At 46.2% G+C, this 72,089-nt stretch overlaps 1 long non-coding RNA gene across 1 annotated transcript; it reads left to right on the top strand.

Annotated features, from left to right (window-relative positions):
• Window positions 1-21,154: 21,154 nt before the first annotated feature.
• LOC147105354 (uncharacterized) lies at window positions 21,155-45,025 on the top strand. Its single transcript, XR_015081741.1, has 3 exons — window positions 21,155-21,432; window positions 38,774-38,895; window positions 43,385-45,025. It is a non-coding gene; the product is annotated as an uncharacterized LOC147105354 (long non-coding RNA).
• Window positions 45,026-72,089: the final 27,064 nt, after the last annotated feature.

Here is a 72,089-nt window from a genome sequence, read left to right as displayed (position 1 = left end):
CCCTCATGATTTTGAGCACTTATATCAAATCTTCTCTCAACCTTCTCTGCTCTAAGGAGAACAACCCCAGCTTCTCCAGGTAACTGAAGTCACTCATCCCTGGAACCATTCTTGTAAATCTTTTCTGCACCCTCTCTAAGGCCTTCACATCCTTCCTAAAGTGCGGTGTCCAGAATTGGACACAATACTCCAGTTGAGGCCAAACCAGTGTTTTATAAAGGTTCATCAGAATTTTCCTGCTTTTGTACTCTATACCTCTATTTATGAAGCCCAGGATCCCATATGTGTTTTTTTAACCACTTTCTCAACCTGCCCTGCCACCTTCACCGATTTGTGCACATATACCCCCAGGTCTCTCTGTTCCTGCACCCACTTTAGAATTGCACCTTTTAGTTTATATTGCCTCTCCTCGTTCTTCCTACCAAAATGTATCACTTCGCACCTTTCTGTGTTAAATTTCATCTGCCACGTGTCTGCCCATTCCACCAGCCTGTCTGTGTCCTCTTGAAACCTATCACTAGCCTCCTTACTGTTTACTATATTTCCAAGTTTTGTGTCATCTGCAAATTTTGAAATTGTGCCCTGTACACCCAAGTCCAAGTCATTGATATACATCTAGAAAAGCAGTGGTGCTAGTACCGACCCCGGGGAACACCACTGTATACCTCCCTCCAATCTGTAAAACAACTGTTCACCACTACTCTCTGTTTCCTGTCACTTAGCCAGTTTCGTATCCATGCTGCCACTGTCCCTTTATGTGACACTTTATCAAACTCCTTTTGGAAGTCCATGTACACGAGGAGAGGCAATATAAACAAAAGGGTACAATTCTAAAGGGGGTGCATGAACAGAGCGGCCTCATTGCCCTCATCAACCCTCTCTGTTACATCATCAAAAAACTCAATCAATTTAGATAAATATGATTTGCCTTTAACAAATCCGTGCTGGCTTTCCTTAATTCCTGGATTATTGTTTCTAAAAGCTTCCCACCACTGAGGTTAAACTAACAGGCCTGTAGTTGCTGGGTTTATCCTTATACCCTTTTTTGAACAAGGGTGTAACATTTGCAATTTTCCAGTCCTCTGGCACCGCCCCCCCACCCCCCGTATCTAAGGAGGATTGGAAGATTATGGCCAGTACCTCCACAATTTCCACCTTTACTTCCCTCAGCATTCTAGGATGCATCCAATCTGGTCCTGGTGACTTATCTACTTTAAGTACAGCCAGCCTTTTCAGTACCTGCTTTTAATCAATTTTTATCCCATCCAATATCTCAATTGTAGTGTAAAATCAGTTCTTCTCTTAAAGGTACACACACAACAATTCCTCCGCTTTTAGATAAACAGTACATAACATTCATTTAACAACTAAATAATAACTAACTACAATTACAATTTTCTCTGTACTATATACATCAACTGAAATAATTATTTATAAGTTCAGTCTTTGAGGAGGCTTCCTGATCCTGACTGGATAGCGCCTTTCTCGAGTATCCTGTTCTTGCGGCGGAGTCGATTCTGGCTCATTGTCATTGGTTGGTTCATCAGCTTCCAATACCACTGCTTCTGAGGTAGACGCAATCTGTACTTCGGGTTCATTACCAGGTGCACATGCTCGTGGTATAGGTTTGGCTTGTTCCTGTGACTCTAGAATCTGGTCAGCATGGCGTCTCACGATGCTCTCTCCAATGTCCACTGTGTACATTAGTGGTCCCTGCTGTGTGCATATCGTTCCTGGCTGCCATTTTTCTGTTCGGTAGTCGCGGGCCAAGACTGGTTGCCCTATCTTGAAGCTCCGGGTTGGCTTCTCATTGATGTGCTGGAATTGCTTATCCTCAACATCTCGTCTTATGTTTGGTTTGAGCAAATCCAGCTGACATCTTAGCCTTCGGTTGAAGAACATTATGGCTGGAGCTTGGTTGGTGACTGCATGTGTCGCATTCCGGTAAGCAAACAAGAAATTATCTACCTTGTGTTGTAGTGGTATGTCGTCATTATACATCGCCTTTATTGCCTTTTTAAAGGTCTGAACAAACCTCTCAGCCAATCCATTTGTGGCTGGATGATATGGGGCAGATGTGTAATGTTTCACCCCATTATTCCTCAGAAACTTCCGGAAATCCTCGGACACAAACTGTGGCCCATTGTCGGAGCAAATCTGTTCTGGCAAGCCATTCCTGGTGAAGATGGTCCGTAGGACTGCAATAGTTTTCTCCGTGGTGGTGGAGGACATTTTGATGACCTCAGGCCATTTTGAATGGGCATCCACGGCGATTAGAAACATTGAGTCCATAAATGGACCAGCAAAATCAATGTGTACCCGTTGCCATGGAGATGAGGGCCACTCCCATGGGTGTAGAGGGGCCTGTGGTGGTGCATTTGGACTTTCTGGCATCCTGAGCAGCTCTTGGTCAGGTCCTCGATTTGTTTATCGATTCCCGGCCACCACACATAAGCCCTGGCTAGGCTTTTTATTTTTACCCCTCTCAGATGACCCTCATGAAGCTCATTGAGCACTCTGTCTCTCAACTTGGGTGGAATTACCACTCGGGATCCACACATCAAGGTCCCCCGGCACACTGACAGCTGTTCTCTCCTTGGCGAGAATGCTGGCAACAGTGAGTCGCCATGTGCTGGCCATCCCTTCACCGTCAAATCATAGACCCAAGAGAGTGTCGGGTCATTTCGGGTTTCCTTCTCTATACTTGAGTTTGTAACAGGCAGACATTTGACTATGGTCGCATGGAATATCTCAACAGGGTCCACTGCAGGTGCTTCCTCTACCGTAGGCAACGGTAGGCTCGACAGCCCATCAGCGTTGCCATGCTGTTTCGTACCCTTGTACTCTATGTCGTACTGATGTGCCCCAAGAAAAAGTGACCATCTTTGCAGCCGTTGCGCCGTCATCACCGGAACGTCCTTCTTTGGGTTAAAAATGGAGACCAGGGGCTGATGATCAGTCAGTAGGGTGAATTTCTGCCCGTGCAGATAGTGATTGAACTTCTTCACCCCCCACACCAGGCTGAGGGCCTCCCTGTCAATCTGGGCGTAGTTACGCTCGGCTGAGGTTAACGAGCGCGACGCAAAGGCTATTGGCCTCTCTGAACCGTCAAGGAATTTGTGTGACAGCACCGCTCCAATGCCGTAGGGAGACGCATCATATGCCAACCGAATCGGTAGTATTGGGTTGTAGTGGGCCAATACTTCTTTTGAAGTGATTAGGCATTTACATTTCTGAAAGGCACGCTTACACTCATCGCTCCATTTCCAGTTTGAAGCAGGGCGTTCAGTGGGTGCAGAATTGTAGATAAATTCGGCAAGAACTTATGGTAGTAGTTCACCAACCCGAGAAATTACCTCAGTTGCGACACATTCTCCGGTGCTGGAGCCTTGACTACAGCCTCAATCTTGTCTGGCGACTTATGCAACACTTCCTCATCAATCATGTGGCCACAATGCGAGATTTGTCTCCTGAAGAACTCGCATTTGGGGCGGTTAGCTCATAGCCCATATTCCTGCAATCTAGTGAGCACCTGCTCCAGGTTGGCAAGGTGTTCACTGTCATTTTTGCCCGTAACCAGGATGTCGTCCAAATAACACTGGGTCATAGAGTCATAGAGTTTTACAGCACAGAAAGAGGCCCTTCGGCCCATCGTGTCTGCGCCGCCCATCCATCCCTGTCCAGTCTAATCCCATTTTCCAGCATTTGGTCCATAGCCTTGTATGCAATGGCATTTCAAGTGCTCATCGAAATGCTTCTTGAATGTTGTGAGGGTTCCTGCCTCTACCACCCTTTTAGGCATTGAGTTCCACATTCCAACCACCCTCTGGGTGAAAAAGTTCCTCCTCAAATCCCCTCTAAATCTCCTGCCCCTTACCCTGAATCTATGCCCCCTTGTTATTGACCCCCCTACTAAGGGGAAAAGTTCCTCTTTGTCTACCCTATCTATGCCCCTCATCATTTTGTACACCTCAATCAGGTCCCCCCTCAGCCTTCTTTGCTCCAAGGAAAACAACCCCAGCCTGTTTAGTCTTTCTTCATAGCTGAGGCGCTCCATCCCAGGTAACATCCTGGTGAATCTTCTCTGCACCCTCTCCAAAGCAATCACATCCTTCCTATAGTGAGGCGACCAGAACTGCACACAGTATTCCAGCTGTGGCCTCACCAGCGTTTTGTACAGCTCCATCATAACCTCCCTGCTCTTATATTCTATGCCTCGGCTAATGAAGGCAAGTATCCCATATGCCTTTTTAACCACCTTATCTACTTGTTCCGCTGCCTTCAGAGATCTATGTACATGTACACCGAGGTCCCTCTGACCCTCTGTACTTCCTAGGGTCCTACCACTCATTGTGTATTCCCTTGCCTTATTTGTCCGTCCAAAATGTCTCCGGGATCCCTTGCAGGACTTGTTCCATCACCCTCTGCCAAATAGCCGGGGCTGATGCTACCCCGAATACCAGTCGATTGTACTGGTAAAGGCCTTTGTGAGTGTTTATCGTGAGGTATTTCCTAGATGCTTCTTCCACCTCCATTTGTAGATATGCTTGGGCCAGATCAATCTTCGTAAAGCGTTTCCCTCCAGATAGTGAGGCGAAAATATCTTCTATCCGTGGAAGTGAATATTGTACTGTGTGCAGGACTGGGTTCACAGTTACCTTGAAGTCCCCACAGATGCGAACCTTCTTCGGCTCCCCAGGCGTGCTGCTCAATGATTTCTTCATTACAGGAATGATGGGTGTGGCCCACTCACTCCAGTCCACCTTGGACAGCACACCCGAACGCTCCAGACTCTCCAGTTCGGCTTCAACGGCTGGGCAGAGCGCGTACGGTACCAGTGTGGCCTTAAAAAATTTTGGGTTTGCGTTTCTTTGATTTTTATCATTGCCTTTACTCCTTTTAGAGTCCCAAGTCCTTGTTGGAACACCTCTTTCGTGTCAATTAGAATTTTTGACAGTCGTCCAGGTGTGACGTCATCATCCTTTTTGTCAGTCACAGTTATCGCCTGAATGGAATGCCAATCCAATTTTATTTTTCGGATCCATTCACGTCCCAATAATGGTGGTCCTCCATCTTGTAGTATATATAGATACAGTTTCTGTGTTTCCTTGCCATTGTATTTAACTGGCACCCTTATTTTTCCTCTGGGGTAGACTTTTTGCCCCGTGTATGTCTTCAATACAATGGACGTGTCCTTTAAGGGTATGTGTGAGAATAGCCGCTCATAGTCTCGTCGATTCATGACAGTTAGGGCTGATCCTGTATCCAATTCCATCTTTACTTGGGACCCTGCTATCATGAGGGTGACCCAAATGGTTCGGAGATCCTCCTTTGCGATCAAGTTGTGTAACTTTAGACAACTTAGTCTCCTGCTCCCGGAGTCATTATCACTCTCCTGATCTTCCAAACTACTGTCTGTCATTTTTTTTACTTTCTTGTACTTTTCCTTAGTAGTTCTTGTCGTGTTGGTTTTCTTTCCCGACCTGCAGACTCTTGCTATATGTCCCATTTTCCTGCATTGCCTGCATACTTTGTCCTTAAACCAGCAGTCCTTCTGATCATGGGTTGTTCTGCCGCAGCGATAGCACTTTTCTGCTCCATACGCCATTTCGTTAGCGCTGTATTCTTGTGGTTTCTGTTGTTTTCCACAGCTCCCCGTGCTGCTGCTTCGTAGGATACTGCCATGCTGAAAGCCTGTTCTAGCGTCAGGTCCTTTTCCGAAAGTAGTCGTTTCTGGGTTCCTTCACTCTGGAGCCCGCAGACAAACTTATCCCGTAAGGTGTCTGCCAGTCCTGCTCCGAACTGGCAGTGCTTCGATAACTTGCGTAGTTCCGTAAGATAGTCAGCATTGTTCTCATCTTTGTGCTGGTTTCTTTTATGGATCTTGAATCTTTCTGCTATCAGCAGCGGTGTAGGGTTTAGGTGTTCCTGTAAGGTATTAACAATCTCTTCAAAGCTTTTCTCCATTGGTTTAGCTGGGGTAATTAAATTCCGCAATAGGCCGTACGTTCTCGCGCCCATCAAATTTAATAATACCGACGCCTTCTTTCCATTGGCCACCTCATTGGCATTGCAGTACACTTCAATTCTTTCCACATACGTGGTCCAGTCTTCTACCTCGTTGTCGAAAGCAGTGATACTGCCACTCTTTGGCACCTTGGGTGATTTAAAATGGCGCCTCCCGCGCTTTTTCTTCTTCCCGAATGGAATAAAATGGCGCCTCCCGCGCTTTTCCTTCTTCCCCTTGCTGCCACGCTGCTCCTAGCGTTCTACAGGGTAATGGCAGTGACCCGCGGCTTCGGCGCGTCTCACTTTTCCTTCCCCTCGTTTTATTTTCTCTACGCTGCCCGGTTCTTGAGCACCGACCGCGCCCTGTGCGCTCCACCCTCTCTCTCTCTCTTTCCTCCCGACGACGCTGCGCGGCCCCTTTGCAGAGTTGCTCAATCGAGCTCGAGCCCGCCGCAGTCCGGAAGGGTCAGCGCACTACCTGCTACCAGCACGATTTGCTGGAACACCTTGACTGGGGAGCCAAGCCCAGCTCTCCACAGCCTCTCCCACAATTCTCCGAACACCGATGGATCCTTGGGCGGTTGCCCACGGTCGACGCCCGTTGCTCTGACTTCGACATCCAAGAAGCTTCTTCTCAGGGAAAGATCCCCGTGAGGTGATGCAGTACTGCAGGTGAGTTCGAACCTGCTCGTCGCCAGTGTAGTGTCCGAGTATCAATAATACACGGACTGCAGGAGGACAATAAAACAGGTATTTACTGAACAGAGGGTAAATGTCAGACTGAAGTACAGAAGCCTGCTAGGGCTTTTTATACAGGTGTGGTCACTGCCGGTACTGCAGTATAAAATCAGTTCTTCTCTTAAAGGTACATACACAACATCAATGACCTCCTCTTTCACTATGACTTTGGCAGCATCTTCTTCCTTGGTAAAGACAGATGCAAAGTATTCATTTAGTACCTCAGCCATGCCCTCTGCCTCCATGCGTAGGTCTCCTTTTTGGTCCGTAATTGGCAGCACCCCTCCTTTTACTACCCGTTTACTATTAATATGCCAATAGAAGACTTTTGGATTCCCTTTTATGTTGGCTGCCAGTCTATTCTCATACTCTCTTTGCCCCTCTTATTTCCTTTTTCACTTGCCCTCTGAACTTTCTATATTTAGCCTGGTTCTCATTTGTATTCTCAACCTGACATCTGTCATACGCCCCCTTTTTCTGCTTCATCTTACTCTCTATCTCTTTCATCATCCAGGAAGCTCTGGGTTTGGTTGCCCTACCTTTCCCCCTCATAGGAATGTACCTCGACTGTACCCGAACCATCTCCTCTTTAAAGGCAGCCCATTGTTCGATTACAGTTTTGCCTGCCAATCTTTGATTCCAATTTACCCGGGCCAGATCTGTTCTCAACCCACTGAAATTAGCCCTCCTCCAATTAAGTATTTTTACTCTAGATTGCTCCTTGTCCTTTCCTATAGCTAATCTAAACCTTATGATACTATGATCACTGTTCCCTAAATGTTCCCCTACTGACACTTGCTCCACTTGACCTTCCTCATTCTCCAGAATCAGATCCAGCAATGCCTCCTTCTTCATTGAGCCGGTAATGTACTGATCAAGAAAGTTCTCCTGAACACACTTCAGAAATTCTTCCCCCTCTCTGCCCTTTACACTATTACTATCCCAGTCTATATTAGGAAAATTGAAGTCCCCTATTATTACTACTCTATAGTTCTTGCACCTCTCTGTAATTTCCCTGCAAATTTGCTCCTCCATATCCTTCGCACCAGTTGGTGGCCTATAGAATACACCTAGTAGTATAATGGCGCCTCTATTGTTTCCTAACTCTAACCAAATAGATTCTGTCCTTGACCCCTTCAGGACATCCTCTCTCTCCAGCACTATAATATTCTCCTTAACCAATACTGCCACATCACCTGCTTTCTTTCCTGAACATCTTATATCCAGGAATATTTAGTCCCCAATCCTGCCCTTTTTTGAGCCAGGTCTCCGTTATCGCTACAACATCATATTCCCTTGTGGCAATTTGCGCCTGCAGCTCGCCAACCTTATTTACCATGTTTCGTGTGTTTACACACATGCACTGTAAACCTATCTTAGACCTTGTATTCTCTCTTAGTCTGACCACACCTAATACTGTGCTATTTCTTACTCTAGTGCTATCTGTCTCTCCCAATCCTTTGTGCACCTTGTTTCTCTTTTCTAATGCTACATCCTGGTGCCCATCCCCCAGCCAAATTAGTTTAAATCCTCTCCAACAGCACTAGCAACCCCCCACCCCCCGCGAGAACATTGGTCCCAGCTCTGTTGAGGTGCAACCTGTCCGGCCTGTACAGGTCCCACCTCCCCCAGAACCGGTCCCAATGTCGCAGGAATCCTCTGGAGAGTACAGCACCATCTCTCCAGCCACGCATTCATCTGCTCTATCTTATTTCTATACGCACTGGGAGCAATCCGGTGATTACTACCTTTGAAGTCCTACTTATTCATCTCTTTCCTAGCTCCCTAAAATCTGCCTGCAGGACCTCATCCCTCTTTCTATCTATGTCATTGATACCAGTATGGACCACGGGCTCTGGCTGGTCACCCTCCCCCCCTCAGAATGTTCTGCAGTCGCTCAGTGACATCCTTGACCCTGGCACCAGGGAGGCAACACACCATCCTGGAATCATGTCTGAGGCCGCAGAAACACCTGTCTGTTCCCCTAACTATTGAATTCCCTATCACTATTGCTTTCCCGATCTTACCCCTCCCCCCCTGTACAGCTGAGCCACCCGTGGTGCCGTGGACTTGGCTCTGGCTGTACTCCCCAGAGGAACCATTGCCCTCACCAGTATTTAGAACTGAATACTGGAGAGTGAGATGCACTCAGCGATCTCCTGCACTACCTGCTTGCTCCTCCTTATCTGTCTGGCGGTCACCCATTCCCTCTGCTTGCACACACTTAAGCTGCAGGGTGCCCACCTCCTGAAACGTGCATGTTTGGACTTGTTGCGTGTAAGCCAACAATGGCAAAGTACTGGCAGCACACAGCCAGAAAATAATTTTGGGGGGTTTAAAGGTACACACGACTTGTGTCAAAAAATTACAACAATGTTTTCAACTTTTTCTGTGGCAACTTTGTCAGTAAAATCATGTGAACAATGCACATACAAATGGTTAATTATGTTTATTTACTGTTCCAAGAACATATTAGTCTCATCTCTACCTCCCTCTCCAAAATCGCTCTCGTCACTCTCTGAGGAATAATACTCCTAATGTGCAAACCCAGTTTGAAGTGTCTGGTCCTCTTACTAAATCTGATTATTAATTGAACAGATTACCACTTTGTCCTCTACACCACTCTACTGGACAAGGTATTTAGGCAGTTACATGCTCCGCCCTTCCCTCCCGAGCTGCATTTCTCTCCCATGCTGAAGATTTAGTTATATGCGAGAGAAACAACTTAAATTATTTATTCACTTAGTTATCTATCTGGAGTCAGTAAGATTATTACTTCACAGCCTCTCAGCATATCTCTCACAAACTTCTTTGAGCAGAAATGAGCAACCCCCAAGCACCTTTACGATAGCAAAATACTGCGGATGCTGCAAATCCAAAATAACAACAGAAGACGCTGGAAAAACCCAGCAGGCCAGGCAACATCCATGGAGAAAGAAATAGAGTCAACGTTTCAGGTCGAAACCCTTCTTCAGAACTGAGAAAAAAAGGCAGGAAATGAAACAGATTAAAAGGCAGTTTGGGGGCTGGTAAATGGGGGAGGGGATGAAAGAAGAGACATTAAGAGATATTCAAGGTGAGACGAGATGGTAATAGGACAGGTAAAGAAACAAACAATGGCTCTAGATGAAGTGTGAAATGCGCTGTCAGAGTGAGAGACAGCTGCCATGTGGGAGAAAGAAAAAAAAAGGAAAAGTCACAAACCAAAAGTGTGGATAAAAAATGTGAAAATATAATAGGGGCTGAGGTTATGATCTGAAATTGTTGAACTCGATATTGAGTCCGGAAGGCTGTAAAGTGCCTAATCGGAAGATGAGGTGCTGTTCCTCGAGCTTGCGCTGAGCTTCCGTGGAACAATGCAAGAGACTGCAGATGGTGAGGTCTGAGTGGGAATGGAGCGGTGAATTGAAATGACAGGCGACCGGAAGCTCGGGGTCACCCTTACGGACTGAACGGAGGTGTTCCGCAAAGCGGTCACCCAATCTGCGTTTGGTCTCCCCAATGTAGAGGAGACCACATCATGAGCAGCGAATACAGTATACTAGATTGCAAGAAGTACAAGTAAATCGCTGTTTTACCTGGAAGGGGTGTTTGGGGCCCTGGACAGTGGGAAGGGGGGTGGGTATATGGGCAGGTGTTGCATCTCCTGCGCTTGCACGGGAAAGTGCCGGGTGAAGGGGAAGGGGTGCTGGGGGTGATAGAGGAGTGGACTAGGGTGTCTCAGAGGGAGCGGTCCCTACGGAATGCTGAAAGGGGAGGGGAGGGGAAGATGCATTTGGTGGTGGGCTCACGTTGGAGGTGGCGGAAATGGCGGAGGATGATCCGTTGAATGTGGAGGCTGGTGGGGTGAAAGGTGAGGACAAGGGGAACCCTATCGTGGTTCTGGGAGGGAGGGGCAGGGTTGAAGGCAGAAGTGCGGGAGATAGAACGGACCCGGTCGAGGGACCATGTCAATCACGATAGAGGGGAATCCTCGGTTGAGGAAAAAGGAAGACATGTCGGAAGCACTGGTGTGGAAGGTGGCATCGTCGGAGCAGATGCGGCGGAGACGGAGAAACTGGGAGAATGGAATAGAGTCCTTACAGGAGGCGGGGTGGGAGGAAGTGTAGTCCAGGTAGCTGTGGGAGTCAGTGGGCTTGCAGTGAATGTTGGTCAATAACCTATCCCCAGAGATGGAGACGGAGAAGTTGAGGAAGGGAAGGGAAGAGTCATAGATGGACCATGTGAAGGTTAGGCAAGGGTGGAAATTGGAGGCAAAGTGAATGAAATTGTCTAGTTCAGGGCGAGAGCAGGAAATGGCACCGATACAGTCATCAATGTACCAGAAAAAGAGGTGAGGGAGGGGACCCGAGTAGGACTGGAACAAAGAGTGTTCCACATATCCCACGAAAAGGCAGGCATAGCTAGGACCCATGCGGGTACCCATAGCAACACCTTTAATTTGGAGGAAATGAGTGGAGTCAAAGGAGAAGTTGTTCAATGTCAGAACAAGTTCAGCCAGGCGGAGGAGGGTGGTGGTGGATGGGGACTGGTTGGGCCTCTGTTCAAGGAAGAAGCGGAGCACCCTCAGGCCATCCTGGTGGGGGATGGAGGTGTAGAGGGATAAGAACATAAGAAATAGGAGCAGGAGTAGGCCAATTGGCCCCTCGAGCCTGCTCCGCCATTCAATAAGATCATGGCTGATCTGATCCTAACCTCAAATCTACTTTCACTCTCCATCCCACCCGAACCCATGTGATCTCCCGGGAGAGGTGAAAAACCAGATAAAAAACCCAATGGCCAATTTGGGAGAAAAAAAACTGGGAAATTCCTCTCTGACCCATCTAGGCGATCGAAACTCATCCAGGAGATCACTCTGTCCCTGTATTTCCTGCAGTACTTACCTTCTGTAAGAGGTGATCGCCACCCCAGCCAGGAACAGGCCCAATTTACTCTTGAAGGACTCCTAGCTGGCAGCCTGTTCCCTGTGAATAGAACCATCTCCTGAAATCTAACACAGAATTAGAACACAAGAAGTAGGAGCAGGACCAGGCTACGCGGCCCCTGGGCCCGCTCCGCCACCCACAGGGCCATGACCGATCCGAACCTAGCCTCATGTCCGATTTCCTACCCGCTCCCCGTAACCCCTAATTCCCTTACTTCTAGGAAACTGTCTATTTCTGTTTTAAATTTATTTAATGATGTAGCTTCCACAGCTCTCTGGGGCAGCAAATTCCATAGACCTACCACCCTCTGAGTGAAGAAGTTTCTCCTGATCTCAGTTTTGAAAGAGCAGCCCCTTATTCTAAGATTATGCCCCCTAGTTCTAGTTTCACCCATCATTGGGAACATCCTCACCGCATCCACCCGATCAAGCCCCTTCACAATCTTATATGTTTCAATAAGATCGCCTCTCGTTCTTCTGAACTCCAATGAGTAGAGTTCCAATCTACTCAACCTCTCCTCATATGTCAACCCCCTCATCCCCGGGATTAACCGAGTGAACCTTCTTTGTACTGGCTCGAGAGCAAATATGTCTTTTCTTAAGTATGGACACCAAAACTGTATGCAGTATTCCAGGTGTGATCTCACCAATACCTTGTACAACTGCAGCAATACCTCCCTGTTTTTATATTCCATCCCCCTAGCAATAAAAGCCAACATTCCATTGGCCTTTTTGATCACCTGCTGCACCTGCATACTAACTTTTTGTGTTTTGTGCGCCAGGACCCCCAGATCCCTTTGTACTGCAGTACTTTCCAGTTTCTTGCCATTAAGATAATAACTTGCTCTTTGATTTTTCCTGCCAAAGTGCATAACCTCACACTTTCCAGTATTATATTCCATCTGCCAAATCTCTGCCCACTTACTTAGCTTGTCTATGTCCCTTTGCAGGTTTTTTATGTCTCCTCACTCACTACTTTCCCTCCCATCTTTGTATCATCTGCAAACTTTGATATGTTACACTCAGTCCCTTCCTCCAAATCATTAATATAGATTGTAAAGAGTTGGGGTCCCAGCACTGACCCCTGCGGAACACCACTAGTTACTGATTGCCAGTCTGAGAAAGAACCATTTATCCCAACTCTCTGCTTTCTGTTAGATAGCCAATCCTCCACCCATGCCAGAATATTACCCCCAATCCTGTGATTTTTTATCTTGAGCAATAATCGTTTGTGTGGCACCTTGTCAAATGCCTTTTGGAAGTCTAAATACACTACGTCCACTGGTTCCCCTTTATCCATCCTATATGTTACGTCCTCAAAGAACTCAAGCAAATTTGTCAAACATGACTTCCCCTTTGAAAACCATGCTGACTTTGTCCTATTAAATTATGTTTATCCAAATGTCCTGTTACTGTCTCCTTAATAATGGACTGTAAAATTTTACCAACCACAGATGTTAGGCTAACTGGTCTATAGTTTCCAGCCTTCTGTCTACTACCCTTTTTAAATAAGAGTGTTACATTAGCAGTTTTCCAATCTGCCGGGACCTTTGCTGAGTCCAGGGAGTTTTGGAAAATTATTACCAATGCATCCACAATCCCTACTGCCACTTCCCTCAAGACCCTAGGATGTAAACCATCAGGTCCAGGGGATTTATCCGCCTTAAGTCCCATTATTTTACCGAGTACCACTTCCTTAGTGATTTTAATCGTATTTAGCTCCTCCCCCCCTAGAGCCCCCTGTTTGTCCAATGTTGGGATATTCTTAGTGTCCTCTACTGTAAAGACTGATACAAAATGTTTGTTCAGCGTTTTTGCCATCTCCATGTTTCCTACCATTAATTTACCGGTCTCATCCTCTAAGGGACCAACATTTACTTTAGCCACCCTTTTTCTTTTTATATAACTATAAAAACTCTTACTATCTGTTTTTATATTTTTTGCTAATTTACTTTCATAATCTATCTTCCCTTTCTTAATCAATGTTTTAGTTATTTTTTGCTGTCTTTTAAAGACTTCCCAATCTTCTATCCTCCCACTAGATTTAGCTACCTTATATGCCCTTGTTTTTAGTTGGATACTTCTTATGTTCTTATGTTCTTTATTACTTTACTTAGCCACGGATGGCTGTCTTTTCTTTTGCACCCTTTTTTCCTCAGTGGAATATATTTTTTTTGAAAGTTGTAAAATAACTCCTTGAATGTACACCACTGATCATGTACCGTCTCACCCTTTAATCTATTTTCCCAGTCTACTCTAATCAATTCCGCTCTCATACCTTCATAGTCTCCTTTATTCAAGCTCAGTACGTTTGTTTGAGATCCAACCTTCTCACCCTCTAATTGAATATGGAATTCAACCATGTTATGGTCACTCATTCCAAGGGGATCCTTTACTAGGACATTTTTAATTAATCCTGTTTCATTACACAGGACCTTGCTTGCCCCCTGGTCGGTTCAGTTACATACTGCTCAAGAAACCCATCCCTAATACACTCAATGAACTCTTCCTCAAGGCTGCCCTGCCCAATTTGATTTATCCAGTTAATATGATAGTTAAAATCCCTCATAATTATAGCTGTTCCCTTATTACAAGCCCCAACTATTTCCTGATTAATACTCCGTCCAACAGAGTTGCAACTGTTGGAGGCCTATAGACTACGCCCACTAGTGTTTTTTTCCCCTTATTATTCCTTATCTCCACCCAAACTGTTTCATTATCCTGATCTTTTGACCCGATATCATTTCTCTGTATTGCAGTGATTCCTTCCTTTATTAACATAGCCACACCACCTCCCCTTCCTTCCTGCCTGTCCTTCCTAATTGTTAAATACCCTCGTATGTTTAATTCCCAGTCATGGTCACCCTGCAGCCATGTTTCTGTAATGGCCACATGATCATACCCATATGTAATTATTTGTGCCGTCAACTCGTCCATTTTGTTACGAATGCTACGTGCATTCAGATAAAGAACTTTCAAATATGTTTTGTGACACTTAGTTCCTGCTTTTTCCCCTTTTACTACTTTACCTTTTACTCCATACATTCTGTCCCTTCCTGACACGCTCTGGTTTTTAATTCCCCCACTGCTACCTAGGTCTATGACCTTCTCCGTTGTCATTTTTAGTATTTGCTCTCTAGAAACCTCCCCCCACTAATTAGTTTAAAGCCCTCTCTACAGCCCTAGTTATATGATTCGCCAGGATTCTAGTCCCAGCACTGGCCAAGTGAAGTCCGTCCCAACGGAACAGCTCTCTCCTGTCCCAGTACTGGTGCCAGTGTCCCAAGAAGCAAAACCCATTTCTCCCACACCAGTCTTTGAACCACGCATTTAGCTCTCTAATTTTATTTATCCTAGCCAAATTCGCTCGTGGCTCAGGTAATAGATTATTACCCTTGAGGTGCTGTTTTTTAATTTGACTCCTAGCTGCTCATACTCCTTTAACAGAACCTTCTTCCTTGTCCTATCTACGTCGTTGGTACCAACATGGACCACGACAACTGGATCCTCCCCCTCCCACTCCAAGTTTCTCTCCAGCCCAGAAGAGATGTCCTTAACCCTGGCACCGGGCAGGCAACACAGCCTTCGGGACTCCCGCTCTCGACTGCAGAGAACCCTATCTATCCCCCTAATGATACTATCCCCTACCACTACATTTCTATTTACTCCCCCCTCTTGAATGGCCCCCCATTCCACGGTGCTGTGGCCAGGTTGCTCATCCTCCCTGCGGTCCCCGCTCTAGCCCCCACAGGGAGTAAGAACCTCAAACCTGTTTGACAAGAGCAAGGGCTGCGGCTCCTCCAACATTACCTCCTGGATCCCCATACCTGCCTCACTTGGACTACATCTGAATTAATTAATTTCATAGGTGTGACTACCTCCTGAAACATAGAGTCCAGGTACTTCTCCCACTCCCTGATGTGTCGCAGTGTCTGAAGCTCGGCCTCAAGCACATCAACACGAAGCTGGAGTTCCTCTAGCAGCAAACACTTGTCGCAAATGTAATCACCATGAGCCTCAATGGGGTCCACCGGCTCCCACATTTCGCAGAAGTAACACATCATCATCTGCTCACCCATTTTATATAATTAATTAAATTTCTTATTATTAGTTATGAAGACCCTCTGCCCCGATATAGATGATAATATCACACCACTATTTAATAGGACTTACCAACTTATAAAGGTATAAAAGAGAAGGAAGAGGACCTACCAACCAGCTGATCACCTACCTCCCTTTTGAATGTTGTCTGTGGGGCCTGTTAGGTTGAATCGTCTCGCTGCTCCGCTTCCGCAGTGCTGGCTAAGCCTGATAGTGGGAAACAAAACAGGGCAAAAACACCCCCTCACCTCCCCCTTGCCCGAACTCTCTCATTTACCAAACTCTCGCTTCACTCAATGCCGACTGCACTCGTGCTGCCGCACTCGGCCTGCTCCTTTTTAAACCCGGATTCTACTTCCGGTTTAAACTCCCCAACAATTTAATTTACTTTAATAAATTAAACTTACTTCAAAAAATTAAATTTTCCCTTCACTTAAATTCTCTAAATAAACTTAAATAACTTTTCTCTCACTTACCAAACTCTCGCTTCACTCAACGCTGACGCACTCGTGCTGCCGTACGTCCATGGTGAAAAGGAGGCGGTTGGGGCCGGGAAACTAGAAACTGTTAAAATGGTGGAGGGCGTCAGAAGAGTCGCGGATGTAGGTGGGAAGAGACTGGACAAGGGGAGAAAAGATAGAGTCGAGATAGGAAGAGATAAGTTCCGTGGGGCAAGAACAGGCTGAAACGATGGGTCTACCAGGGCAGTCCTGTTTGTGGATCTTGGGAAGGAGGTAGAAGCGGGCTGTGCGGGGTTGGGGAACTATGAGGTTGGTGGCCGTGGGGGGAAGATTTCCAGAGGAGATGAGGTCAGTGACAGTCTTGGAAATGGTGGTTTGATGTTCGGTAGTGGGGTCGTGGTCCAGGTGGAGGTAGGAGGAGGTGTCAGAGTTGGTGTTCAGCTTCCGCTAGGTAGAGGTCGGTTCGCCAAACAACAACAGCACCACCCTTGTCAGCAGGTTTAATGACACTGTTGGGGTTGGATCTGAGAGAATGGAGTGCTGCAAGTTCAGAGAGAGGTAGGTTGGAGTGAGTGAGGGGAGCAGAGAAATGGAGACGACCGATGTCACGGCGGCAGTTAGCAATGAAAAGATCTAGAGATGGTAAGAGGCCAGAGGGAGGGGTCCAGGTAGAACGAGAATTCTGAAAGTGGGAGAAAGGGTCAGCCGTGCGGGGGGGGGGGAAGACTCCTGGCCAAAGAAGTGGGCACGGAGATGAAGGCGGTGGAAAAAGAGCTCAGCATCGTGCCGAGCTCGAAATTCATTTGAGGTGGGGGCATAAGGGGATGAAGCTCAGACCTTTGCTGAGGACTGATCGTTCGAGGTCAGAGAGGGGAAGGTCAGAGGGGATAGTGAAAACGCGGCAGGGGGTGAGATTGGGAGAAGGGGGTCAGAGGAAAGTGAAGGGGAAGAAGGTTCCGGATGGGCGTTGGTGTTCAAGAGTTGATGAAGCTTGCGATCCTTGACATCGGAAAGGAAGAAAAAAAGTTTTTTGTTGAAGCGTCTCCCGATTAGGCACTTTACAGCCTTCCGGACTCAATATCGAGTTCAACAATTTCATATCATAACCTCGGCCCCTATTATATTTTCATATTTTTTATCCACACTTTTGGTTTGTGCCTTTTCCTTTTTTTCTCTCTCCCACATGGCAGCTGTCTCTCACTCTGCCAGCGCATTTCACACTTCATCTAGAGCCACTGTTTGTTTCTTTACCTGTCCTATTACCATCTCGTCTCACCTTGAATATCTCTTAATGTCTCTTCTTTCATCCCCTCCCCCAAACTGCCTTTTAATGTTTCATTTCCTGCCTCTTTTTCTCAGTTCTGAAGAAGGGTTTCGACCTGAAACGTTGACTCTATTTCTCTCTACACGGATGTTGCCTGGCCTGCTGAGTTTTTCCAGCGTCTTCTGTTGTTATTCCCCAAGCACCTTTCCCTGGCAACAGCATGACTTCTGACTGTGAGCAATGCCACAGGAGATCTGACAGTCATACTAATATTCTAGAGAAACTTCAACTATAAAGCTGAATACTTAAACACTGACAGCAGACTGGATGTAGAAATACTACAGTAGCTGTCACAGATAATGTTTTTTCCAGTAGACCCTCAAACAAAATTAGGTAACAGAACAAATCCAGTATGCATGGAATATAATCTCAGAATGTCCAATATTTTAAAGGTTTAAAAAATATTTTAAATGTTATTTTTCCTAATACATATACAGAGACTAAGATTAGCAAAACTGAACTTGGGAAATTTTTGTCCATACGTAATTGGAACTAGTTTGAAACTGTATAAAGACATTTCACGCAGGCCCTTCACTGCCCTTCAGATGAATTTTTATTTGTTCATGGGATGTGGGCATCACTGGCAAGGCCAACATTTATTGCCCATCCCAAATTGCCTAGGTGGTGAGCCACCATTTCAGAGGGCAGTTAAGAGTCAACCACATTGTGGGTCTGGAATCACATATAGACCAGGTAAGGACGGCAGATTTCCTTCCCTAAAGGACATTAGTGAACCAGATGGGTTTTTACAACAATCCGGTAGTTCCACGGTCACCATTACTGATACTAGCTTTTCATTCCATATTTATTTATTTCTATATTTAATGAACTGAATTTAAATTGAACTCATGTCTCTAGATAATTAGCCCTGCCTCTGGATTACTAGTCCAGTAGCATAATCACGATGCTACCGTACCCCCGATGAATGGAATGAATGGAAAATGAAGGCTAACTTCATTGGTATACCTCAGTGATCAGTTGACATTGACAGACGCAGGAGTAGGTCACCTCTGTGCACATTTGTACAGGGAAAGATGCAGGGAAAACAAAGCATATACTAATAAAAGCAGAAAAAAATCTCTTAAAAAGTTTGAGAACATATTAAAGCTGAGTAAACATCACCCATGATTGAAATATTCCAGTATATAAATGTGTAAAAACCAATAGCTGATGCTTTGATTAGAGAATCTTGTTGACTTCCCCACAAACAGGTTGTAACTTGTCAGATTTTTGTTTTAAATTCCCACTTGAGAGGGGCACCTTCAGAACTTGCAAGGACTGAAAGCAAATATTCAAAAAAAGACACTGAAAAGCTGATGTTCAATTCCTAAATCAGTCTTAGAGAATCCGAGTCAGAGATGGAAGCTGCCAGAGGTGAGAATTCACTGGGGCCATTGTATCCATGTGATAGTAACACATTTTGTATCCATTAGATTGCAATGAATTGAATAACACACTGATACTTGTGATTCCTTCTCGACAAGTTCTAACTTGTCAGGATTTTTTTTTTAAGTAGTTTTAATTTATTTTGAAGTTACTTTGCAAAAGTCTGCAGAGACAAAGGCTGAATGAAAATCACAGGATAGGTTCACAAGTTAAAAAGTGTATCAAAGACTATAGGAAGTTTTAGTCTTGGAGGCCTATCTGAGGAAAACACAGTTTATTTGCCCAGGTATCTGCAACCTGAACAACCAGTCAAGACCATGGCAACAGGTGAGCAGCAAGTAATGTGTCTGTTTGATTCAAACCATATTGATATTTATTTATTCCACTGAACAGTGAGGACAATCCAGTTATTAACATTCAAAATCATTTCAAACATTTAATGTGATTTATCATAGATATAAATCAATCGTCAATGGCAAACCTTAGTCAGACCCTTGAGGAAAGTCTATTACACAGAAGGAACAACATCCATCACTGGAGATACATTTACTAAAAACCACAGATCAATTATAATTACTATTCATTTATATTCAGAAGGGGGTTCCTCCTGATATCTACCCTTACAGTTTTATGGATCCCTTCATCATTAAGATGTAAAATGAGGCAGAAACCCCCTGGTCTTCTTTTCAATGAATGTGCTTCATTTATCACTGGTTGTGTTTGGTCTGGCTAACAGCCCTAAAACTACCTGACCATATTTGTTGTTATCAATAACATGTGGAAATAATTTCCTCAGGCCACTAAATGTAGCAACATCATAAACCCACTTGGGAAGATTGCCTCTACTATTTTTTGCAAAGTTATAAACATAATAATCTTCTCAAATATGCTTGCCAAGTAACTGGAACGAGCAGCTTGGCTCAGCACTCTAGCCTGTGACACTGCTTGCAGATTGAAGTGCCATATCAGGATGAGAGAACTTTAGGCGAGCACTGTGGTGCATTACTGAGTGATTGCTGTTTTTTCAGAGCTACTGTTATATCCAGGGAAGTCCAGCTGTTCCAGTGGTTCAGGTAGCTAGGGAAGATTATTTTAAAAGTAGGAGGGAATTTTCCCATTGTCCTGGCCAAAATATCGCCCTCAACCAACACTTAAAACAAAAAACTAAATTATTCTGAATTCCGAAAAAACTAAACTACTTGGAATCCCGAAAAAACGAAATTACTCTGAATCCCGATGTGGCTGTGCACACGATGGCTGTTGTGAGCCCACAAGTCACAACACTTCAAAGTCCATGTCTTTCTTTCCTGAACTGGTTTGCAATGTCACTACTCATGGTGACCAGTGGAGATCATGTGTGTTTGAGGCTCTACATTGCAGAGCTGTTCTCCTGCATCGCTCTGATCAATAGCTGCAGCCGGGGTAGACGCACTCAAAATAGTTTCAGGGATTTTGAAGTGAAATCAGGTCATCATCTTCACTCTGTACACCAGCCTTTGAAATACAACCTGCCAAAGACTTACACCGTTCGAGGAGCAGAACCCGTCCATTCATGTTACCAAAGAGTTAGAACTGTTGCATCAGCTCTTATTATGTGCATAAATGAGTAAAAAATACAATGAACAGCGATTCAATGGGCACCACCTACTCTTTCAATGACAAAGGTTACCATAACTCAACAGACTTTACAATGTCCAACACTTCCTACTAGGTGCGGCCGGCTCCGGACTGCACTTTTTGCTCTCCTGCATGTTTCTAGATCGACTAATGTTGCAAATGTTTATCACTGGTTGTGTCTGGTCTGGCTAGCAGCTCTAAAACTACCTGACCATATTTGTTGTTATCAATAACATGTGGAAATAATTTCCTCAGGCCACTAAATGTAGCAACATCATAAACCCACTTGGGAAGATTGCCTCTACTATTTTTTGTAAAGTTATAAACATAATCTTCTTAAATATGCTTGCCAAGTCACTGGACGAGCAGCTTGGCTCAGCACTCTAGCCTGTGACACTGCTTTGCAAATTGAAGTGCCATATCAGGATGAGAGAACTTTAGGCGAGCACTGCGTGATTGCTGCTTTTTCAGAGCTACGGTTATATCCAGGGAACTAATGTTGCAAAAGTATCATGCAACTCCAAATCTGTCTCCCTGAATCTTTTACAGAATGTTGTTCGAATAGGACTCAGGCATCCACATCCGCTTCATCGTCAAACACAGCCATTCCCGCACAAAATGGCGGCCAAGCCAACAGCGGGCGTGTGGCAATGGTTCACCCGCCAACACCGCGCGCAGCAACTGGAAAGACGCATGCGCACACGGCTCATCATTCAGGGGCATTTTGGAAAGCGCGCGTGCGCGGGTGAATTGTGCGGCCGCCCCGCCCGAGCGCCAACAACAACAAGCTCCCTCAAACTTCACTTCCACCAGTTCAGTTGGAGCCTTGACCGACGACAACAGACAGCAACACTGTACTAAACCTAGATGTGGTAATAAGTTTTGGCAAGCATTTGATTTCCTCTTTCAGGCACGCAAAATCTATCAAACTCTTTCATAATCTTAAAGACCTCTTATCAGGTCACCCCCTCAGTCTTCTCTTTTCCAGCGAAAAGAGCCCCAAGCCAGTTCCTGATATGTATAACCTCTCAATTCTGGTATCCTAGTAAATCATTTTTGCACCTTCTCCAGTGCTTCTATGTTCTTTTTATAATATGGAGACCTAGAACCGTTCACAGTACTCTGTGGTCTAACCAAGGTTCTGTACATGTTTAACATAACTTCTCTGCTTTTCAATTCTATTCCTCTAGAAATGAACTCCCCTGCTTTGTTTGCATTTATTAACCAGTGTAGCTACTTTTAGTGATCTGTACCCCCAGATCTCTCTCTTCCTCTACCCCATTTAGACACTTATTTTCCAAGGAGTATATGGTCTCCTTATTCCTACCAAAATGTACCACCTTGCACTTATCTATATTGGAGTTCATTTGCCACACCCATACTGCAAGTTTATTAATGTCTTCCTGTATTTTATCACAGTCTTCCTCTATTAACTATACCCCCCCCCCCAATTTGGTGTCATCCGTCCTTTCCATACAGAAGAAGCAGTTGCCATCCTAGGGTGACCTGTCGTGGACGGTATTGGTGGCAAAGTGGGAATGAACACATCTGGTCATCAGAAAGTCAAATAACAGAGAAACCCTCATTAGAACTCTTGAAGATTAATCAACAACTGAGAATTTATATTTCTTGTGATGATGCAGTACATTAATATCAATCATGTATGTTAATATGGGTCCCTCTACCCCTCAAAAAAAATCAGACAGTGATGCAGAAAATTGGATAAAGAAGAAGCTGGCTCCTCACACATCCATCAAACTCTTATCTTCCTCCAACACGTCTAACGTGGCAGGCACCATCACAAATCAAAGCACACAGGGGGGCCTAAAGAGAGCTCAATTTAAAAAAAAAATTATTAGTACTAGGTGTCAAGTTGAGTGTGTTCTGGAGCTGAGGACCCTGATTTCACTGGCCTGGATTTTAAAAGGAGGATGCTAGATGAAAATTAAGAGCGTGTGTGGAGCTCTGCAGGCAGCATCTCAATATGGTGGGGGAGTCCACCACTGATTTTTGCCCTGCTATTGAGGAGGGCTTCCAGTCAATGCAGGCCACCTTGAGAGGAGTGGTTGTGGCAAGTAGGCCTATGGGGGATGATCCTGATAGAGATGGTGTTGGGCCTGGCGTGGGTTGCTGTCTAGCACCCCAAGTCTTCACTGGCAACCTTCAGTAACCAGATGCAAAGTGCAATCTAGGGATTGTACTGCGTTACAGCTTGACTGACATCAGTTAGGCCATTGCAAGTGCCAACCAGCAATCTAATGGTTCTATAGATGTAGTGCCAGGAACCAAATGGCAGGAACCAAATGCAGTGGGAGGGGGAGGATCCAGTTGTCGTGGTCCATGTTGGTACAAACGACGTAGATAGGACAAGGAAGACGGTTCTGTTAAAGGAGTATGAGCAGCTAGGGGTCAAATTAAAAAACAGAACCTCAAGGGTAATAATCTCTGGGTTATTACCTGAGCCACGAGCGAATTTGGCTAGGATAAATAAAATTAAAGAGTTAAATGCGTGGCTCAAAGACTGGTGTGGGAGAAATGGGTTTTGCTTCTTGGGACACTGGCACCAGTACTGGGACAGGAGGGAGCTGTTCTGTTGGGACGGACTCCACTTGGCCAGTGCTGGGACTAGAGTCCTGGCGAATCATATAACTAGGGCTGTAGAGAGGGCTTTAAACTAATTAGTGGGGGGGAGGTTTCTAGAGAGCAAATAATAGAAATGACAACAGAGAAGGTCATAGACTTAGGTAGCAGTGGGGGAATTAAAAAACAGAATGTGTCAGGAAGGGACAGAAGGTATGGAGTAAAAAGTAAAGTACTAAAAAGGGAAAAAACAGGAACTAAGTGTTACAAAACATATTTGAAAGTTCTTTATCTGAATGCACGTAGCATTCGTAACAAAATGAATGAGTTAACGGCACAAATAATGACATATGGGTATGATCTTGTGGCCATTACAGAAACATGGCTGCAGGGTGACCATGACTGGGAATTAAACATACCAGGTTATTTAACAATCAGGAAGGACAGGCAGGAAGGGAGAGGAGGTGGGGTGGCTATGTTAATAAAGGAAGGAATCACTATAATACAGAGAAATGATATTGGGTCAAAGGAGCAGGATAGTGAAACAGTTTGGGTGGAGGTAAGGAATAATAAGGGGAAAAAAACACTAGTGGGTGTAGTCTATAGGCCTCCGAACAGTTGCAACTCTGTTGGACGGAGTATTAATCAGGAAATAGTTGAGGCTTGCAATAAGGGAACAGCTATAATTATGGGGGATTTTAATTATCATATTAACTGGACAAATCAAATTGGGCAGAGCAGCCTTGAGGAAGAGTTCATTGAGTGTATTAGGGATGGGTTTCTTGAGCAGTATGTAACTGAACCGACCAGGGGGCAAGCAACCTTAGATTTGGTCCTGTGTAATGAGACAGGATTAATTAAAAATGTCCTAGTAAAGGATCCCCTTGGAATGAGTGACCATAACATGGTTGAGTTCCATATTCAATTAGAGGGTGAGAAAGTTGGATCTCAAACAAGCGTGCTGAGCTTGAATAAAGGAGACTATGAAGGTATGAGAGCGGAATTAATTGGAGTGGACTGGGAAAATAGATTAAAGGGTAAGACGGTACATGACCAGTGGTGTACATTTAAGGAGTTATTTTACAACTTCCAAAAAAAATATATTCCACTGAGGAAAAAAGGGTGTAAAAGAAAAGATAGCCATCCGTGGCTAAGTAAAGTAATTAAGGATAGTATCCGACTAAAAACAAGGGCATATAAGGTAGCCAAATCTAGTGGGAGGATGGAAGATTGGGAAGTCTTTAAAAGACAGCAAAAAATAACAAAAAGATTGATTAAGAAAGGGAAGATAGATTATGAAAGTAAATTAGCAAAAAATATAAAAACAGACAGTAAAAGTTTCTATAGTTATATAAAAAGAAAAAGGGTGGCTAAAGTAAATGTTGGTCCCTTAGAGGATGAGACCGGGAAATTAATGGTGGGAAACATGGAGATGGCAAAAACACTGAACAATTATTTTGTATCAGTCTTTACAGTAGAGGACACTAAGAATATCCCAACACTGGACAAACAGGGGGATCTAGGGGGGGAGGAACTAAATACGATTAAAATCACTAAGGAAGTGGTACTTGGTAAAATAATGGGACTCAAGGCGGATAAATCCCCTGGACCTGATGGCTTGCATCCCAGGGTCTTGAGGGAAGTAGCGGTAGGGATTGTGGATGCATTGGTAATAATTTTCCAAAACTCACTGGACTCAGCAAAGGTCCCGGCAGATTGGAAAACTGCTAATGTAACACCCTTATTTAAAAAGGGTAGTAGGCAGAAGGCTGGAAACTATAGACCTGTTAGCCTAACATCTGTGGTTGGTAAAATGTTAGAGTCCATTATTAAGGAGACAGTAACGGGACATTTGGATAAACATAATTTAATAGGGCAAACTCAGCATGGTTTCATGAAGGGGAAGTCATGTTTAACAAATTTGCTTGAGTTTTTTGAGGAAGTAACATACAGGGTGGATAAAGGGGAACCAGTGGACGTAGTGTATTTAGACTTCCAAAAGGCATTTGACAAGGTGCCACACAAAAGATTATTGCTCAAGATAAAAAATCACGGGATTGGGGGTAATATTCTGGCGTGGGTGGAGGATTGGCTCTCTAACAGAAAGCAGAGAGTTGGGATAAATGGTTCGTTCTCAGATTGGCAACCAGTAACTAGTGGTGTTCCGCAGGGGTCAGTGCTGGGTCCCCAACTCTTTACAATCTATATTAACGATTTGGAGGAGGGGACCGAGTGTAACATATCAAAGTTTGCAGATGATACAAAGATGGGAGGGAAAGTAGTGAGTGAGGAGGACATAAAAAACCTGCAAAGGGACATAGACAGGCTAAGTAAGTGGGCAGAGATTTGGCAGATGGAATACAATACTGGAAAGTGTGAGGTTATGCACTTTGGCAGGAAAAATCATAGAGCAAGTTATTATCTTAATGGCAAGAAACTGGAAAGTACTGTAGTACAAAGGGATCTGGGGGTCCTGGTGCACGAAACTCAAAAAGTTAGTATGCAGGTGCAGCAAGTGATTAAGAAGGCCAATGGAATGTTGGCTTTTATTGCTAGGGGGTTGGAATATAAAAACAGGGAGGTATTGCTGCAGTTGTACAAGGTATTGGTGAGGCCGCACCTGGAATACTGCATACAGTTTTGGTGTCCATACTTAAGAAAAGACATACTTGCTCTCGAGTCAGTACAAAGAAGGTTCACTCGGTTAATCCCGGGGATGAGGGGGTGGTCATATGAGGAGAGGTTGAGTAGATTGGGACTCTACTCATTGGAGTTCAGAAGAATGAGAGGCGATCTTATTGAAACATATAAGATTGTGAAGGGGCTTGATCGGGTGGATGCGGTGAGGATGTTCCCAATGATGGGTGAAACTAGAACTAGGGGGCATAATCTTAAAATAAGGGGCTGCTCATTCAAAACTGAGAGGAGGAGAAACTTCTTCACTCAGAGGGTGGTAGGTTTGTGGAATTTGCTGCCCCAGAAAGCTGTGGAAGCTACATCATTAAATAAATTTAAAACAGAAATAGATAGTTTCCTAGAAGTAAAGGGAATAAAGGGTTACGGGGAGCGGGCAGGAAATTGGACATGAGTCTGGGTTCGGAATGGTCATGGCCCTGTGGGTAGTGGAGCGGGCCCAGGGGCCGTGTAGTCTTGTTCTGCTCCTACTGTGTTCTAATTCTGTTAGATTTCAGGAGATGGTTTTATTCCTGTTCCTGGCTGGGGTGGAGATCGCCTTTACAGAAGGTAAGTACTGTAGAAAATATAGGGACAGAGTGATCTCCTGGAAGAATTTCGATCGCCTAGATGGGTCGGAGAGGAATTTCCCAGATTTTTTTCTCCCAAATTGGCCATTGGGTCTTTATCTGGTTTTTCGCCTCTCCCGGGAGATCACATGGGTTCGGGTGGATGCAGAGTGATAGAAGATTTGAGGTTAGGATCAGATCAGCCATGATCTTATTGAATGGTGGAGCAGGCTCGAGGGGCCGATTGGCCTACTCCTGCTCCTATTTCTTATGTTCTTATGTTCTTATGGAACAGAGATCCCCTAGTGATGTAGTTGCATCTCAAGATAGTGGTACACCTGTGAGCTCCTTCTTAGCTGATCAGAGTTTTCACAAAGAAGGTATTGTCCCGCAGGGCCTGGCAACAATTCTGGAATAGCAGCACTAAGTTGTATCAGGTTTCAGTTCAAAACTTGCCACAGCTCTCCTGGAGAATCAGTTTGTGCAGCAGTAGACAGACTGTTCCCTCTACTGACATGGTGGGAACGAAGAATGAGCACGCAATTATGAGCTGGCAATAGATCACTAAATGGCCGAAAGGGTGAAGCACTGTGTTTGCAATTAGTGGGTTTGTGATGGTGTAATGAATGATATGTATTAGTATTTTTAGATATTCAAGTTATTACTATATCTGACTATAATAGCAATTTATTAGGGTCTCAAAATCTGAGATGCAGTCAGATTCATATTTAGTGGAGGAATTTTTGTGCAATGATGGGTGAACTTTATTACATGTAATGCCTGAAGCTCATGCTTAAATGTTCTCTCATCAGACTATTCTGGATGTTCTTGGCATCTGGAAGAGCTTGTTCATCTTCCTGAATACCATCAATGGCCTGGGCGCTCTCATCTGGAATTTCCTACCTGGGGATCCTGAATATGTTGTCCTCTTCCCAAAGTTAGATTAGGGAGCATACAGCATACCAAAATTATTCTAGAGACCCTTGAAGGGGTGTACTGCAAAGATCCTCCTAACTGGTCCAGGAGCCTGGAGTGTGATTTTTAAAAACCCTCATGGTATTGTGCAAGAGTGCGCCTCATTGTTCCTCTCCCGAGCATTGTCCCTTGGGAAGTGCACAGAGATCAGCAATCACTGCTGAAGACGGTATCCCTGGTCCCCCAACATAGAGCCACATGTACAGGCTAACACAGCAGACTGCCTTAGAACAATGACTCGGCAGCAGCTGCTCGGGAAAAATGCATAAACCTGCATAAAGATAGTCACAGGTTGAACTTCGATCAATTGGAACCTCTGGATATATGATGCTGCATCAGTGAAAGGAGCTCTTATAGCAACATGGATTCTTTTGATGCACCCTGCATCCTGAGAGAGCCAGTCATCCCACAAAAAAACAATAGTTCTTACAATGAATTCAGGTCCATTGGTGTCGTTGATGCCCTTTCGAATAATACATCTGGGCACATTGTTGATGTCTGCAATTGCAGCCTAAAAGAATCCAGATGTTTAGGGCTATAGTGACCTTCACTTCAACTGAGAGGGCAGTCGGGTATGCTGAGACAAGTCTGAGATTCCTTTGGGAACCTCCGAGATATCTGCACTCCTCTAATTCTAGCCTCTTAAGCATCCCTGATTTTGATCGCTCAACCATTGGTAGCCGTGCCTTCAGCTGCCAAGGCCCTAAGCTCTGGAATTGCCTCCCTAAACCTCTCCGCCCCTCTTACCTCTCTCTCCTCCTCTAAGATGCTCCTTAAAACCACCTACTTTGACCAAGCTTTTGGTCATCTGCCCTAATTTCTCGTTATGTGGCTCGGTGTCAAATTTTGTTTTATAACACTCCTATGAAGCACCTTGGGATGTTTTACTACGTTAAAGGTGCTATATAAATATTTGCTGTTGTTGTTGTTTTCCAGAATTGCTTATCCATGAGGCTTTCAAAATGACTTCTGTCTCTGTGCTTCCGGAGGGAGAGGAGGGGTGGGCACCAACCTGTGGAGGGCAAACACCTCCTGTGGAATTACACTCGGCCTTCTGTTTCTCCTTGTCTCCAGTGAAAGCCAGGAATAGTGGAATTCCTAGGGAGAAAGACCTAGTTTCCTGGCTTTCAGTAGTTTTGAGGGACGGGGGCTGGGACAAGGTAGTTGGGCAGTCAGGAGAAATGATCATTGATCCTTCACCATTGCTATATTAACACAGATCCTGCAGTAACAGAAGTGGCCTCTGTAATAGTGAAATTAAGACTAAGTAGCAACAACAATGATACAATCAGTAGCATAGTTTCTGGCTTTAGCATAAATATCTGCCATTTAAAGCATCCAGGCAACAATGAACATCTAGTTTATACAACAACAACAACAACTTGTATTTATATATCACCTTTAACTGTGCAATACTGAGGGAGTGCTACACTGCCGGAGGTGCCATCTTTCAGACGAGGCGTTAAACTAAGTCTGCTCTCAGGTGGAGATAAAAGATCCCATGGCACTAATTTGAAGAGCAAGGGAGTTATTCCCACTGTCTTGGCCAATATGTGTCCCTCAATCGACATAACAAAAACAGATTATCTGGTCATTATCACATTGCTGTTTGTGGGAGCTTGCTGTGTGCAAATTGGCTGCTGCGTTTTCTACATTACAACAGGGATTACACTTCCATAGTACTTCATTGGTTGTAAAGCACTTTGGGACATCCTGAGGTCGCGAAAGATGCTTTATCAATGAAAGTCTTGCTTTCAAATTAAAAATAATTCCGGCAATTAAATGTGATGATATGGATTATGAATCCTATTGTGGAGGTTTCATGCATACATCACTTACTTTCTGTAAGCAAACTATGCTCATGTATTCTGAAATCTGCATCATTTTGCTTTCTATCCCTGCAGTGTATGTAAACCTGGAGATTAACAGTTACCCCAATCTTGTTACTACTACATCAGCCCATCCTCATATAATGCGCCCACTCACTTTGGATGAATAGAAAATATTACCTGCAGATCAGAGATTTGATAGGCTAAAATATCTAATTCAATTTATTTACAAAATCAGCTAGTTTAAAAAACAGTAAATAAAACACAAGACGAGTATAATTTGCAACATATCCGAGGACCCTTCTGCAGTTATCATGGTTTCTTGGAATTAAAGCAAGGTTTTTGAATAAAGCGTACAGAATGGACTTCCATATAGAGAAGTGGAGACCAAAATCCTGGAATTATTTAAGAAACGATTGGATGCTACAATGGAAGAGAGCATTACAACAACTTGCATTTATATAGCACCTTTTAATGTAAAATGTCCCAAGGTGCTTCACAGGAACGTTATCAAACAAAATTTGACACCGGGCCACACGAGATATTAAGGCAGATGACCAAAAGCTTGGTCAAAGAGGTAGGTTTTAAGGTGCGTCTTAAAGGAGGAAAGAGAGGTAGAGAGACGGACAGGTTTAGGGAGGGAATTTCAGAGCTTAGGGCCTTGGCAGATGAAGGCACGTCACGTTAGGATTTCTTTTTTTATTATTCGTTCACGGGATGTGGGCGTCGCTGGCTAGGCCAGCATTTATTGCCCTTCACTAATTTCCCTTGAGAATGTGGCGGTTAGCTGCTGCCTTGAACCACTACAGTCCGTGTGGTGAAGGTACTCCCATAGTGCTGTTAGGGAGGGAGTTCCAGGATTTTGACCCAGTGACTATGAAGGAATGACGATATACTTCCAAGTCAGGATGGTATGTACCTTGGAGGGGAACCTGCAGGTGATGGTGTTCCCATGCGCCTGCTGCTCTTGTCCTAGGTGGTAGAGGTCGTGGGTTTGGGAGGTGCTGCCGCAGAAGCCTTGGCAGTGTATCTTGTAGATGGTCCACACTGCAGCCACGGTGCGCCGGTGGTGGAGGGAGTGAATGTTTAAGGTGCTGGATGGGGTGCCAATCAAGCGGGCTGCTTTGTCCTGGATGGTGTTGAGCTTCTTGAGTGTTGTTGGTGCTGCACTCATCCAGGCAAGTGGAGAGTATTCCATCACACTCCTGACTTGCGCCTTGTAGATGGTGGAAAGGCTTTGGGGAGTCAGGAGGTGAGACACTCGCCGCAGGACACCCAGCCTCTGACCTGTTCTTGTTGCCACAGTATTTATGTGGCTGGTTCAGTTAAGTTACTGGGCAATGGTGAACCCCAGGATGTTGTTGGTGTGGGATTCGGTGATGGTAATGCCCTTGAATGTCATGGGGCGGTGGTTAGACTTTCGCTTGTTGGAGATAGTCATTGCCTGACACTTGTGTGGCGCAAATGTTACTTGCCACTTATAAGCCCAAGCTTGAATGTCGTCCAGGTCATGCTGTATGCGGGCATAGACAGCTTCATTATCTGAGGAGTTGTGAATGGCACTGAACACTGTAGTCATCAGTGAACATCCCCACTTCTGACCTTATGATGGAGGGAAGGTCATTGATGAAGCAGCTGAAGATGGTTGGGCCTAGGACACTGCCCTGAGGAACTCCTGCATTGATGTCCTGGGACTGAGATGATTGACCTCCAACCACCACCACCATCTTCCTTTGTGCTAGGTATGACTCCAGCCAGTGGAGAGTTTCCCCCCTGATTACCATTGACTTCAATTTTACTAGGGCTGCTTGATGCCACACTCGGTCAAATGCTGCCTTGATGTCGAGGGCAGTCACTCTCACCTCACCTCTGGAATTCAGCTCTTTTGTCCATGTTTGAACCAAGGCTGTAATAAGGTCGGGAGCCGAGTGGTCCTGGCGGAACCGAAACTGGGCATCGGTGAGCAGGTTATTGGTGAGTAAGTGCAGCTTGATAGCACTGTCGATGACACCTTCCATCACTTTACTGATGATTGAGAGTAGATTGGGGCGGTAATTGGCCGGATTGGATTTGTCCTGCTTTTTGTGGACAGGATATAACTGGGCAGTTTTGCACATTGTCGGATAGATGCCAGTGTTGTAGCTGTACTGGAACAGCTTGGCTAGAAGCGCGGCTAGTTCTGGAGCACAAGTTTTCAGTACGACAGCCGGGATGTTGTTGGGGCCCATAGCCTTTGCTGTATCCAGTGCGCTCAGCTATTTCTTGATATCACGTGGAGTAAATTGAATTGGCTGAAGACTGGCTTCTGTGATGGTGGGGACCTCAGGAGGAGGCCGAGAAGGATCATCCACTCAGCACTTCTGGCTGAAGACGCTTCAGCCTTGTTTTTTGAACTCACGTGCTGGGCTCCACCATCATTGAGGATGGGGATATTCATGGAGCCTCCTCCTCCCCCTGTTAGTTGTTTAATGATCCACCACCATTCACGACTGGATGTGGCAGGACTGCAGAGCATTGATCTCATCCATTGATTGTGGGATTTCTTAGTTCTGTCAATAGCATGCTGCTTCCGCTGTTTAGCATGCATGTAATCCTGTGTTGCAGCTTCCCCAGGTTGGCACCTCATTTTTAGGTACGCCTGGTGCTGCTCCTGGCATGCTCTTCTGCACTCCTGATTGAACCAGGGTTTGTCCCCTGGCTTGATGATAATGGTAGAGTGAGGGATATGCCAGGCCATGTGGTTACAGATTGTGCTGGAATACAATCTGCTGCTGCTGATGGCCCACTGCGCCCCATGGATGCCCAGTTTTGAGCTGCTAGATCTGTTCTGAATCTATCCCATTTAGCATGGTGGTAGTGCCACACAACACGATGGAGGGTGTCCTCAGTGTGAAGATGGCACTTTGTCTCCACAGTAACTGTGCGGTGGTCACTGCTACCAATGCTGTCATGGACAGATGCACTTGCAACAGGTAGATTGGTGAGGATGATGTCAAGTAGATTTTTCCCTCGTGTTGGTTCTCTCACCACCTGTCGCAGGCCCAGACTGGCAGCTATGTCCTTCAGGATGAATGTACTAAGATGGACTGAATGGCCTTCCTCAACTTTAATTATCTTGTCAAAAGTTAACTTGCACTGTGGATGTTAACAATGCAGTTAACTTGTACCCCCAGGTAATAAAATGTCTTGACCTGTATTTCTTACCTAGAGAAGTTCACGTCAAATACACGAGTCACAAGGTCATCGTGCTCTATTTAAGCTGCACAGCTTTCAGAATCCTGCTTAAATGAATTGAAGGTAAATGTTGCTTTTATCTGCTTAATTTATTTGAAGAGGTAAAGCAGATGAATTTTGAAGATATTACCACGGGAAAATAAAATGCAATAAACCTGGGCAGTCCATGGCCATTTTTACACACAAGTGTTGGTCTGTTTTAACACAACTGCAACAAAACCACATTTGAGTCTGATGCTACACAATGATGCCAATCATTTTTCAATACCTAGGAACAATTTGTAGAATCTCATCTGGTTAACTCCTGTAAAATGCAGGACTTGGTATTTACACCTAGCGAATAACAAATACCAGCAATTCCATTTGAAGTAAACACAGTCATCTACTTTTACCCTTTGGAAGGTTACTGCTGGTAGTTTTTGTTATATATCTACTAAAATCAAAACACAAATCACACCTATATAAGTTAATTACATGGATAATACAGAAGTAATAGATTATGTTCGTGTACATGGGGCTCTGCCAATGGCTCATGTTAATCTCGTGAGTATCTGAGCCCATTTAGACCAGCAATATCCCAGGTTCACAGAAAGTTAACATGCAGGTACAGAAAGCAATTAGGAAGGCCAATGGTACGTTGGTCTTTATTGCAAGTGTGTTGGAACATAAGAGTAAGGAAGTCTTGCTGCAATTATATAGGACTTTGGTGAGAATACATCAGGAATACTGTGTACAGTTTGGTCTCCTTATCTAGGGAAGGATATGCTTGCCTTAGAGGTGGTGCAACGAAGGTTCACTAGATTGATTCCTGGGATGAGAGGGCTGTCCTATGAGGAAAGATTGAGTTAATCAGAGAGAGCCAGCATAGATTTGTGAAAGGTCCCTGACAAACCTGATTGAATTTTTTGAGAAGGTGACTAAAGTAGTGGACAGGGGAATGTCTGTGGATGTTATTTATGTGGACTTCCAGAAGGCATTTGATGAAGTTCCACATAAGAGACTGTTAACTAAGGTTGAAGCCCATGAAACTGAAGGCAAATTATTGACCTGGTTAGGAAATTGGCTGAGCGGCAGGAGACAGAGAGTAGGGATAATGGGTAGGTACTCAAATTGGCAGGATGCGACTAGTGGTGTCCCGCAGGGATCTGTGTTGGGGCCTCAGCTATTCACAATATTTATTAATGACTTAGATGATGGCATAGAAAGTCATATATCCAAATATGCTGATGACACAAAGATAGGCGGCATTGTAGGCAGTGGAGATGAAAGCATAAAATTACAAAGGGATATCAACAGAGTAAGTGAATGGGCAAAACTGTGGCGAATGGATTTCAATGTAGGCAAATGCGAGGTCACCCACTTTGGACCTACAAAGGATCGAACAGGGTACTTTCTAAATGGTGAAAAGCTAAAAACAGTGGCGGTCCAAAGAGACTTGGGGGCCCAGGTACATCGATCATTAAAATGTCATGAACAGATACAGAAAATAATTAAAAAGACTAATGGAATGCTGGCCTTTATATCTAGAGGACTAGAGTACAAGGGAGTGGAAGTTATGCTACAGCTAAAGAAGACCCTGGTTAGACCACACCTGGAGTACTGTGAGCAGTTCTGGGCACCACACCTATTGGCCTTGGAGGGAGTGCAGCGTAGGTTTACCAGAATGATACTTGGACTTCAAGGGTTAAGTTACGAAGAGAGATTACACAAATTAGGGTTGTATTCCCTAGAATTTAGAAGGTTAAGGGGTGATCTGACCAAAGTTTTCAAGATATTAAGGGGAACAAATAGGGTAGATAGAGAGAAACTATTTCCGCTGGTTGGGGATTCTGGGACTAGGGAGCATAGTCTAAAAATTAGAGCCAGACCTTTCAGGAGTGAAATTAGGAAACACTTCTACACACAAAGGGTGGTAGAAGTTTAGAACTCTCTTCCGCAAACAGCAATTGATGCTAGATCAATTGTTAATTTTAAATTGGAGATTGATAGCTATTTGTTAACTAAAGATATTAAGGGATATGGGCCAAAGGTTGGGTATATGTAGTTAGGTCGCAGATCAGCCATGATCTCATTGAATGGCAGAGCAGGCTCGATGGGCCATTTGGCCTACTTCCTGCTTCTGTTTCTTATGTTCAGCGCCTGATCAATGATATTAGCTGATGTCAGCCAGAACAGAGTGCATGTGTGCAGACCTCGGATAAGGACAGAATTGGGCTCACCTGTATTGCTCCACTGACCCTAACATGCACTGTCAAGGCTCACACATCAATAATAATAATGGCCAGTGCCTGTGGAACTGTAGCCTTACAAGAACTCAACACTATGATGGAGGGCTGTTTTTTAATTCATTCATGGGTTGTAGATGTCACTGGGAAGATTTGTTGCCCATCCCTAATTGCCCTTGAGTAGGTGGTGGTGAGCTGCCTTATTGGACTGCTGTTGTCCGTGTGGTGAAGATACTCCCACAGTGCTGTTAGGTAGGGAGTTCCAGGATTTTGACCCACTGACGAAGGAACGGCAATATATTTCCAAGTCAGAATGGTGTGTGACTTGGAGGGGAACTTTGAGGTGGTGGTGTTCCCACGCGCCTGCTAAATCAAAAAAAAAAAAATCAAAATCAACTTTTATTGTCATTGTTAGTGCACAAGTGCAGTACAACGAAATGTAGGCTTGCGGCTCCCGAGAGTGTACATTTAGATTAAGACATTTAAACATTCAACATACATTTGGCTTGTAATACATTAACATAAACATAACCATAATAAAGTGCATTGGCAGATGTGCAGGCTTTAGAGTTTATTTGTGGAGTTCAGTAGGATGACAGCCCCGCTGTCCTTGTCCTTCTAGGTTGTAGAGGTTGTGGGTTTGGGAGGGCCTGTCAAGAAGCCTTGGCGAGTTGCTGCAGTGCATTTGTAGATGGTACACACTGCAGATACGGTGCGCCAGTGGTGGAGGGAGTGAATGTTTAAGGTGGTAGATGGGGTGCCGATCAAGTGGGCTGCTTTGTCCTGGATAGCATTGAGCTTCTTGAGTGTTGTTGGAACTACACTCATCCACCTAAATGGAGAGTATTCCATCACACTCCTGACTTGTACCTTGTAGATGGTGGAAAGACTTTGGATAGTCCGCAGGTGAGTCAGTCACCACAGAATACCCAACTTCTGACCTGCTCCTGTAGCCACTGTATTTATGTGGCTGGGCCAGTTAAGTTTCTGGTCAATGGTGACCCCATGGATGTTGATGGTGGGGGATTCGACGATGGTAATGCTGTTGAATGTCAAGGGAGGAGGTGGTTAGAACTTCTCTTATTGAGATGGTCATTGCTTGGCACATGTGTGGAACAAATGTTACATGCCACTTATCAGCCCAAGCTTGAATGTTGTCCAGGTCTTGCTGCTTGCGGGCATAGACTGCTTCATCATCTGAGGAGTTGCGAATGGAACTGAAAACTGCAATCATCAGTGAACATCATATTTCTGATCTTCTGTTGGAGGGAAGGTCATTGATGAAACAGCTGAAGATGGTTGGGCCTAGGACACTGCCCTGAGGAACTCCTGCAGCAATGTCCTGGGGCTGAGATGATTGGCCTCCAACAACCACAACCATCTTCCTTTGTGCTAGGTATGACTCCAGCCAGTGGAGAGTTTCCCCCCGATTCCCATTGGCTTCAATTTTACTAGGGCTGCTTGATGCCATACTCGGTCAAATGCTTCCTTGATGTCAAGGGCAGTCACTCAACTCACCCCTGGAATTCAGCTCTTTTGTCCATGTTTGGACCAAGGCTGTAATGAGGTCTGGAGTTGGGTGGTCCTGGCAGAACCCAAACTGAGCATCAGTGAGCAGCTTATGGGTGAGTAAGTGCTGCTTGATAACACTGTCAATGACACCTTCCATCACTTTGCTGATGATTGAGAGTAGAATGATGGTGTGGTAATTGGCCAGATTGGATTTGTCCTGCTTTTTATGGACAGGACATAACTGGGCAATTTTCCACTTTGTAGGGTAGATGCCAGTGTTGTTGCTGTACTGGAACAACTTGGCTAGAGACACAGCTAATTCTGGAGCACAAGCCTTCAGCAGTACAGCTGGAATGTTGTCCGGGCCTAAACCCTTTGCTGTGTCCAGTCTGCGCAGCCATTTCTTGTTATTATGTGGAGTGAATCGAATTGACTGAAGACTGGCTTCTGTGATGGTGGGGACCTCAGGAGGAGGCTGAGATGGATCATCCACTCAGCACTTCATGCTGAAGATGGTTGCAAACACTTCAGCCTTGTCTTTTGCACTCACGTGCTGGGCTCCGCCATCATTGACAATGGGGTTATTAATGGCACCTCCTCCTCCCATTAGTTAATTGTCCACCACCATTCACGACTGGATGTGGCAGGACTGCAGAACTTTGATCTGATCCGTTCATTGTGAGATCGCTTAGCTCTGTCTATAGCATGCTGCTTCTGCTGTTTAGCATGCCTGTAGTCCTGTGTTGCAGCTTCACCAGGTTGCCACCTCATTTTTAGGTATGCCTGGTGCTGCTCCTGGCATGCTCTTCTACACTCCTCATTGAACCAAGGTTGGTCCCCTGTCTTGATGGTAATGGTAGAGAGGGGGAAATGCCAGGCCATGAGGTTACAGATTGTGATGTTATACAATTCTTCTGCTGCTGCTGATGGTGTAGGGGGTGGCGTGTGCCCAGCCAGTTCTGCCCCTGACTGTCTCTGAGCGGTTCGAATCGCTCCCACACCCCTGGGTTCTAGACACCGGACTTAGGTACAGGCGGCGATACAGAAATAGAGTAGACAATTGGTTTGGTACAAGAAAACCGTAATTTTATTAAAAGGCACAACAATATTACAATACTGGAAAAATCACTGGAATAATTACAGGCATATAAAGTTACACTTAATTGGGAATGGGGAACACACGGCACAACGAGGGAACAATCACGTTAATGATCCCCCTACCCTTGTCCCACCCCCAATACCTAACTAGATTGAGCTAAGAGGGGCCAGGGATTTATGCTCACCAATGGGGTTTCCTTGACAGTTCGAAACCTGCCGATTAAGCCGGCTGTGGTTTTGGGGTTCGCTCTTTGGGGCCTGCCGTCGTCACGTGGTCCCAGGGCGCGGCGGTGGAGTCATCCGAGTAAAGTACCCCCTTTTCCTCAGTTTAAAGAGTAAAGTCTTTGTTGGGTACTTTACCTTGCAGAATGGTTGTTCTTCTGGGGGTGGTCTGGTCATTGAGTTTCGTTGCGGCTGGGCTCGGTTGGTGGCCTTCGGGGTCGGCTCGGTTGTCCTCAGTTGTTACCTTGATCTTGCTATTTGGCTCTATTCTTTATCGTGCCCCGATGGCTGGCCCTCTTCTGCCGTGCTGCCCCTCGATCTTGCTGTTTGGCTTCGTTCCTTATCGTGCCCCGATGGCTAGCCCTCTTCTGCCGTGCTGAGCGTCCTGAGCTACCGGTGGGCCTATAATTATACAGGTTCTCCATTCCCTTATCTGCGCGCCAAATCAGGTCAGTTCTTTGTTTAATTTTGGCGGGCTTGTCTAAAGTGTTTACAGTCGTTCACCTTAACAGCTTCAATATCCTGGCTGTTTGTCATTTATGAAGTTTAATTGTCTTTTCCTGGCTTGGTGGCTCCTTTGAGCGGTTACCGATTATGTATGCAAAAAGTTAATGGCCTCAAGATTATGTCTATCCTGAGTTAACTGTTTCGAGATGAAAGATGCATATTCTGTGTTTACCTAGCTGTCTGGCTTTACAAAAATGACAAAGTCTTCCACACAGATCCATGCATGTTAGGTTTCGTTTCAGAATTTGAATGGGCCTGCCTTTTGCAGGGCCTTGCTTTTTAAAATCCTGCAGGCCTCGGTCACGAGGTTTCAGAAGCCATTTCCTTTGGGTACCCTTTTTAATAACTTGTCCATACAGAGTTCCTTTTATTGATAACTTTTGGGGAATGTGGGAATTTTGAGAACCTTACAATGGCCACAGTGCCTCCTGGATGCCCAGTTTTGAGCTGCTAGATCTGTTCTGAATCTATCCCATTTAGTACAGTGGTAGTGCCACACAACACGATGGAGGGTGTCCTCGGTGTGAAGACGGGACTTCGTCTCCACAAGGACTGTGCGGTGGTCACTTCCACCAATACTATCATGGACAGATGCATCTGCGACAGGTAGATTGGTGAGGACGATGTCGAGTAGGTTTTTCCCTCGTGTTGGTTCTCTCAGCACCTGTCGTAGGCCCAGTCTGGCAACCACGTCCTTACTGACAAGATCTGTGGGAATGACAATAGAGTGGATGTGTGTGAGAATTAACCGTTGATTTTATGGAGTCTAACTGATTCATTTTTCATCAGGTAATGTTGACAATATCATAGAGGTAGCCAGGAGACTCCAACAGATCGGCGACGAACTAAATAACGATTATGCCCACAATGCGCAATTCATCCAGCGTGCTCGCCTCGCCATCGGTGGATTTGTAAGTTTGAAAGTTTGTATCTGTGCTAAAGCTCTGTTTGTGCCTCTATCTTTTTGTATTGTGTTTCAAATATTTAAATCCAAACAACTGGGAGTTAATTCAGAGGAAGAACGTCACATCCCAGAAATAAAGCGACAAGCGGGAAGGAGAGAACTTTACTTGTTGACCTTTTCAAGAAAGGTTGATGACAGAACAGTATTGAGAGATCTTATAACAACATCTGTAGGATTGACCATCCCATTTTTCCAACCAAGTAGTGCAGTGTGAATAATGGGAAAAATTAATAAATACTATTTCCCATTGCTTGATGTAGGAATTTTATTTGACACATGAGATTCAGGCAGAATGTGCCAATATTACCAATAGCACCAAGAGTTTGGTGGGTTCAGATGGGTTTTCCTCCTTTCCCGTCACTGTCACCTCCCTCATCTATATTTGTGTCTTGGTGCAATCATCCACAGGCATAGAGTCTGCTTTCATGTCTGGTCTTGAAACACAGCTCTACCTCTCCACCACTTCTCTTGACCCCTCAAGCACCTATGTGATGTCAGACTGCCTTTCTGATATCAAGTCATGGATGAGTCACAACACCCCACATGTCCAAAACACACCTATTCATATCCTCACAGAATCACAGAAACCCCACAGTGCAGACAGAGGCCATTTCGGCCCATCGAGCCTGCACCGACACTTATCCCACCCGATCCCCGTAACCCCTACACCAACACATATCCCACCCTATCCCCGTAACCCCACGTATTTAATCCCCCTAACACTAAGGGTCAATTTTTATCATAGCCAATCAACCTAACCCGCACATCTTTGGACTGTGGGAGGAAACCGGAGCACCCGGAGGAAACCCACGCAAACACGGGGAGAATGTGCAAACTCCACACAGACAGTCACCCAAGGCCGGATTCGAACCCGGGTCCCTGGCGCTGTGAGGCAACAGTGCTAACCACTATGCCACCGTGCTGCCCTGTCCCATATTAAGCCCCACTGGCCTTGCACTCCTGGCCTCATGGCCTACACTGGCTTCTTGCTTTCCAGTGAATTAATTTGAATATTCTAGCCCTCGTCTTCAAGTCCTTCCATAGTCTCATCCCAACCTCCTGCAGACATAGCTTCTGTCCAGCATGCTTTGATCTTCCGATTCTGGAATCCTGTGAATCTCCTCCCTTCACCCAACATTGTTGGCAGAGCTTTTAGATGCCTAACTCCCGCTCTCTCAAATTCCCTCCCTAAACCCTCTACATCTCGATTTCTCCTTTTTAAAAACTTTTTTCAAAACCCATCATTTTACCAAAGTCACCCCATCTAAACTCACTTTCCTGCGGTGGCATTCCTTTCATCTGTAAAGTGCCTTGTGACGTTTTATATCTTAGAGGTGCTCTATTTATTTTTTACCAGTTATTTTTTGATGTTGTTGAATGTGGTCACATGGATATAAAAATGGTTGGAGGCAGATAGCAAAAGGTAAAGGAAAGTTCCTTGGACTGGAACGGTGTGAGTGGTGATCCACTGGGATCTGTGTTCAGGTTTCTGTAATTTACTATATAACATAACATACTGCAGTATAATGATCTCAGGGATATTGGCTACCAGGATGGGCAGGTCGGTGGCAGATGCAGCTCGGTAGAGAAGTGTGAATGAATGCATTTTGGAAATAATAAAGGAGTACACTTTAAATGGTAAGATTTTAAATGGAGAAGAGCAAAGGGTGTGCAGTTACACAGGTCAGATAAACGTGGCAGTCCAAGTAGACACCATAAAATAGACTAACAGAATTCTAGTACAAAAGCAAAATACTGCGGATGCTGAAAACCTGAAGTAAAAACAGAAAATGCTGGAAAATACTCAGCAAGTCAGGGAACATCTGTAAAGAGAGAAACAGAGTTAACGTTTCAGGTCGAACACCCTTCGTCAGAACTGGGTCAGAAGGGTCATCGATCTGAAACGTTAACTCTGTTTCTCTCTCTACAGATGTTGCCTGACCTGCTGAGTGTTTCCAGTATTTTCTGTTTTTAAAACATAATTCTAGGTTTTGTTATCTAGAATATAAAAACAAGATAATGATAAATTTATTTAACAAGGATTTACCAGGGAGGAAGAGTTATGGATCTGAATAAATAATTCAGATGTTAGTTGTTTTTTTACTGGAACTCAGAAGGTTGTGTCTTTAAGATTGTGAAGGGTTATAAATGCTAAATAGGATAGATTTTTTCCCCCCATTCATCAGCGAGATGGTAACAAGACAAATTTAAGCTAATCACAAAAAGAACTGAGGGGGGTTATGAAAAGATTCTTTACACACAGGGTGGTTAGAATGTGGAATTCTCTGCCACAAAGCAAACGTTGAAAGCAGATTCGATAAATTATTTTAAAAGGAGATTAGATAGTTACATGAAAAAAAAATATTGAAGGGGATGGGGAGCAAGCAGGGGAGTTGGGAGCAGACTAGATGGCTGATGTGGAGAACAACACCAGTGCAGACTTGATTAGCCAAGTGGCCTGTTTCTGTGGTGTAACATTCTGTGATGAATGAATCTGTCTGGATTGGGTGACTGATAGTGCAGGGACACAAATTAAGCATTGCTAAATACACTTAGTGGATTCAGAAAGAGGTGACCCTACCACTGAATGTGAGGGAATCAAAGCTCCTGATGGATAGACAGAAATGCTAGCCAGCTGCAACATTCCATATGACAATTTTTCAAAATGTGAATTTTTTTTCTAAAATGTAATGAAGTTGAAACATGCCTCTCATTTACACTTTGTAAGGTGGGGACTGGCATTACTGGGAGACTGCCTGCAGCTGGCTTGTGTCAGGACTGTATACATATCGATTTGACAATCTAATATATATTAGTTGATAACAGTGGTTATGAAGAGCATTGTGGAGATCGAGATAGAGGTTGAGGTGGATCTCCAGAGGCAGCTATGTGCGGATTTCTGGGTTTCCAGTAATGTTTTCTTCCTTATTTATTTAAACTAGCATTCACCTCCTAAGAAGGGTACCCCTCAACTTTCAGCTGCAGTTTGACACATTTCTACCCTACATTGCTCTATTGAACCTGTCAAAAAGCTTTTTTCTACTGGAAATAAAAGTAATTACATACTGCAATCACTAAAGAAACAGTAAAGTGCACAAAAAGCGGCTTCCATCATCAGGGAGGGGGAGCTGAATTTTCTACTCCCAAGATGTGCCTGACTTCTTTCCTCCAGTCTGAGTGTTGCTAATATACTCACATTGACTATTAATAGCACTCCTTATATTTCCCCATGGATGTTGGCCACTCTACTATAGGTTGCATGGGCTTTTTCCTCTGGTTAATCTATGGCAACAAAGACATCTCAACATGTCTGAGTAAACAAACTGAAAATAGCGAAGTTACAGAACATAATCAAGCACTGTAACGTAGACACAACCAAGCTGCATCACAGATCAGAGCAGTACATTGTAGTAAAATCCTAAATATCGCAAACGGGTGTAATTTGTTCAAGTTAAGTGAAGCCCATCACTATTTCTAACCCACTCTTTACTACTGAACCCTGACAATTTCACCAGCGCAAAGGCAGGAATGCTCAATAAAACTAGTTATTACATTCACACCAGAGAACATTTTTACCAGAGAACATTTTTACCAGAGAACATTTTTACCAGAGAACATTTTTACCAGAGAACATTCACACCAGAGAACATTCACACCAGAGAACATTCACACCAGAGAACATTCACACCAGAGAACATTCACACCAGAGAACATTCACACCAGAGAACATTCACACCAGAGAACATTTTCTTGTCTAAAGAAAATGCAACGAGTCTTGAAGAAAATAAACCTTCATATAAGACAATAGCTGGGCAATCCTCAAAAAGTTCCTTTGAAAACAATTAAAAGTTTTTAAAAGCTGCACTTTAGCAGCTTCTTTGTTATACACCATTTCTTTAGGAACAAACTCTAAATGAAAATACTTGTAACTCTGATTCTCAAAAACCATCAGCCCGTCTTAAAACTTTCCTGCCTCAAGTTTGTGCACAATGAAAAATGGAAGAAATGGTTCCATCAGCCTTCAATTCTCCTTCCAACTGATTTGATTGATTCTGACAGCCTGCACTTGTCCAGTTCCAGTGGAAAAAGTTGAATTTTCCTGGGAAGCATTGACATAAGTTGAAAAGCTGACAGTGGGTGTTTATGTACACCAGATGTTTTTAAGTATGTGATTCTGAGGAAACATAGAAGATAGGAGCAGGAGTAGGCCATTCGGCCCCTCGAGCCTGCTCCGCCATTTAATGAGATCATGGCTGATCATCCAAATTCAGTACCCTGTCCCTGCCTTCTCCCCATACCCCTTGATCCCTATAGAAACATAGAAGATAGAAGCAGGACACAGAAGATAGGAGCAGGAGGATGAAGCTTGTATGTATTTAGTGCGTTAAACTGAGTTCAGTTCTACTAACAGTTCGTGTATCCTTGTATTGTGACAGGTTCAACCAGCAAGCATCGTATTTATTGCCAATGTGATGGGGATCCTGCTTGCAGTGACTGGAATCCCAGCTGTTCGACTTCAGCCACCGAGATCCCCATCAGTTTGGAGGATCATGATCAGAGTGATGGTAGTGATTCTGGAAGAATTACTTCACACGTAGGTCAGTTTCAACTGTCCAGCATCACGAACTCACAGAGCCTTTACCTGTGAAATGAGATAAACAGTTATGAATAAGGTATTTCAGGTTACTTGATCATTTGTATTTAACTTGCAGTGTCACTTATGGTCAGTAAGAGTGGCACTGACTGTAAATTCATTTAAACATCAGCGCTCCTATTTTGAAGTGGGGTATGCCACATTTGGTTACATTATTAAACATATGAGTGATGCTGCAATAAGTGACACTTGGCTGGTCTGTCAGTATTTCCTTTGTTAATGTGGATTTACTGCATTTTACATTGTTTGCACATCAGTGAGGTCAGCAGAGGCACGTTGTGTCAACACATTGCTTTACTATTTATCTGCTACTGTACAGTGTCAGACACCGTGTGCAAGTACAGTAAAAAGGGCATTGGTGGGTTAGTGTCACCTGACTCCATTGTGCGATCCAGCCCTTATAAGGGTAGTCGCATCCTATGGTTAACTAGTTCTAATATTCAGGAATCTTAGAAACCAGCCAGATTTACACGAGATTTGTGTATTCTGACTGATTTATCACTACTGCTATCCTACCTGAATATAAACTGTGTTAGTTATCGGGCAATCTGTTTAATCCACACAACCAAGAGTTACAGGAGCTATCATCTGATCAGAGACTGATTGGGATTGTGCTATTCATTCATCTTTTACAATTTGCTGTTGTGAATCTTCTAGCTACTGTCTGATTATATTGACTTATAAAAGTTTGTGTTAAATTTATGAAAATTGCATTAAAGTTTAACAAGATGTTCTTGAGTTACAAAGTTACAAAAGGAGATAGAAATATCTGGCTGAACTTTAATGCTTTGCTCAATGTAAATGGAGAGCACGGTTCCTGGACTCTTACTGGAATGGGACTGGTAAAAGGGACCAAAAGCGGGGAAGGGAAAAAAAACTTTGAAAAATGAATTATTTTCAACGAACTTCTAGGCCTGGCAGTGTTTCAAGGGTTGCATTCACACCACAACTATAGCATCAATGCATTGTAGTTTCACTTCGCACCAATGCTGCAATTATAGTGTAAATGCAGCTTAAATCCAGAGGCAGCACCCAACCTGACACCAGACCAAAGCAGAGCGAGACTCCCTGGAGGAGGGAATCGCACCCCATTTCACTTTAGGATAGTTCAGACTTAACATCCGATTTACTCTCAGCTTTGCATCAATGCTAAACCTGCGGAGTGCAAATCCATCGTAATCAACAGGGATCAAACCAGCATCAAGTTAAAGAAACTCGGTCTCTCCCATTCCACTCAATTTCAGCAGTTCTACCAATTGGTTTATTCTGTTTATATTTTCTGGAAAAGATTCTAGAAGCTGAGCTATTTTTGATAATCCAAGAGAATTATTTTTTGTTATACTGTAGTTCCTCTTAAATTTATGGTGAATAGAATATTTCCAAACTATTCTTTGAAATGAATAAACCCTTTAAATTGAAACAATGTTCTGGCTCTTTATTTCTCCTGGGATAGTACGTAGGAGCGACTGAATTTGTCAGACACGGTCCTTATCAATTTAGGTTGTGTCAATGCATCAATTAACATTAATTACAGTATTATGAAGTGAGTGAAGGAAATAAACTTTACAGGGACCCTGTACCCAGGCTAAAAAAAATCAAATACAAGACGGCACCAACAACAGTCCTAACTGAATAAGGAACTACTCTCTCAGCTGGGAATGTTGTGAAACCATGACTGCTGATACCCTTGCAAACCCCAGAAAATGAAGCACAGCAGCATGTCCGTAAAACAAGGCACACCAAAGCATAAGATCAGGACATCTCCGTCTTCCTCAGCAGATGTTTGGAATGCTGGCACAGTAATGTTTTACTGTAAGTTCCAGTGAAGATTTGTAATATCTGCTGCATAATATGACAAACTTCAAACTGATGAAGAACATAAGGGTGCAACAGAAGCTGAAGAAGGGTAACTTAAATAGACTGCCTCATGGGGTGATAACTTGGCTTTTGGCTGGAGAATTATGCAACCAAGTAATGAAACTATTTCACATTAACAACTGCTGAATTTTGTGAGCAAGGCAAACTGTCTTTTCTTGCTGTAATAACTCAGCATATTAATATCGATACTTGGCAAATCTGGTTCACAAAAAAATGTTTCTTGAGTTATAGCCGAATCACATATTACAATCAATAAGAATATGAGTACCAAAGAGAGATCCAATTCTCCTCCACAAGGGGAAGCGCTCATCTACTGAGCTGCTGGTCCTGCTCTCGTGTTACCTGGACTGTTGGTCCCCAATTATTGGACAACCAAAGTATTTACAAATCCTTGGGCCCCAAGCGCCATTTATAGTGGTGAGTATTAAACTGCTCCTTTTGTCATTCCAAAGCATTACTTCTGTAGATTGTCTCTTAAAATCATCCATTTGTTTTTTTAAGGACCCTATTTCTTGCCATGCTCCAACTGTATAACATTACACAGCCTTAGTGCTGACCTGTATAACACTGTTGCTGTGACGGGTCACTGAGACCTATCCAGTGTGTAACAGAAGTATCAGCCACTTCACTTTCATTCAAAAACTTGATTTGTTTTTTGCCATTGAAAAACCTTGAAGAGCCAAACCCCACAGTGAAAGCAAGCAGCAGGACAGAAGATTGATGAAATTGGGCAGTGATGTTTAGGGGGGAGGGAATTTTAACCCCAAGAAATGGGTGGGTTTGGGTTGGGTGAGAGGTTAAAGTGTTAAAATCTGAATCCCGACCCATCCTGCAGCCCGCCCACTTCCTGTTTAACGAAGGTGGGACAGGGGACGGGCAGTCAGCCCTCTGTCAGGAGGCAGAATGGCACTTTAAATATGATAATGAGACTGGAAGCCTCAGATTTAATCTGCTTTGTGGGTTTAACTGTGGCCGGCCGGGGTTCCCGGCCGTCGAGAATCCCGGCAGCTGCAAGGAGGCGAGGACAGCCTCCGGGAGCACTCCTTGTGGATCGGGAGGAGCAGAAGTGCTTCCCCCCCCCTCTAGTCCCCCAAGCTCCCCCTTCATCAGCCTCCCCCTCTCCATACAAAATCCCTCCTCCTTCGGCCCCTGGATCGGACACACCCCTGGGATTGGGGATAGGACCCTCACTGAGGTCAAGGATCGGACCTTCACCCCAGGGTCAGGGCTCGGACTTAGCTGGGGCTGCGGCCTCATCTCCAGCGCTCCCCACCCGACTGGAAGCCAAGCCTGTCAATCAGGCTGACTTCCTGGCAGGGAACCTGTCCGTGACGTTACACACAGGCTGTGGAACTCCCACAGCGTGCAGGGAGACTCGGACCTTGTGTTTCCTGCGTGCTACTGGGCCCCTCCGCTCGCAGTGGTCCAAAAGTTAAAACTTCCCCCAAGATATCACTAAGCTTGAGATTTCATTACCTGTAGGAAAAACTCCAATTTATTAAAATTTACATTTTGTTTGACCTATCCTACCCTTTAGGTCACTAATCAATTTATTTGCCCTTGGGCTCTCTGCAGTTGGTTCTTAACCACCAGTGATATTAGCACAGTTGCCTACTGTCCACCTTTTTGCACAAACATCAGGTTCTCTAGCCCCTGTTCTTGCTGTTCATATAGGGCTAGGTAAACCGCTGATTTCAGGTTAGCTGGAGTGGCACCATAATCCACTGCAGCATACTTCTTCTCCACGCATGCAGAAACATTGCGCATGCACAGAAGAGATATCCTGTGATGGGTTATGTGTTGGATCATCTGTTTGGGGCATTCTGACCTCCAGATACTTTCATAATGTCTAATTGTTTTTGTTTGTTTTTACTGGGAAATCTTGAAAGGTTCTGACCACAAACTGACATCTTCCCAAGTTGAACAAGGAAAATCTAGGAGAGCTACGTTCACTGTAATGGTGATGAGAAATCAGGCATTGAGTCATTGTTATGCACAATATATATGCATGTCATTGAATTCAATTTGAATAAAACCATTGGGGCCATAATGAAAGCAATTATAGAAAGACCATATCCAAAAAGAGAGAGCTTAACCATCTACCCTTGATATTCAATGGCATTGTGGCGTACCGATCACAGAAAGGACACAATCCGCTTTCCGGTCCGTAGACTATAAATCAGGCGTCATGCCTTTAAGAAGGATCACACCTTTAAGAAACTCGATCTGCAACTTAGTTAAGCCCAGAGCGGGGGAGGAGGAGTCGAAGCTGTGCACTGATGAAAGGCAGTTGTACTTTGTGTAGTCTCTGACTCCATTTTGTGTTCAGCATGCAGCCTCAACAATTAAACCTTTTCTGTTGAACCTCTCCGCGTTCAGTATTTTTTGCTAGGAGTACGTAGACTCCTACATTGGTGACCCCGACGCTCAGGACGACTCCTAAGCGTAACCATGGCTGACACAAATGCAGTTTCTGTGAAGCTGCCGGAGTTCTGGGAGAACCTGGCCACCGCCTGGTTCCTTCAAGCCGAATCGCAATTCCGACTCCGCGGCATCACCGCCGACGCAACGATGTACGACTACCTCCTCGCCTCCCTGGGCAGCTCCACAATCACGAAAGTCTGGACAACACTACAAAACCCTCCGGAGGAAGGCAAGTACGCACATCTCAAGGCCGCGCTCATTAAAAAATTCACAGCCTCTCAATTCTTGCACAACTGCCACCTCCTCGACCTCCCGGGCCCCGGTGACGCCACGCCGTCAGACTTGCTCCCACACATGCTTGCTCTGACCGACGAGAAACCGCCCGGCTCCCTCTTCTGCACGCTCTTTATCCGCCAACTACCTCCCAGCATCCGCCCGGCGATCGTGGTGTCCAGCCTCACGGACCTCGAGGCCCTGGCCGACGAAGCCGATAAGCTCCTGTCCGCCAGCTCCAACCACGTCGTCACCCCCGACCTGGCCTCCGCAGCGTCGACGCGCGGCCACACAGCTCGGCCACGAGGCCCCCCAGGCCCCCACGTCCCCCAAGCCCTCCGACCCAGGGCTACTGCTACTTCCATACCCGGTTCGGCGCACGGGCACGCCGCTGCAGCCATCCCTGCACGTTTCCAACCGCCCCCACACCGGCCTACACGATGGCTGTGGGGCAAGCAGGCACGCTGCTGTACGTTACGGACAGCGTCTCCGGACGCCGTTTCCTATGCGACACGGGCGCGCAGCGCAGCATCATCCCCGCGTCCGCCCTCGAGATCCAGTGAGGCGGCCGCGGCCCTGCGCTGGCTGCCACCAACGGCACCGACATCCGGACGCACGGTACCCGCACCGTCACCATCGACCTCGCAGGCCGCCACTACCACTGGGAGTTTATCACCGCCAAGATGCTCTCCCCGCTCCTCGGTGCGGATTTCCTGTGCGCCCACGGCCTGTTGGTCAACATGCCTCGGCGCCGCCTCGTGGACATGAACACCATGTCACCTATCCCGAGCGCCATGGCCCCCCCCAACCCGCCGAAATGGCGTGGCAATGCCGCGCCCGCTCAACGAACGACTACTCAGCACTCCTGGCTGAGTTCCCAGCCCTCACCAACCCGACCTTCTCCACGAAGGTTGCTAAGCACGGGGTAGAACACTTCATCCCCACCACAGGCCCACCGGTGTATGCCCACGCCCGCAGGCTGGACCCAGCCAAGCTGGAGATCGCGCGGGCCGAGTTCGCCACAATGGAACAGCTCGGCATCATCCGCCGCTCCAACAGCCCCTGGGCCTCCCCACTCCACATTGTCACCAAACCCGACGGGGGATGGCGCTCCTGCGGGGACTACCGGCGCCTAAACAACGCCACCACGCCGGATCGGTACCCCATACCGCACATTAAAGACTTCTCGGCTAGACTGGCCGGCCGCTCAGTCTTCTCCAAAGTCGACCTGGTGCGCGGTTACCATCAGGTGCCAGTCCACCCCACGGACGTTCCCAAGACGGCCATAATCACCCCTTTTGGGCTATTCGAGTTCCTCCGAATGCCCTTCGGCCTCAAAAACGCGGCCCAGGCCTTCCAGCGGCTCATGGACTCGGTCCTCCGGGACCTGAAGTTCCTCTTTGTCTACCTGGATGACATCCTGGTAGCTAGTGCCTCCAAGCAGGAACACATCGAGCACCTCCGCACCCTGTTCCAGCGGCTCAGTGAGCACGGGCTCATCATCAGCCCAGCCAAGTGCCAATTCGGCCTCAGCAGGATCGAATTCCTCGGCCACCACATCACACAGGACGGAGCCATTCCCCTGCCTGCCAAGGTGCAAGCCGTCCAGCAGTTCCCCCGGCCTACCACCATCAAAGGCCTCCAGGAGTTCTTGGGGATGATCAACTTTTACAACCGCTTCATTCCCAGAGCGGCCTCCCTCATGCGGCCCCTATACGAAGCCCTCCGGGGTAAGAAAGACAAAATGGCGATCGAGTGGTCGGCGGACATGTTGACCGCTTTCGACTCGACCAAAAAGGCGCTCGCCGACGCCACCATGCTCGCTCACCCACAGCCCAACGCCAGGGTGGCCCTCACCACAGACGCCTCCGGCCACGCGGTCGGCGCCGTGTACGAATAGTAGGTCGACGGGGCCTGGCAACCGCTGGCCATTTTCAGCCGCCAACTGCGCCCCCCGGAGGCCAAATACAGCGCCTTTGACCGCGAGCTCCTCGCACTGTACCTGGCAGTCCGCCATTTTAGATTTCTTCTGGAGAGCCGCCCCTTCACCGCGTTTGTCGACCACAAACCCCTGACATTCGCGATGGCGAAATCTGCAGACCCGTGGTCAGCCAGGCAACAACGCCAGCTCGAATTCACCACGGACATCCGGCACGTCTCCGGTCGAGACAACGTGGTGGCCGACTGCCTATCCCGCCCCGCTGTCCACGGCACCCACCTGGCAGTGGACTATGCTCAACTGGCAGCGGAGCAACGCACCGACCCCGATCTGCTCTCCGCGCCCACAACCCTCCCAGGGCTGCGACTGACCGACGTCGCCTGCGGCCCGTCCGCCGTCACAGTCAAATGCGACACCTTCTTGGCGCAACCCCGCCCCGTAGTTGCGGCGTCCTGGCGAAAACGGGTGTTCGACATCGTCCACGGTCTCTCACACCCCGGCACCCGCGCGTCCATTAGACTGGTGGCCAACCGATTTGTCTGGCGCGGCCTGCGCAAAGATGTGCGCGTCTGGTCCAGATCCTGCATAGCTTGCCAGCGTGCCAAAATCCACCAGCACGTCAAAGCCCCACTCGAGGAGTTCACCATGCCAGAAAGAAGGTTCGACCACGTCCACATCGACCTCGTCGGCCCCCTGCCGCCATCACAAGGTCACACGCACCTGCTGACAATCGTGGACCGTACCACCCGCTGGCCCGAGGCCATTCCAGTGACGTCCACCACCACCGCCGACATCGCGAGGGCGTTCATCGGTACCTGGGTCGCTCGGTTCGGCGTCCCCTCCGACATGACGTCGGATAGAGGCCCGCAGTTCACCTCTGATCTGTGGGCCGCCATCGCCCGAAACCTCGGGGTGGCCGTTCACTGCACCACGGCTTACCATCCCCAAGCCAACGGACTGTGCGAGCGATTCCACAGGTCCATGAAGGCGTCCCTCCGCGCCAGCCTCGAGGACGAGGCTTGGATCGACCGCCTCCCGTGGGTGCTACTCGGCCTATGCTCCGCGGTCAAGGAAGACCTGCAAGCCTCGGCGGCGGAACTTGTGTACGGCCAGCCGCTGCGCGTACCCGGAGAGTTCCTGCCCACCGCCACGACCCCCTGGTCGGCTGACCAGCAACGCCGCGCTTTCGCCAACCGAGCACAACAGTTCGCTCCGATACCCACCGGCCGGCACGGCGAACCAGCAACCGGCGTACCACCTAGCCTGCACATGGCCAAATTTGTTTTCGTGCGCCATGACGCCCACCGAGGACCTCTACGGCCCCCATACGACAGACCCTACAAGGTACTCCAGACGGGGAACAAGTTCTTCCTCCTCGAAATGGGCGACAGAATTGACAAGGTGTCGGTCGACCGGCTCAAGCTGGCGCACCTAGAGCCCGACGAACCCGTTCAAGTGGGCCAACCCCCACCGCGGGGCAGACCGCCTAAGAGCCCGACGCGTCCGACCGCCCCGCTCCCGACACCAACCGCCAAGAGCCGTTCCGGCCGTGCCATCAAGCCGCCACGCCGGTTCGTACACTCCCTGCTAGCGGATTCTGGGGGGAGCTGTGTGGCGTACCGATCACAGAAAGGACACAATCTGCTTTCCGGTCCGTAGACTTTTAATCAGGCGTCATGCCTTTATGAAGGATCACACCTTTAAGAAACTCGATCTGCAACTTAGTTAAGCCCAGAGCGGGGGAGGAGTCGTCGAAGCTGTGCACTGATGAAAGGCAGTCGTACTTTGTGTAGTCTCTGACTCCATTTTGTGTTCAGCATGCAGCCTCAACAATTAAACTTTTTCTGTTGAACCTCTCCGAGTTCAGTATTTTTTTGCTAGGGGTACGTAGACTCCTACAGCATTACCATTGCCAAAAACCCACCATCAATATCCTGGGGCTTACCATTGACTAGAAATTCAACTTGACCAGCCACATAAATGCCATGGCTACTAGAGCAGGTCATAGGCTGAGTATTCTGTGACAAGTGGCTCACCTGACTCCCCAAAGCCTTTCCATCACCTACAAGGCACAAGTCAGGAGTGTGATGGAATACTCTCCACTTGACTGGATGGGTGCAGCTGCAACCACACTCAAGAAGCTCGACACCATCCAGCACAAAGCAGTCCACTTGATCGCCGGCGGAGCTACCACCTTAAACATTCACTCACTCCACCACCGGCACATCGTGGCTGCAGTGTGTACAATCTACAGGTTGCACTACATCAAGTCATCAAGGCTGCTTCAGCAGCAACTCCCAACTCCACGACTTCCTCCACCCAGAAGGACCAGGACAGTGGGTTCTTGTTGGGGAACACCACCACCTCCAAGTTACTCTCCAAGTCACACGCCATCCTGACTTGGATATATATCGCCGTTCCTTCATCATCACTGGGTCAAAATCCTGGAACTCCCTACCTAACAGCACTGTGGGAGTACGTTCACCACACAGACTGCTGCGGTTCAAGTTGAAGGCTCACCACCATCTTCCCAAGGGCAACTAGGGATGCGCAATAAATACTGGCCTTGCCACATCCAGAGAATGAATTTAAAAATCCTCAAATCCTTTTCTCTCCCTCTCGACCCTTCTCTTCAATACCAAGTGTGACAAGCTCATGGATTTCTTCATCTCTAACATTGAGACCAGCTGCTCCCTCCCTTGACTCTCCTCCCAGGTACCAATCTACCACCATCTCTGCTCCTGGCTGCTAACCTTCCTTTCCTTTCTAAGGTCCTCAAACGTGTCAGTACTCACAGCTTCATACCTATCTCTCCCAAACCTTCCATATCAATTCACTTTTGTCTAGCTTTCACCCTTTTCACCAAGACTGCCCTGCCAAAGTCACAAATGACATTCCCTATGACTGTACCCACAATGCATTCTCTCTCCTTGACCTGTCTACAGTACTTGATACAGTTGACCATACCACTCTCCTCTCTTCTGTTACCCAGCTTGGTGAGGCTGCCCTTTTGTGGTTCCACTTCTACCTATCCAAACATAGCCAGCACATCTCCAGTAATAGCACTGTAGCTTATGTGGTAGCACTCTCACCTCTGAGTCAGAAGGTCGTGGGTTCAAGTCCCATTCCAGAGACATGAGCACATTATCTAGGCTGACACTCCCAGAGCAGTACTGAGGGAGCGCTGCACTGTTGGAGATGCCCAGTGCAGTACTGAGGGAGCGCTGCACTGTTGGAGATGCCCAGTGCAGTACTGAGGGAGCGCTGCACTGTTGGAGATGCCCAGTGCAGTACTGAGGGAGTGCTGCACCGTCGGAGGGGCAGTACTGAGGGCTCCGCTGCACTGTTGGGGATGCCCAGTGCAGTACTGAGGGAGCGCTGCACTGTTGGAGATGCCATTTTTTTGAATGAGACATTAAACCGAGGGCCTGTCTGCCCTCTCAGGTGGACGTTAAAGATCTCATGGTACTATTTCGAAGATGATCAGGGTCTCCTCGGTGTTCTTGCCAATATTTACCCCTCAATCAACATCGCTATAAAACAGATTATCTGGTAATTATCTCATTGCTGTTTGTGGGATCTTGCTGTGCAAAAGTTGGCTTCCACGTTTCCTACATTACAACAGTGACTATACTTCAAAAGCTGTAAAGTGCTGTGGGACATTCTGAGGTTGTGAAAAACGTTGTATAAATGCAAGTTTTTGTTTTTTCTCTTCCTGTTCCCATTACCATCAGCTCCAGAGTCGCCCAAGGATCAATGTTTGGCCTCCTCTTACTCATCTACATGCTGGCACCTGGTGACATCACCCATAGGCTTGGGGGGTCAACTTCCATATGTATGCCGATGACATACAGCTCTGTTTCTCCACCAGCTCCATTTAAAAAATTAATTTATGGGATGTGGGCGTCGCTGGCAAGGCCAGCATTTATTGCCCATCCCTAATTGCCCTTGAGAAGGTGGTGGTGAGCCGCCTTCTTGAACCGCCCTCAATGACTTCCATGCTGTCAGACTCCTTCTCCTTGATGAGTCAATACTTCCTCCAATTCAACATCATTGTACTGAGGCTATTGCTTTCAGCCCTCACCATCAACCCCCTTGATTAGCCATTGACTCTATTCTCTGTTCCAGCCTCTCTCATAATCTTTTCCATGGTTAACGTTCGCCATGCCAAGCTTACAGCTCGTTCATGCAGGGCATGCAGTCAACATGTAACATACAACATGTGCACATCAGATCCTAACACCTGATAATACAGGTCACAAACACCCAATGTGCATCAGTACCGTGTACATGGACCATCGCGTCATTGGCCCTATAGTTCCAAACAAGATGGGACTGGTTTACAAATTATGATTTGTTTCACGCTATTCTGGAAATGGCAGATATGAAACAGAGATCAAAAGATTCCAGAGGTGAAGAGACAGTTACTTGTACTAAAAATTTATTATTTTTGCACTTTAAATTGCAGTGATCTGTTAGGACTTTGCAATTTCTATAATACCGCAAGTGCATAAATTTTGACATTTCAGTGAAAAAGGACCTAACAAAATATATAAATAGTCATTTTGCCACCTGTTTGTGAAGAGGGAGTCAGGGTGGGACTGCAGTTTGGGTTTGATAAAATTTGCCAGATATCTTACCCGGATTTATGTTGTGTTGTATAAATCGAGGCTTTGTTGCTCCAATATCTGGTTGGACACAGACTTCACCACAGTGAAGACATTGAAAACAGTCCTTGTGTACCTTGCAATGACCTGTCCCGTGGCTAACTGGAATTCTTCCAAAGTCTCTTCAATGCAGCAAGAGTTCTTCCTCTGCTCAGCGATCATGCAGCTGTTCGTTGGACAGCTATCTTAAGTAAAGAAAGGACTTGCATTTATATAGCACCTTTCACGACCTCAGGACTCAAAACACTTTTCAAATAAATACATTTGAAATATAAACACTGTTGTAATGTAGGAAACACGGCAGCCAATATACGCACAGCAAGGTTCCATTAATCAAATTGTGATAGTGACCAGATAATCTGTTTTAGTGTTGTTGGTTGATGGATAAATATTGGGGCGAACTCCTCTGTTCTGCTTCGAAATAGTGCCATGGGACCTTTTATGCCCACCTGTAAGGGCAGACGGAGCCTCGGTTTAGCGTCTCATCCGAAAAACAGCACTCCCTCAGCACTGTACTGGCGTGTCAGTCTAGATTTTGTGTTCAAACCTCTGGACTGAGACTTGAACCCAGAACTTTCTGACTCCGAGGCGATACATAGAAACCCCAGCTATCACAAGTAGACAAGGGCCCATTATGCTCAAGCAATGATCAGTCTTTTGCTTTACCGTACTGAGGATTCCATAGAGAAAATGGAGCTCAGAACTTCTGAGATGCATCCTCTTCCAAGTCACATGGCTCACACCTATAGATGGTGATAGGTTGGATGAGGGCTATCAATAAGCAAAGTTTAATATTTCTAATTGTCATCTGTCCCAATTTCTCTGAGCCAGCTGAACGAGATCTCAGACCAGCACAAACAATCATTAAAATGAAAAGATTAATATCGATCTAGGACAAATTCTCAAAACCCCAATTACAAAATTCCATTTATAGTTTTAATGCAATTCCTAATAAAATTGTTAAAATTATAACAACACAGAAAGAGGCCATTTGGTGCATCAAATCTCTGGAGTTCATTTTCTTCGCATGAGGCCTCTAATCTAATCCTACTCTCTTCCTCACTTCCCAAAGTCTTTAATAGGCATCTTTTGCAAGCAACTTTCTAATTCCCTCTGAGTTCTGACGAAAGGTCATCGACCTGAACCGTTAACTCTGTTTCTCTCTCCACAGATGCTGCCTGACCTGCTGAGTATTTCCAGCGTTTTCTGTTTTTATTTCAGATTTCCAATATCCGCAGTATTTTGCTTTTGTATTTCTAATTCCTTCTGTGGGATACAATGGGTGCAGGCACATTTGATACCAGACAAATAATATTTAGTTTTAATCCTCCTCTATTTACAATATATTTGCCAACCCTCTAAGTCCTGATGTCATTCTTTGTTGGCCAGGCAACAGAATGATCAAACAACCTCCCTCCTGTACCGTGTAACGCTGCGCTCTGACTGCTAGTGGGTGTGTGAAAGCAGGGCATGTGGAACCTCTTCAGTCTCCTTCCCTCCCTGTGGGGAAGTGCCAAGGCTCTGCCTGACTTCTGCCCCTGCTAGCACACCTCAGATCAGGAAGTCCACCTTGACTGGGGGGTAGGGTGGGGATGGGGGGGGGAACCATTGCACGGCACAGAGTACCGGAACCCTGATCAATCAATGGGTTACTATGGATACCAATTTGGATTGTTGGGCCAGGTGGGGATAAATTGTGCTGGGACAACATACATGTTTACTGATATCGGCCTGGGGTCCGAGTATGGTGCCGTCAGTTACTGTACGGCTTCACAAAAGAAGCAGCACAGCTCGTAGTGAAATTATTCCGTGTATCTGACATTTTAAAACCTGTCTGGGATAAGTAGAATATAACTGGTATGAGAGATTGTGTTCCAAATTACTTTTACACATTGCTAAAGGATTACATAACAGCATCAGCAAATACAAATTATTCAGGTATCGGAGCTCATAGAGTACAGCACATTCAGGGCTTGTTTGCTGTAGCAAAGATAGCCGGAAAGGATTTTCCCTTGTCTTGCTTGTCCTCCATACGCACGTCAACAAATCCCGTATCACGGAGAACCTCCATGTATGGCTCAGGTGGCCATTTTGTGTCCTTTAACAATCCAGCAGCAACCACCCTCCCCAGAACCTCCAGGTCCATGGTGGTGACCATCAGACAACCTGTCGAATAAAAGATAAATACTCAATTTTCTGATACATATTTTATTGGAAGGTATTTGAGGAGGTTATCTCAATATCAAGATCTTTTAATGAGAAAGTAGCAACACCAGTGGAATGGAGATGGTGAAGATTCTGAAGCAGACACCATGGCCCTGATTTTCTAAGTCCAGGAAAAATCAGGGCTATGCACACCTGTGGTGCGCGTGCAAGGGGGGTTGGTGTTGTGTATGTACTTTTAAGGGAATAACTGGTCTTAGACTGCAGTACCGGCAGTAACCACCCCTGTATAAAAGGCCCTAGCAGGCTTCTGTAGTTTCAGTTTCCAGCTGCCTCTTGTTCAGTAAAGTACCTGTTAAACTGTTCTCCCGAAGTCCGTGTATTATTGAGGCGCGGACTTTACAGTGGCGACGAGTAAGTTCGAACTCACCTGCAGTGTGGCATCATCTCACGGGGATCTCGCCTGAAAGGAAGGTCCTGGAAGGTCGTAGTCTGAGCAACGGGCGTCGACCGAGGGCAACCGCCCAATGAATCCATCGGTGTTTGGAGAATTGCAGGAGAGACTGTGGTTCCAGCGAATCGTGCTGGTAGCAGGTAGCGCGCTGACCCTTCCGGACTGCGGCGGGCTCAAGCTCGATCGAGCGGCTCTACAAATCGGGCCGCGCAGCGTCGCCGGGAAAAGAAAACAAGAGAGAGAGGGTGGAGCGCACAGGGCGCGGTCGGTGCTCGAGAATAGGACAGCGGAGAGAAACTAAATGGGGGGGAAGGAAAGCGAGACGCGCCGAAGCTGCGGGTCGCCGCCATTACCCCGTAGAACACTAGGAGCAGCGTGGCAGTAAGGGGAAGAAGCAAAAGCGCGGGAGGCGCCATTTTATCCCGTTGGGGAAGAAGCAAAAGCGCGGGAGGCGCCATTTTATTCCATTGGGGAAGAAGCAAAAGCGCGGGAGGCGCCATTTTAAATCGCCCAAAATGCCGAAAAGTGGCAGTATCACTGCTTTCGACAACACGGTAGAAGACTGGACCACGTATGTAGAAAGAATCGAAGTGTACTGCAAGGCAAATGAGGTGGCCGATGGAAAGAGGGCGTCGGTATTATTAAATCTGATGGGTGCGAATACGTACGGCCTATTGCGAAATTTAATTACCCCAGCTAAACCAATGGAGAAAAGTTTTGAGGAGATTGTTCATATCTTACAGGAACACCTAAACCCTACACCACTGCTGATAGCAGAAAGATTCAAGTTCCATAAAAGAAACCAGCACAAAGATGAGAGCAATGCTGACTATCTTACGGAACTACGCAAGTTATCGAAGCACTGCCAGTTCGGAGCAGGACTGGCAGACACCTTACGGGATAAGTTTGTCTGCGGGCTCCAGAGTGAAGGAACCCAGAAATGACTACTTTCAAAAAAGGACCTGACGCTAGAACAGGCTTTCAGCGTGGCAGTATCCTACGAAGCAGCAGCACGGGGAGCTGCGGAAATACAACAGAAACTACAAGAATACAGCGCTAAAGAAATGGCGTATGGAGCCGAAAAGTGCTGTCGCTGCGGCAGAACAACCCATGAGCAGAAGGACTGCTGGTTTAAAGACAAAATATGCAGGCAATGTGGGAAGATGGGACATATAGCAAGAGTCTGCAGGTCGGGAAAGAAGACCAACACGACAAGAACTACTAAGGAACAGTACAGGAAAGTAAAGAAACTGACAGATAGTAGTTCAGGAGATCAGGAGAGTGATAAGGACTCCGGGAGCAGGCGACTAAGTTGTTTAAAGCTACACAACGTGATCGCAAAAGAAGATCACCGAACCATTTGGGTCACCCTCATGATAGCAGGGTCCCCAGTGAAGATGGAATTGGACACAGGATCAGCCCTAACTGTCATGAATCGACGAGACTGTTAAATCTGTGAGTTGTTCAAGTAATTAATACTCAGACTTAATCAGTAACAATAAAACAGGTCTTTACTGGTTGGAGGTAGGGACTACACGTAGGTCTTTACTTCATGCCCACAGGCGGGAACTGAGGGGAGATCAGTACCCACAGTACTATTTATACCCCTATGGCCAGGAGTGGTACTGCGTATCACTACGCCCAACAAGTAGTGCAGTCCTGTCCATAGGTTCAAAGTAGCACACATATTACATACACAACATTCCTCCCTTCCTAGCTTTACAGTCATCTCCCCATTTAACATAACGTAATAACATATATACATATATAACTTCAGGGTTACATAACAGAATAACATAGATACATAGATAACTTCATGTCAAAACAGATCACAGATTCAGTCTCTGCGGAAAACAGTTCACAGATTCAATCTCTGTGGTGGAGTCGGTTCACGTTGCTGGAGTGACTCATTCAATAGTCCTTCCATGGATTTAACAGTTTGAACTTCCGAACTGAATTGGCTCCGTTCGGAGGGACCACGTGTGTGATCTGGTAGAGGTAATAATGGTTCAGATGGGTCATCTTCTGTTTCGACTTTTCCTTTTCTGCTTCTTGGAGACTCTCTGGGCTCCACTGTCAGCTGCCGGTACTGCGTATCACTACGCCCAACAAGTAGTGCAGTCATAGAGTCATAGAGTCATAGAGTCATAGAGTAATACAGCACGGATAGAGGCCCTTCGGCCCATCGTGTCCGCGCCGGCCATAGTCCTGTCCATAGGTTCAAAGTAGCACACATATTACATACACAACAGAGACTATGAGCGGCTATCCTCACACATACACTTAAAGGACACGTCCATTGTATTGAAGACATACACGGGGCAAAAGGTCTACCCCAGAGGAAAAATAAGGGTGCCAGTTGAATATAACCAGGGGAGGTTCCTAGGGAGCAAATAATAAAAATGACAACAGAGAAGGTCATAGACTTAGGTAGCAGTGGGGAAATTAAAAACCAGAGCGTGTCAGGAAGGGGCAGAAGGTATGGAGTAAAAGGTAAAGTAATAAAAAGGGCAAAAGCAGGAACTAAGTGTCACAAAACATCTTTGAAAGTTCTCTATCTGAATGCACGTAGCATTCGTAACAAAATAGATGAGTTAATGGCACAAATAACTACATATGGGTATGATCTTGTGGCCATTACAGAAACATGGCTGCAGGGTGACAATGCCTGGGAATTAAACATACCAGGTTATTTAACGATCAGGAAGGACAGGCAGGAAGGAAGGGGAGGTGGGGTGGCTATGTTAATAAAGGAAGGAATCACTGTAATACAGAGAAATGATATTGGGTCAAAAGATCAGGATAATGAAACAGTTTGGGTGGAGGTAAGGAATAATAAGGGGAAAAAAACACTAGTGGGCGTAGTCTATAGGCCTCCGAACAGTGGCAACTCTGTTGGACGGAGTATCAATCAGGAAATAGTTGAGGCTTGTAATAAGGGAACATCTATAATTATGGGGGATTTTAACTATCATATTAATTGGACAAATCAAATTGGGCAGGGCTGCCTTGAGGATGAGTTCATTGAGCGTATTAGGGATGGGTTTCTTGAGCAGTATGTAACTGAACCGACCAGGGGGCAAGCAACCTTAGATCCGGTCCTGTGTAACGAGACAGGATTAATTAAAAATGTCCTAGTAAAGGATCCCCTTGGAATGAGTGACCATAACATGGTTGAATTCCATATTCAATTAGAGGGTGAAAAGGTTGGATCTCAAACAAGCGTGCTAAGCTTGAATAAAGGAGACTATGAAGGTATGAGAGCGGAATTGAGTAGAGTGGATTGGGAAAATAGATTAAAGGGTAAGACGATACATGATCAGTGGTGTACATTTAAGGAGTTATTTTACAACTTCCAAAAAATATATATTCCACTGAGAAGAAAAGGGTGTAAAAGAAAAGACAGCCATCCATGGCTAAGTAAAGAAATTAAGGATAGTATTCGACTAAAAACAAGGGCATATAAGGTAGCCAAATCTAGTGGGAGGATAGAGGATTGGGAAAACTTTAAAAGACAGCAAAAAATAACAAAAAGATTGATTAAGAAAGGGAAGATAGATTATGAAAGTAAATTAGCAAAAAATATAAAAACAGATAGTAAGAGTTTTTATAGTTATATAAAAAGAAAAAGGGTGGCTAAAGTAAATGTTGGTCCCTTAGAGGATGAGACCAGGAAATTAATGGTGGGAAATATGGAGATGGCAAAAACACTGAATGAATATTTTGTATCAGTCTTTACAGTAGAGGACACACAAAATATCCCAACACTGGACAAACAGGGGGCTAAAGGGGGGAGGAGCTAAACACGATCAAAATCACTAAGGAAGTGGTACTCGGTAAAATAATGGGACTCAAGGCAGATAAATCACCTGGACCTGATGGCTTACATCCTAGGGTCTTGGGGGAAGTGGCGGTAGGGATTGTGGATGCATTGGTAATAATTTTCCAAAACTCCCTGGACTCGGCAAAGGTCCCGGCAGACTGGAAAACTGCTAATGTAACACCCTTATTTAAAAAGGGCAGTAGACAGAAGGCTGGAAACTATAGACCGGTTAGCCTAACATCTGTGGTAGGTAAAATTTTGGAGTCCATTATTAAGGAGACAGTAACAGGACATTTGGATAATCATAATTTAATAGGACAAAGTCAGCATGGTTTTATGAAAGGGAAGTCATGTTTGACAAATTTGCTGGAGTTCTTTGAGGAAGTAACATATAGGGTGGATAAAGGGGAACCAGTGGCCGTAGTGTATTTAGACTTCCAAAAGGCATTTGACAAGGTGCCACACAAAAGATTATTGCTTAAGATAAAAAATCACAGGATTGGGGGTAATATTCTGGCATGGATAGAGGATTGGCTATCTAACAGAAGGCAGAGAGTTGGGATAAATGGTTCATTCTCAGACTGGCAATCAGTAACTAGTGGTGTTCCGCAGGGGTCAGTGCTGGGTCCCCAACTCTTTACAATCTATATTAACGATTTGGAGGAGGGGACCGAGTGTAACATATCAAAGTTTGCAGATGATACTAAGATGGGAGGGAAAGTAGTGAGTGAGGAGGACATAAAAAACCTGCAAGGGGACATAGACAGGCGAAGTAAGTGGGCAGAGATTTGGCAGATGGAATACAATACTGGAAAGTGTGAGGTTATGCACTTTGGCAGGAAAAATCGTAGAGCAAGTTATTATCTTAATGGCAAGAAACTGGAAAGTACTGAAGTACAAAGGGATCTGGAGGTCCTGGGGCACGAAACTCAAAAGGTTAGTCTGCAGGTGCAGCAAGTGATTAAGAAGGCCAATGGAATGTTGGCTTTCATTGCTAGGGGGATAGAATATAAAAATAGGGAGGTATTGCTTCAGTTGTACAAGGTATTGGTGAGACCGCACCTGGAATACTGCATACAGTTTTGGTGTCCATACTTAAGAAAGGACATACTTGCTCTCGAGTCAGTACAAAGAAGGTTCACTCGGTTAATCCCGGGGATGAGGGGATGGACATATGAGGAGAGGTTGAGTAGATTGGGACTCTACTCATTGGAGTTCAGAAGAATGAGAGGCGATCTTATTGAAACATATAAGATTGTGAAGGGGTTGGATCGGGTGGATGCGGGGAGGATGTTCCCGATGATGGGTGAAACTAGAACTAGGGGGCATAGTCTTAGAATAAGGGGCTGCTCTTTCAAAACTGAGATGAGGAGGAACTACTTCACTCAGAGGGTGGTAGGTCCATGGAATATGCTGCCCCAAAAAGCTGTAGAAGCTACATCATTACATAAATTTAAAACAGAAATAGACAGTTTCCTAGAAGTAAAGGGAATTAAGGGTTACGGGGAGCAGGCAGGAATTTGGACATGAGTCTAGGTTCGGATCGGTCATGGCCCTGTGGGTAGCGGAGCAGGCCCAGGGGCCGTGTAGCCTGATCCTGCTCCTATTTCGTGTGTCTAATTCTGTTAGATTCAGGAGATGGTTCTGTGATAGCGGATTGGCGGTTAGGATCAGGTCAGCCATGATCTTATTGAATGGCGGAGCAGGCTCGAAGGGCCGATTGGCCTACTCCTGCTCCTACTTCTTATGTTCTTATGTTCTTATAACGGAAAGGAAACACAGAAACTATACATGTATATACTACGAGATGGAGGACCACCATTATTGGGACGTGAATGGATCCGAAGACTACAATTGGATTGGCATTCCATTCTGGCACTAACTGTGACTGACAAAAAAGATGATGACGTCGCACCTGGACGTCTGTCACAAATTCTATCTGACGCGGAAGAGGTGTTCCAACAAGGACTTGGGACTCTAAAAGGAGTAAAGGCAACCATAAAGATTGAGGATAACGCAACCCCAAAATTTTTCAAGGCCAGACCGGTGCCATACGCGATACGCCCAGCTGTGGAAGCTGAACTGGAGAGTCTGGAGCGTTCGGGAGTGCTGTCTAAGGTGGACTGGAGCGAGTGGGCCACACCCATCGTTCCTGTAATGAAGAAAGCATTGAGCAGCACGCCTGGGGAGCCAAGGAAGGTTCGCATCTGTGGGGACTTCAAGGTGACTGTGAACCCAGTCCTGCACACAGTACAGTATCCGCTTCCACGGATAGAAGATATTTTCGCCTCACTATCTGGAGGGAAACGTTTTACAAAGATTGACCTGGCTCAAGCGTATCTACAAATGGAGGTGGAAGAAGCATCTAGGAAATACCTCATGATAAACACTCACAAAGGCCTTTACCAGTACAATCGACTGGTATTTGGGGTAGCATCGGCCCCGGCTATGTGGCAGAGGGCAATGGAACAAGTCCTGCAAGGGATCCCGGGGACCCAGTGTTATTTGGACGACATCCTGGTTACGGGCAAAAATGACAATGAACACCTTGCCAACCTGGAACAGGTGCTCACGAGATTGCAGGAATATGGGCTACGAGCCAACCGTCCCAAATGCGAGTTCTTCAGGAGACAAATCTCGTATTGTGGCCACATGATTGATGAGGAAGGGTTGCATAAGTTGCCGGACAAGATTGAGGCTGTAGTCAAGGCTCCAGCACCGGAGAATGTGTCGCAACTGAGGTCGTTCCTCGGGTTGGTGAACTACTACCATAAGTTCTTGCCGAATTTATCTACAATTCTGCACCCACTGAATGCCCTCCTTCAAACTGGTGTAACATGGAAATGGAGTGATGAGTGTAAGCGTGCCTTTCAGGAATGTAAATGCCAAATCACTTCGAAAGAAGTATTGGCCCACTACAACCCAACACTACCGATTCGGTTGGCATGTGATGCGTCACCTTACGGCATTGGAGCGGTGCTGTCACACAAATTCCGTGACGGTTCGGAGAGGCCAATTGCCTTTGCATCGCGCTCGCTAACCTCAGCCGAGCGTAACTACGCCCAGATTGACAGGGAGGCCCTCAGCCTGGTGTGGGGGGTGAAGAAGTTCAATCACTATCTGCACGGGCAGAAATTCACTCTACTGACTGATCATCAACCCCTGGTCTCAATTTTTAACCCAAAGAAGGGCGTTCCGGTGATGACGGCGCAACGGCTGCAAAGATGGTCACTTTTTCTAGGGGCACATCAGTATGACAGAGTAAAAAGGTACGAAACAACATGGAAACGCTGATGGGCTGTCGCGCCTACCGCTGCCTACGGCGGAAGAAGCACCTGCAGTGGACCCTGTGGAGATATTCCATGTGACCATAGTCAAATGTTTGCCTGTTACAAACGCAAGTATTGAGAAGGAAACCCGAAATGACCTGACACTCTCTCGGGTCTATGATTTGATGGTGACGGGATGGCCAGCATATGGCGACTCACTGTTGCCAGCATTCTCGCCAAGGAGGGAACAGCTGTCAGTGTGCCGGGGAACCTTGATGTGTGGATCCCGAGTGGTAATTCCACCCAAGTTGAGAGATAGAGTACTCAATGAGCTTCACGAGTGTCATCTGGGAGGGGTAAAAATGAAGAGCCTAGCCAGGGCGTTTGTGTGATGGCCGGGAATCAATAAAGAAATCGAGGATATGACCAAGAGATGCACAGGATGCCAGAAGGTCCAAAACGCTCCACCACAGGCCCCGCTACATCCATGGGAGTGGCCCTCATCTCCATGGCAACGGGTACACATTGATTTTGCTGGTCCATTTATGGACTCAATGTTTCTAATCGCTGTGGACGCCCATTCGAAATGGCCAGAGGTCATTAAAATGTCCTCCACCACCACGGAGAAAACTATTGCAGTCCTAAGGACCATTTTCGCCAGGAATGGGTTGCCAGAACAGATCTGTTCCGACAATGGCCCACAGTTTGTGTCTGAGGATTTCCGGAGGTTCCTGAAGAATAATGGGGTGAAACATTACACATCTGCCCCATATCATCTAGCCACAAATGGATTGGCTGAGAGGTTTGTTCAGACCTTTAAAAAGGCCATAAAGGCAATGTATAATGACGACATACCACTGCAACACAAGGTGGATAACTTCCTGTTTGCTTACCAGAATGCGACACATGCAGTAACCAACCAAACTCCAGCCGTACTGTTTTTCAACCGGAGACTAAGATGTCGCTTGGATTTGCTCAAACCAAACATAAGACGAAATGTGGAGGATAAGCAGTTCCAGCACATAAATGAGAAGCCAACCAGGAGCTTCAAGATAGGGCAACCAGTCTTGGCCCGCGACTACCGAACAGAAAAATGGCAGCCAGGCACGATATGCACACAGCAGGGACCACTAATGTACACAGTGGACGTTGGAGAGAGCATCGTGAGACGCCATGCTGACCAGATTCTAGAGTCACAGGAACAAGCCAAACCTGTACCACAAGCATGTGCACCTGGTAATGAGCCCGAAGTACAGATTGCGTCTGCCTCAGAAGCAGGGGTATTGGAAGCTGACGAACCAACCAATGACAATGAGCCAGAATTGACTCCCCGCCAGAACAGGATACTCGAGAAAGGCGCTATCCAGTCCGGATCAGGAAGCCTCCTCAAAGACTGAACTTATAAATGACTATTTCAGTTGATGTATATATTATTGAGAAAATTGTAATTAGTTATTATTTAGTTGTTAAATGAATGTTATGTACTGTTTATCTAAAAGGGGAGGAATTGTTGTGTATGTACCTTTAAGGGAATAACTGGTCTTAGACTGCAGTACCGGCAGTGACCACCCCTGTATAAAAGGCCCTAGCAGGCTTCTGTAGTTTCAGTTTCCAGCTGCCTCTTGTTCAGTAAAGTACCTGTTAAACTGTTCTCCCGAAGTCCGTGTATTATTGAGGCGTGGACTTTACAGTTGGCCTGGCTGGATTTTCTATCTATAGCCCCACCCCCTCATTAGAATGGGTTCACTGCGCTTGCAAAACATATGTAAGAAGTTGACACCACAGGACTGATTGGCTATCAATAGGAAAGTTGGGCAGTAGCTTTCAAAGGGTTGCTGATGGCCCTTAAAGGTGAGGCACTTCTTAGCGTGTGGAGCTGCAGGGTGCCATTTTCAAGTTGTTAGATGATGGTCATGGGTAAAATTCCCACAATCAACCCCAAGTCATTGGAGACTCTTTTAGGCAGAAGGCTACTCCCCCTTCCCCCCCAGAGACTCAAGGGGCTAGAAATTCGTGGCCTTAGCGCCACTCTGTGGCGCCATTAAATGGCACTCAAATGGCAGCTGCTGGCAGTTCCCATGGCGGTCGTCGTTTTCGAGCTTACCTTTTCTTTCTTGCTTACCTTTGCACTGCCGGTGACTGGCAGCGTCATGCTGGAGAAGCATGAACTTCGACCCTAGTGCTCAATTCAGCGCTGGGTCCTAAGCAAGCAGGCTGATAGTGGCGATGTCTGCACCTCTTAATGGGACACCACACACCTCGTTCAGGTACCTTTGGATTTAAGGTTTTGGACTGGGTTTTTTTGATTTTATTGAACTGGTGGCTTGCTGCAATAGATGTGAAAAGTTTTTTAAGTGTGTCGTGAGTGCTGCTGGACGCCTGCAAGGGCTCGGATGGTAAATGAAAGCCTTTGAGAAGACAGAACATGCTGCAAATACTCAGCAAGTCAGGCAACATCTGTGGAGAGATAAACAGATTTCACGTCTCAGGTTGAGATGCTGCCTGACCAGCTGAGTATTTCTAGGATTTTATGCTGTCATTTCACATTTACAGTATACGCTTGCAGAGGGAAGAGGAAGACACAGAAAAGGAGGAAGTCGAAGAGGAGAAAGCCGAAAAGGAGGAATTAAACGGATGGATGCATCCCAGACAGCCCCTTTGTGGCCGGGATATCCAGGACCTGCCTGTGGTCCCAGTGACCACAACCCCAATTCACCTTTCAACATTTGTCCCACACCTTAGCATCCCTCTGTTACTGACCATCACAGTGTCCTCTTGGCCACAATGCTGAAATAAAAGCCATCACAAGGCAAACTTTCCAATCTATCTATATACGTCTATCCATCCAATGTAATATCAAGAATTCAACTCATCACCCATCTGCATTCTCTTAGTGACTGTCCTGTCTGTGCCTTTGCCTATCCTACTGATGTCACACAGTGCTACCCCAGTGGCTGCAGCATGGCTGGTGGAAGGCTGCTGACTTTCAGTGGGGGACACTGCAAATGTCCTTGCTGGTTGACCTTGAGGAGCTGGTGGCTGGGAGTGTCAAATCAATCATCTTCTTCCTGTTCTTCTTCACTCTCCTCTCCCTCTTCTTGTCACCCACTGGCTGGGCAGGCTGCATTTCTTGGGTGTGTGAAATGAGGAAAGCACAAGGGTGGAGTTGTGGTGATGGGAGGGTGGGAAAGCATGAGGTGCAGGCCAGAAGGAGGATAATGTATGAGGATACCAGCATCTTTTATCCTTTCAGCCCCGCCACTGGCCAAGGGCTCAGCCATGCTCCGGCCAAGAATGCCCTGCACCGTCTCCTCCAAGGGGGTGAGATGAGGCTAAGAATGGGAGATGTGCTTCATGATTGATGCAGATTGTTGGTAGGTGATTGATTTAGGTGGGGGTCGAGCATTGAGCAGTGTGTGAAGCTAGTGGTGCAGTTGGTAGGAGACAGCTTTTGAAGATGCATTCACTGACCCTGACCAGTTGTCTAAGGTCATGAAGCTTCTTTGGGCAATGGAGCCAGGTGGTGGGGGCGACACTGCCGGCAGTGACAGCCTCGGTGATGTGGTTCAATATCGTTTCTGGAGGGCCTCCTGGCCCCTGTGGGTAGAGGGCCTGTCTTGCAGTGTTGACCCCCTGCACAAAGCTGGAGTGCTGTGTGTGAGACCCTAGGTGCCCCTTCCCTGGCTTGCTGAGCCATTTGTGTTAGTGCCAAGGCATTTTTTCCCCATTTTTTGAGGTTAGGAAGGAAATTCAGCTTTAATAGCTGAATATTCCCATTTAGGACTTCATTTTAATTTTAAATATTTTTAAAAAGGCAGAAATGGCTGAAAACTGCATTGTTTCACTTCATTTTAATTTGTATTGCTTCAGTGTGCATGACCCCTTTAATTCTCAGACCTCTTCATTACCCACAATTCTTTGTGAGCTCCACAGCCTCACTTCCAGAGGCTGTGGAAAGCTCCAACGCTGCTCCTGCACATGAACTTCGCCTCTGATTGGCTCTGACGGCATCGCATGGAAGCTAAGCACTGCGCCAACAATCTCCAACCCCCAGATCAATTTTGCTCCGTTAGCATTGCAGCCATTTTCAGCGGCCGTTAACTCCTGCTGGCTAAAACAAATTTCTCCCCCAAGCTTTCTCTGAAGAGGTCACCTAGTAAATGAATGGTATCTCTTCGGTCAGGCAGACTTGAAAACAAGTGAATAAAAAGCTCTGCGGCATTAGGAGAAGTGTCATGGTAAGTATGCTCACTTGAGGATATATGGGTACTCTTCCTTCATATAAGAAGTGACCTCAACATATCAATGAGATCAACTGCAAAGGTAGTCTTGGAAGCTGTCTTAACAACACTCCACCTGCCCTCAGCACCAGCACAGATAGTAGCAGCCCAGAGAATGTAATAAATGAGATCAAGGGAGGGGCATTGGGTAAAGTGCAATGCGCAAGTGAGGAAGAGAAAGCGGATGTGGAAAGACAGCAAGAGGAAACATCTGGGCAAACGACAAGCCCACACACTTTGCAGCAGCAAGGACAAGGGATTGGTTTCCTACTGGAGCTGCCTTTGGTACAGATCTAATGCAAAAGCAGATGGCCTTTACTACATCTTTGAGTCCACCATCAGCAGCCTGCAACAGTTGTCAGAGAATGTGCAGCAGTGCACCTCTGACATCACTACAGTCCTGCAGAAGGATTTACTCAAACACAGTGTACCATGGAGTGAGGTGTATCTTCATGGCCCTCTGCAGCAGAACCCCAAAGCAGTGAGGGAACAAGCAGGCACAGAATTCGCGGGAAAATGGAGTTGAGGTCGATGATCAGCCATGATCTTATTGAATGGCGGAGCAGGCTCGAGGGGCCGTATGGTCTACTTCTGCTCTTACTTCTTATGTTCTTATGAACCACAGCTGCAGTGGGACTTGGGGGGAATTATAACCCCTCCACCCCCGCCCCCAGGATGGGTGGGAGAGGGCTGGAGCGGGTTAAAATTTCAAAAATCAGAAACCCGACCCCAACCCACCTACCTCCATTTTAAACGGAGGTGGGCTGGGGGACGGATCACTAACCTGCTCTTGAGAGGCAGGTCAGTCATTTAAATATGATAATCAGGCTGCGTGGCTCAAATTTTACCTGACTTTTACATTTAACTGCCGTGGGCTGGGTCTACCAGGGCTCAAGAAACCCGGCAGCTGAAGGGAGCCGAGAAGGGAGGCATGGTGGCATAGTGGTTAGCACTGTTGCCTCACAGCGCCAGGGACCCGGGTTCGAATCCGGCCTCGGGCGACTGTCTGTGTGGAGTTTGCACATTCTCCCCGTGTTTGCGTGGGTTTTCTCCGGGTGCTCCGGTTTCCTCCCACAGTCCAAAGATGTGCGGGTTAGGTTGATTGGTTATGATAAATTGACCCTTAGTGTTAGGGGGGTTACAGGGATAGGGTGGGATATGTGTTGGTGTAGGGGTTACGGTGATCGGGTGGGATATGTGTCGGTGCAGGCTCGATGGGCTGAAATGGCCTCTATCTGCACTGTGGGGATTCTGTGATTCTGTGATTCTGTGAAGGGCGGGATCCAGCACCTAAGTGCCTTTCAAGCACAGCTTGTGGGCCAGGAGGAGCATGGGTGTTTCCCCCCCGTCAGTCGCTCAAGTAAACCTGCTTATCTCCCTGCGATTGGACTTACCTCCACCAACTCCCCTATCTCCACCCGACCTCCACCATCTCCCTCGACCTCCACTAATCTCTAATCTCCCCCAACCTCCACCATCTCCCATCCAACCGCTACCATCTCCCCCGACCTCTGATCTCTGCCCCGGCCTCCAATCTCCCCCGCCCCGACCTCCGCTCTCCTCTGCCCCTGACCTCTGCTCACACACCCGACCTCCGCTCTCACCCCCCGACCTCCGCTCTCCCACCCTCCGATCTCTTCTCCCCCCACGACCTCCGCGCTCCCCCCCCACAACCTCCGATCTCCCCCAGTTACAACAGTGACTACACTCCAAAAGTATTAACTGACTGTAAAGCGCTTTGAGACATCCGTGAAAGGCGTGAAATGCGCTATATAAATGCAAGTCTTTCTTTTTTGATCTTTTTCCGACCTCCGAACTCCGCCCCAACCTCCGATTCCCCCCCAACCTATGCTCTGACCTTCCTCGACCTCTACAATCTCCCCCCAAGAACCTCTACGAACTCCCCCCGACCTCTAAGATCTCCCCCACGACCTACACAATCTCGCCACCCCGACCTCCAATCTCCCCCTGTGGTATCTTGAGGTGGCCACAGATGGAGACGGACACAGGTTAACTCCGTAACATGGTATAATCAACACTTGCACATAAAAGCTTCTGCCATGAGGCAGCAAAAACGAAAAGTACAACCAGTACAGAGCAGACTTAACTCAGGAGACCAATTGCCACAGCACCACCTGGTGGATCAGGTTACTCATAACCTCCCAGGTTACTACACTCCTCCCCCCTTAAGATTGCTGTATGCAATTCTTAAACAATAACCCTTACTAGGTACTACGTTTTAATTAACCAGTATGCTCTAACCATGGTTAACCCCTGACTAATTTAACAGGTTTGTATAAGTCTTTCTGGTTGCTTGTGAATCCTTTGTGAACGTCTTAATTCCACTTGTGGTGGATTCTCAGATTCACTCGCACTTGAGATTGGAGTAGTCTCTGATGTTGGTTTTACTCTGTCCCGCTGTGGCCTGGCAGTACCAGTGTCCACTGGCACCTTATAAGCCGTGGTGGGTCCTGGAACAGCCTCCTCTACTGCCCTTTGTTCCATCTGAGGCAGTTCCCCCTGCTGCTGGCTGAAAAGCTGATCCACATGCTGACGAACCCCTCGACCATCCCCTAGTAACATGGAGTATGACACAGGTCCTGTAATGTCCTGGATTAGTCCTGGTATCCATTTAGGTCCATAGCCGAAATTCCGGGTGTACACAGAGTCCCCTATGGCGAAATGGCGAGCTTTAGTATGTTTGTCATGGTACGCTTTTTGGTTTGTTTGTTTTGTCTCAACCTTGCTTTTGAGATCTGGGTGTATCCACAACTTTCTCCCCATCATCAACTCAGCCGGAGAAAGCCCCGTGGTAGCTTGGGGTGTTATATGATAACTAAACAAGGCTCTATTGAGCTTGGTCTCCAGGGTGTCACCTGAGCTCTTCCTCATGAGCTCCTTAAAAGTCTGCACGGCTCGCTCGGCTAACCCATTTGAGGCTGGGTGATATGGAGCCAAGGTGACATGTGTGATTACATTCCTTACCATGAATTCTTTGCTCCCTTCACTAACAAAGCACTGTGCATTGTCGGATACAATCATTTCTGGAATACCATGCGTGCTGAAGCTGTTCCTGAGACAATCCAGTGTGGCATCAGTCGTTGCAGAGCTCACTGGATAAACGTCGATCCACTTTGAGTGAGCGTCTACCAGCACCAAAAACATTTTGCCCATAAAAGGTCCCGCATAGTCTATGTGAATTCTCCTCCAGGGTTTGCTGGGCCACTCCCAGGGATGGAGTGGTGCCCCGGCAGGTGCTTTCCTCTGTTCCTGACATATAGTGCATGACTTTACCTTTGACTCAATTTCAGCATCCA

The sequence above is a fragment of the Somniosus microcephalus genome, chromosome 18, assembly GCF_052327205.1.
Source record: "Somniosus microcephalus isolate GS21.2 chromosome 18, FLI_Smic_1.0, whole genome shotgun sequence".
In the NCBI taxonomy this organism is placed as follows: domain Eukaryota; kingdom Metazoa; phylum Chordata; class Chondrichthyes; order Squaliformes; family Somniosidae; genus Somniosus; species Somniosus microcephalus.
Note: the sequence above shows the minus strand (reverse complement) of the source record. Positions and strands in the feature narration are given on the sequence as shown.